Source organism: Schistosoma haematobium, chromosome 2 (genome assembly GCF_000699445.3).
Source record: "Schistosoma haematobium chromosome 2, whole genome shotgun sequence".
Taxonomy (NCBI): Eukaryota; Metazoa; Platyhelminthes; class Trematoda; order Strigeidida; family Schistosomatidae; genus Schistosoma; species Schistosoma haematobium.
Genome location: NC_067197.1, coordinates 285,963 through 358,051, shown reverse-complemented (window position 1 = coordinate 358,051; position 72,089 = coordinate 285,963). Strand labels below are relative to the sequence as shown.

Below are 72,089 nucleotides of genomic sequence, written 5' to 3'. Positions count from 1 at the left end.
TTCAATGATAGTAATATATAAAAAAACAATGAGTTGATAGAACGATATAAAGCAATTCTAATCTCACAGTTTAAGGGATGACAGAGAGTGTATACACCTACTCCATTGTGATCGATTCTGAGCCATATCACCAAGAGTCTCTCACCATTGGTTACGACAGTCACACGGACCCCAACCGAGTAGTCTGCATCTACCAACATGGCTCAAACCAGAAGTTAGTGATTCTGTGGACTGATATAACGTTTCGGTTTGGTCGAGCCCAACTGTCTTCCATCCGTCTTCAACACTAGTCAGCATTGCACGTTGTGGTAATCAGTGTTCAAGCACACGTAACACGTGACCCAACCATCTCAGTCGATGAAGATTTACAACTTGATCAACTGATTTACCATCATTCCCTAATACCCTTTGTCTAACCTCACTATTACTTACCCGGTGATCCCAGGAGATGCGAGAATTATTTTCAAGACATCTGTGATCAAATACTAATAAATCATGAGTATCCTCTACTCTTAATGGTCACGTTCCGCAGCCGTAAAGTAGAACAGAACGTACTGCTGCGCAGTAAACTCGTCCTTTACTTGATAGACGGATATCTCGCCTTCACCATAGGTGAAGTAAGTTGGCGAAAGCCGAACGAGCTTTTTGAATCCGTGCTGAGATTTGATCAGATACCAACCGATAACGGCTGACTAGACTTCAAAGATAAGTGAAGTTGTTGACGCGTTCAACTCCTTCACTTCCTTAGTTCAGGTGTTGACCATTTCATTAAACTTGTGATTACTGTTGATTGGGTTTTGTAAAACATTGTCAGTTAAATAATACAGATATTGAAAATACATTAAAATTTCACCATGGATAATGGCTGAAATCTCATTTAACAAATAAACTATATCTTTCATCTAAGTAGAACAACCCAGGTAAACATCTGCTAGCATGCATATGAGCCGCTATGAATTACACTTACTTCTTTATGAAAACTAATAATTCCGTCTTACTGCTAACATAATTCCTACTTATGATTTAAGCACAGACCACTCCACGTCCAGCATTTGTTCGTGGGAATTCTCTAATTAGATTTTTACTAACCAGATTAGTTCTATCGCAGAAATACAAACTTTTCAAAACTTACTATTAAGAAATAATAAAATGATCAGTAGGAAGTTATTCATTTCCCTCCTTTGGAACGAAGAAATAAGACGAATAAAAGAACTTACTTGTCCTAGATTCCATTTCTGGAAAGTTCGTAGTTGTGCAACTTGGGAAAGTCTCAAATTTAAGACGAAATAGAGGTCCAGCACTTAGCTAAGACTTTGATCCGTAGTGGAAATTGCTTTTATATCCAACAATCTTCTACATTTTTACGTACAAGTATTCATTTTCAGGCTGTCATCAAAGACTTACTTGACAATGTGTAGTAGAAATATATAACCGCACTGTTCTAGGGATGCTATAGGAATGATAGATCCTTGATAAATAGCAAACTTTCTGATAAACCAAAACCAAATTCATTGATATAATTATGGTTTTCGTCCACATCAAACTAAAATATTCTACTTCTCTAAAATATCATAATTCTAAACTAGTGAAAAGTACATTCATGTCTTTTATTTACATCGATGGTGGAATTCAAAACGTGTGTTTAATATAAAAAAAAAGATATTATTATCAAATCATAAACCAGATAACGATTCGTATACCTGGCTTCGAGCCAAAACCCAAGTGTGTGAAAGCTAGTGATACTACCCGGTTGTCAAAACTGATGAAAACAGAGTGAAGTTCAAACATGTAACTTAGTGACTGATAGTTAAATCTCTTAACAACTGGGCAAGATAAGTGGCTACTTTTTAAGGCACATAGGTAAATGTTGCAAACACATGCTTTTTGGAACAATTTCATATTTATAAGCAATGATGGATAGCGGCTAGCAGTGGAATCCAGGACGCGCGTTTCGTCCTATTCGAGACTCGTCAGCTGGATGTGCCTGCATTTCAGAGTTGACGTTCACTCTGGGACTCGAACCCAGCAGTACCATTCGCTTCAAACGCCATCGCGTTATCCGCTTAGCTACTGAGTCCTGATAGTCGCTTGCTTGTGCAGCGAGGTTGTCTTAATTCACAAGCTTTTTGTAAGCAATGGAGGCAATATCAAGACATACGCACAGTATGCACATATGCCAATAACAGACTGATCAATTGAAGTCTTAAACCTCAATGGGAAGATACAGGCCAAATAATACCAAATGAATTTCATATATATTTTAATCAGAAATCTATCGGAATGCATCTGTTATCAGTAAAGCTATGTATAACCAGCACTCTCATCTTCCATTCTGACTTACTCATCAACTTAATTTAATGACGTAAGATGTTTATTAAAAGGCATACAAATCAATGGTCATAGTAATTAAACATTAAGTGGAATGTTGGTATTTGTTTCTAGAATAATCCATGAACATCACTTACCTGTGATTACCGAACTCCTAATTAATTAAAACACTTTAAGGAATAAAAACTTTATTACCCATTTAATCTATTCTCATTATTCAAGTATTTTAATTTTAAAGAGAATATTCCTTTAAAGTCATGTTATTTGGTATAAAATAGGATAAAACAGTAAAGTGAATTGGTTGTTTCACACTAATTGTGTAAGTATAAATATGTTACTAACAGGTTTAATTCAGTCAATTATTAATTATTGTATTTTGTTTATGAGAATTGATTAGTAACAACACTATACCAGCATTGATATGGATAGTAAACAATTCTAATGTTAAAAGGAATTCTAACTCTATTGTTTGATAGTAGCTGGCTAGTTGTGAGTTCTTCATGTGTGTTTCAGTTTTTCTATTGAAAAATAGACCCATAGTTTGCAATGGTGTGCGCAGGTGCATCCACTCTTTGTGTTCTCTCAAATTCTAACTTTCTGCATTGTTCATGTCCCTTTCTTTTTTCTCTTTCGAAATTTATCTCACTGGATTATACTCCATAACATCCTAATCTTTCCGATTACTGCTTATACTCTCACTACCTCTACCACTATGGGATTTGAATCGACAATCGCGTCGTTTTGCTAATGTGGCATGGCAACTTGTACTGATGTACTTAAGCACGAAGTTCTGCATTGTTGCTGACTGATTACCAAACAGATTGTAACAAATTATTTCTATTTTCTTCAGTTCCCTTATCTTTAAAAAATATTCTTCACTGTTTTAAAATGAAAACTCTATGGGAATTAATCATTTTCCGGTATGATATGATGTAATCATATTCTTATTGTATTACTTCAAAACCTTGCACAATTCACATGAATAAAATGTGAGGTAAAATAGAGAGATAAAAATTAGCAATGAAAATAGGGAGAACTAATTGAAATACATTATCAAAATGGATTTTGAAATGATGAATTACATATATACCACAGGTAAATGATTTTAGTGTCATCGTGTTTTCTAGATCATAGGTTCTGATAACATTATCTAGAATGACAATGAAATTTTCATCATTAAACCATCCAGCTCAGAGAATGCAATAACAGTGAAAAAATTAGTAACGATTCTCTATATTTATAGAGACAGAGATTATGTATCTTCCTTATTTTCATAGATTTTGACTATTGTCATTCTAAGTTGAGAGTCATTAGTTCCATCTGTCTCGTTGAACCCAATAAAAATATACGCAGTTTCTAACAACTAAAATCTTTAATGATTGATGTTATGATCTAATAACCCTTTTTTCATTCTGCTATCACTCCAGCTGAGATAGCATTTTGAAATTGATGGTGTTTGGGTGAATTTGTAAAGTACTAATTGATTATGTTGATGAGGATTTATGGTCCTATCAACTGTCTTATCTGTTTAGCCGAGTGATCATTGAATATCGTTAACCTAATAACCATAGCAAATATTGAAAATGCTTTGAATATACCATTTGATGGAAATCTCACCCATATTAGCAATAGGTTACAGTTGTATATCAACAAAGTGTGCTCTGTCATATAATCTATCAGTCCTTGAGATATACTTGGATAACCTGTTCGAAACAAGCGATGAAAACTGAGGAAAATTAATTGAATTCTGAAAGACAGCAATCACTCTTTCTCAATATTCATGTTCTATTCCTTGGAATCAATTAATACTTATTCTGTATATGAAATAAACATTGGTAATCAGTCAATACTCATTAATCATATCAAATGTTTATTGATTAAAACCATATATATATATATATCGAGATCATATGAGGATCACTAAAGTAACAGACAATTCAGTCATTTAGTTTATTGTACACAATTAGTTTACTCTAACGTATTTTTGTTTGCAAAACGTAAATTACGAATAAACATTATGTTGTAAAATAGAATTGATTCTTAGGACGTATTTCAATATCTCGTTATAGTATATGCCAGAAGATGTCAGCTGAATGTTTTTTTGTGCTTTTAAGAGAACGTTGGGAAGTTTATGGGTAAATAGAATGATCATCATAATCAAAGATTACATTTACTGAGCCGGCATCCAACGGTGTTAATGTCTAACTTCAACTAATCCACGAAATTGAGCAACACATCCACCATTGTCATCAGTGAATTACTACCTCACAAGTGACCCGGTTGAACTCAACTGGCCACTGCTTCTCACTAGAACTCCAGGATATATATCTTGAAGCCAGTCACTAGTGAGCAATTGTTGATTAGTATCAGAAGGGGTTTTGTGGAGATTGTAGTAATTTTAAACAGTTGAGATCATGAATCAATTGAAGCTAGACCACCATGGAAAACCTATAAGCACTGGATAACCGTTTCGTCCCAGTTTGGGACTCCTCAGTAGTGCGCACCCATGAACCCGCCCTGAGGAATTTGAACCCCGGACCTATAGGTTTCGTGCGCGAACGCCTAACCTCTAGACCACTATTGCTATTTTGTACTCTCATGGCACAATTTATTGATTATCACTTACAAATACACTATTGCACACATATACTTCTCGTTCTTACTTATCAGCTGTTATAATAATAGGACTGTAAAATATCTTCTTTCTATATTTAAAGATTATACTGATATCCCCATTATATGATTAATCTGGATACACACCCGAACACGCCTTCTTCTGACAATTTAAGTAATGTCTCATATTTTTATTTGTGTATAATTTATATTTCGATATATATTATCAATCATCTCTAACCGATTTTTGTAATAACCTTATCATTCTATTGGAATTGATCTATTTGACTCGTCACAATAGTTACAATAACGAAATCATGAATATTATAATGTCAAAGCATATAGTGTTTATGATTACAACATAAATTTGTAATCAATTCTTATAAGGTAATTGTAAATCAAGACTTAACAGTGTACTATAATATGAACACAGTTTGCTAACTAAACTAATTATTTCCTTGTTTTATTAATTTAGGGTGAAGGTATTCAAATGACTAAGTGAAATTGTACCAGAAGCAACTAAAAGTAGAAGCGCAAAGAGCGACTAAAATTAATTTGGAAAGCGATTAAAATAGTAACAATGATAATAATAATGAATCTGTAGCTAAAGTGAATGTTTTCCGTTGTATTCTCCGATAAGTGTGATTTAATTGAGAAGCTTTCACTGTCGTCCTGGACAGTATCAACAGAGCTTAATTCACATAAAAGTAAGCTGCATAATTAATCTACAATCTACTCGTAAATGATCACTTCTAGAGATTATCGCAACTTTATGGTAAGTATGAGACAAATATAAATAAAGGATTTTTTAGGCTTTCCCTCATAATCTTTTTAAGTAACATACATAAAACTGATAACAACAAACTCTACAAGTCCAGACCAGGAGATTCACTTATTGACTTAGAATATGGAGATGATATAGTTCTGTTTGTGGAAGACGCTGATAAAATACAGGGTCTTCTGACCATCGTAAGCAGTAGTTCAAACATGTTTGGGATGCAGTTCTCTCCCTCTAAACGTAAAATGTTACTTCAAGAGCGGCTTGCGTCATCACCTGAATAAGTAGTAAAGTAGTTGGACGCATTGACCGTTTCATTTATATTAGGAGTCTCACCAGTACTGATGGTCTAGTGTCTGACGAAATCTCGGCACGGACTCAGAAGACTCGATTGGCCTTTGCCAACTTGCGTCACTTGTAGCGTAAGCGAGATATCCGTCTTCCAACCAAAGGGTGAGTTTACTGAGAAGCAGTTTGCTCTGTTCTACTTTATGGATATGAAACATGACCATTAAGAGTAGAGAATATTCGTAAGTTACTAGTATTCGATAGTAAGTGTCCATAAAACATTGTCCGTGAATTTCACGACCACGCAATTGGCAATGTCCGGGTTAAGAACAGAGTACCAGATAAGGATGGAAAACCGAATGATGAGGTAGTAAATCTTCATCAACTGAGGTGGTTGGGATGTGAGTTGCGTATTCCCAACCACCACCTACCTCGACGGGTGATGCTTTTCGGTGCAGCAAGCTAGAAGCTAGGGGCGACCAAACAAGAACATGACATCAGTACATGAAGTCACTGATAATTGGACTTAACCATGTTAATAGGTATAGATTACCTGGTTGTAGTCCGTGTTATTATCGTAACCAATGGTCAGACTTCGAATGATATGACTCAAAATCGTTTGGAATGGCGCAGGTGCATCCATTCTTTGTCTTCCTCCAAATCCTGACTCTAAATTCTTCATAACCTTTTTCGTTTTATTCACTAGCTTATAAATTCTTTCCGAGTCGTATCTTCGATACCTAATCTTTCCTATCAAGTTTTCAGAGCTCACATGTTAGGCTGGACATATACAATGACTAATAACATTTTGAACCACATCGAGAATGTAAGCGGTATAAATCAGTCATAGTCAGCGTCGAGCCACGGACAAGTATGCATTAGCTTAAGTTCTTTTACAATGTCGGTACAACGATGTGAGATTAATAAGATGAAGTTAAAATAATCCCACTAGCAATGACGAACATTGAGTATTGGGCGAAAACGAATGAGTATATACAGATCAAACGACACCGAAACCCAAGACTCAGGTAAGATGAAAGACGATTATGTCGTTCACAAAAACGATGAAAGCCCCATCAGTAAACCATCCACCTCAGACAAAACCCCAGTAAATTATCCACCTGAGCTACAAATCTCCACCAATTATTGCCATTTATGATTCGAGATTATTGACTACAATCATAATTTGATAATTCCAAACAAAGCAAGCATTGGGTAGATGGTCATATATGTAATATCCCAGAGTAGAACTTGAGACTGCAAATTACATCGAGAATAGCAGTGCTTGGCATCTCCAATAACCACAAAGCCAGTATTATGAAAATATTGAGATAATGGGGGAAGGCCTCTCCAAATCCAAAGGAAAGGGAGTAACTGAAGTTCCCCAAATATCGCTAGGTCCCACCATCTTGAGTGATCGTACTGATTACCTTCTCATTGCTTCTGTGTACTTCTCAACTTGTCTACTCACACTCTGAACAAATGGCCTGAGTCACTGACGTCAAGACCCAATTCCCCTACTCTTTAGGACACTATAAATACGTTACCTCCATTTGGTCGAAGAATCAGTTCGTTACCATACCGAGACTTAGGACACGTGACAGCAGCAAATGCATGCTAGCGACCAGGAAATACTGTTACCAGGGCTCGACATACTATTTGGTAACCCGAAAGAAATATAACGCAGGCTTAACCTCAGGCGTGAAATGGACCAAGACAACACGTATATGCGGTAAGTCGGCGTCGCGGTGGAGCACATACAGTACTGTCACCACGGAAAGTGGCAAACCGACCCCTTCCAGTGGGCTGTTGTCCAACTCACCTTAATTCTTTGCAGTTAACACATTGGGCGTAACACGCCCCGTCTAGTGAGGAAGATATTTTTACGACCAGAAAGCCATGTCGAGTGGCCGGACAACGCAACAAGTCCCACGCACAGAAAAAGCATTACAAAGTACGCTATAATTAGCACTACACACCTCTCGACACAAGGAACATAAGTCCGCAACCCACCTAGTGAACGGTAATACATTACTCAATGGACCACACTGAATGCTCGAGCAATCTAACAGGCTCCTCACAGTAACAACACACAAACCGAAGAACTCGTCTTTTAAACTACCAGGCAGGAATATATTTGTTAGAAAAAGACAACAAAGAAATTAGGAATCAGAGACGGGCTAAAGCTTGGTAGCTCAGTAATTCAACACGGTTTGGTGTGACGTTTTATATAGCATCTATGTCCACATCGTCATCTTCATCATCCGTCACATTAGTGGCAGGAACCTTGGCACTGTTTGACCCATTAATAGGTTGAGTAATCTAAGAGCGGGTCAGTTAATAAAATAACTTACTGTGTGGTTATTAGCTTCAGACTCCTCTTCAGAACTTTCCGACTCTTCCTCTTCAGCTTGTCGCAACCATGTCACCATAGGAGAGCAGCGAGCCAGTATTTTTGCACTTAACTCGCGAGATACAAATTTTTTCGAAGGCTATGAATTAATGTAGCTTAAATAATGTACTTACTCCTTTGTCGTACCAATCCAAAATAATGTCTTCCTCGATAACGTCGCAATCGTATAATGTCTTAAGAAGATGACACGCCTTATCTATTAGATTTTGGTCCGAATGTCTTTCGATAAGCTTCGCCATGGCACCCCATGTGTACATTTGGGCTCGTTTCTGATCTTCACCCGACCGAGTGAACAAAAGTAATAACGGGGCGTATTTCTTTATATCATTCAGAATAGTAGATGGGTTATTAAATAACACCTCGGCGATAACCAACACAGCACGTGGACCAAGACTAAGACGGTCGGCTTCCAGTCTCACCTCTTTACGGTTTGCCAGGACTTTGTCATTCTGATGCATCTGTGACAAGTGTTTGTAGAAAATATCTGCTCTTTCCGTTTCAGAGCGCTCCACATCGTCACACAAAGCAAGGGACTTTGCCATGGCTGATAAAGTGTTGATCCTCTGACGTCGCGCTTCCTCAGTAGTGTCCTCTAGCCAGTCGTCATCTTCATTATCTTCATCAGCATTAACAGGACTGCTGCGACTATTCTCATCTCCATTAGTGTTTGCTTCATTATCGTCATCTGACAGTAACGGCTCATTAGTTATCTTACCTTCATTTTCACCTTTCGTCTTCTTTCCTTTCTTTTGCTTAGATTTAGCTGGAGTAGCTTCTGGTTCTGGAGGGTTTTTGACTATGTACTGGGTCAGCCTGTGAGTAACGTCCAACTGTCCCTGACTGCCACATGCTTTACATGTTGTAGCAACTGTACCTCCTCGTTTGTTGACGTGCTATCGAAGAGAATAATTTTTAACAGAACTAACCATGGTAGTCTCCGGATTCCCGCAGCTCTGGCACAACACAAACTTTTTAATAAAACCATCTAGTAGTTCCTGCAATTTCTCTGCTTGATGAGCACCATTAACGATATAGCGTTCATTTTTCTCGTCCACATGGATTTGAGCCCCTAGCTCACACCCGAAGAACTTAGTGAGATCTAAAGGAGTTCACGGAGTGAAAAAAAGACATACAAATGGGTTTTCGGTACAATGCTTTGGCGATATCTGACACATTTACGATGACTGTTTTAATACCATTCCCTTTGCCCTCTACCTACAAAAAACTCAATACAAAGTTAAAACCATACCTTGGCAGTAAGTTTCGGCATTTTATACCTGTAAAAGGTATCTTCAACCTCTCGATTGATGTTGATAGCCATTTTCGATGACACCAACTACCATCTGCCTGTGGATGATTACAGCCTTCAACCATGAAACAGGATGGGCACCCAGTCTATCCACACTAATTAGTACGCAAGTCGACTTTAAACAGACTTACAATCTAACTTGGAATTAGAATCCAAAGAAAGACAACGCCGAGAGTGTAAGTCTGACGCAACGGATGACTGCACATTAAAACAACGGAAGTGGGACGACAGTATTCAATAACTTTTAAACAAGAGTATAGATATAGAATCCCAGTTGTTCAGAAAACGAATGCCTTTAATTTATGTAATTAGCACTTTTGCTTGAAAAAAACCACACTTCTATCCCAACTCAAACACGAAATAATAACTGAAGGTGTTCAGTCACACACCCTCACCAGATCACGAGTGGTTACGACGTACTAATCATTCCTTATAACTGCCAGCCAGCTTAAACCAACTGCTTCTCGATATATCGACAATCGACAGATCTCATAGCAACTGCTTACATCAGACTCAGCAACTCGGATCATAAGTGGGAATGTGTTACGTGCAGCACGGATGCTGAAGTCTTGCTGAGTAATATCATTGTCCTACTGACAGGTCTGCAGAGTAAGTTGTCTGCAAACTTGGGAAAAGACAGTCAAAAAATGGGTAGACAAACAAGAAAGCGCATTGAAAACGAGAACAGGAATGTTGACAGGTCTACCAACGACGGAGCATGCAACAGCATTAATGATGACACGCTGAAACTTAGCACCATGATTACGACGACAGTACTCAACTCCATCAGCAAACTTGGGTCTCACAGCTCAAGGTCCTTGAACGCGACAATGGTTCCCAAAAACTCTGTAGGTGATTGGACCCATGTCAAAAGAGCTAAAAAAGGCCAGGCGTCACAGTCTAAGTTGAACATCCCAGCTGTTGAACGAAAGTCAACTGGTGATCTGGTCGCACAGTCTACCCCAAAGATTTTCCGTCCGGTCATCAAAGAGCCAAGGATTCATAAACGTGCTTCGACCCCGAAACAACAAGGTGCTAAACCTGAACGCACCGGAAAACCTGGGACGACAATAACGGTTCGTGATGACTCTCTCATAGTCATGAACTTCAAAGACAACCCTGACCCTCCTCTCAGTTTGCAGAACAAAAATGATAGGATGCTCCGGGGAGAATTGAACAAGAAAATTGGACTTCCAAGAATAGAGCCTTTGACAGTCACACGGCTCACTCGGGGAAAGGAATCTAAGCATCAAAATCACCCGACGCTACTTCGTGTAACACTTAAGAATGCTACCGACGTAGAGGATGTGTTACTAGCGAGTCATTTACTGAAATCAGATGGGAATGTAAGAATACTGCCTGACATACCGTGTTCTGAGCGCAATGTCATACGGAACATCCCCAAAGAAACTCACGATCAGTTTTTCCGTGGGAGGAATATAATCGTGCAAGGTATACCGGAAAATAGGGACCCTACTCAATCAAAGACTGACATCAGGGAATGGAAATTCATCAAACAGTCCTTGAGGCTCAAACACATACTGACTCAGCATGTGACGAGACTAGCCAAGAAGGATGGTGATTCTAAACCCCGTCTAATGAAGATAACCTTCCCATCTTCCCATATGACGGCTGCAACTCTGGAAGCATTTCGTGCCAACAGACGTCGACTGCCACCTGGAATCCACATGCACCCGGATAGGCCATACGAAGCTAGGACCAAACACAAAGGCAAGTTGGAGCTGATCATTCCACTTGTGAACTGTCTAGACGATAAAAAAACGTGTAAAGGACAGGGCCTTCCACCTCGGCAAACCTCATATAGGTGGGCTACCTGTCCATTCACGTAAGGCTCATACAGACAAACAGGACGAAGCTCACGCGTTCCAAATTGAAAGCATAAACTGCTTATATATGAACGCCGCAAGTCTACCGAACAAACTGGATGAATTACGTGAACTTAGTAACGCTAATAAGGCCCGTCTGATAGGAATATCTGAAACCTGGATATCTTCTCAGTTCTCGGACCAAGAGTTAGCGCTACCTGGGATGACTTTGTTCCGCAACGGCAGAATAACAGGAATTGGGGGCGGAGTAGCCATATAAATAAATTCTTGCTTTGAGGTGCACCAAGTTCACAACCTCGAGTTTAACAATCTTGAGGAATCCATATGGCGCTCTGTAAGATTGTCTAGTACTTCGAGGTGTCTAGTTGGAGTCATTTACAGGAAGCCAACTGCCGACATCGAGTACGATAGTCGTATGCTGGAAGGACTATCCCGCTCTAATCGTCTCGTTTTCACACACATCCCGATTCTAGGGGACTTTAATCTCCCTAGAGTCAACTTCGCGGAACACACGTACACTGGAGGCGACAACTCAATTGAAGCTCGGTTCTTCAACCTCATCGATGACTTGGGCTTAAACGAAAATGTGAGGTCGGCAACTCGTTGGAGAAACAGTCAGACACCGTCGCGCCTAGACTGTGTATTCACAAACGAAGAATTCCTAGTTGACAACCTCTTAATCCTGGCTCCTCTGGGAAAAAGCGATCATGCAGTTATAGCCTTCAGTTTTGTCAGCAAAACTAAGCTAAGGTATCCAACCAATAATTCGCGTTGGAATTTTAAACGGTTAAATGTGCCAGCTCTACACGACTATCTACGACAGGTGGTTTGGGATGTTCACCCCCAACTCGACGTGGACGGTCATTGGAACTTCTTACTGCACACGCTCCTATGTGCTACAAACCATTCAGTTCCTCAAACGGTTCCCAAAAGCTGCAAGCCACCTACAGTAATCAAGAACCGTACCCTTCGCCTGCTAAGCCGCAAAAGGCACTGTTGGGCGGAATGCAAACGAACTGACAACAACGGAGCGTACAGGCAATATAAACATATAAGGAACACATGCACGAAGGCTATAAGAGAAGACACGATTCAGTACTGGATAAAGCTTATGGACAAATTTGCCTCCAATCCTAAGAGCTTATTCCATTATGCAGCCTCTCTTCGTCAAGCCAAAACTGGAGTTTCCCAACTGGTAGGTCTTAACGGCCCGACCAACAACGATGGCGACGCCGCTAACCTTCTGGCTGAACATTACTCACAGACATTTCAACCGACCGACATTAACTTTACTGATGACAGTTTCGTTTGCAGTTCCACAGAACTTTCCGAAGTGAACCTAAGAGCTGACTTGGTGTTCCGGAAACTGCAGCACTTAAGACTAGATACTTCTCCTGGCCCGGATATGGTTCATTCTGCCATACTGAAGGAAGCAGCCTCAATCCTGGCAACGCTGCTTAGCGTGATGTTCTCACACTCGCTAAGCCGAGGTAAATTACCGGAAAATTGGAATTTGGCTCACATCACACCAATTTTCAAAGGTGGTCGACGCAGCGAACCTTCAAGTTGCCGACCGGTGGCTCTTCTGTCATTACCTTCAAAACTCATGGAGTCCCTGATATGCGACGGTTTAAACGACTATCTACTGTCCTTAAATTTCTTCTCACCCCAACAGCATGGTTTCAGGAAGGGTTACTCTTGTATAACCAACCTGCTGACTGCGGTGGACAGATGGACAAGCATCCTCGATTGCAAGGGGAAGGTTGATATCATCTACCTAGGTTTCTCAAAAGCTTTTGATAAAGTTAACCACTTGTGTCTTATCAATAAGCTCGAACGACTAGGTATCAAACCACCTCTAATCGATTGGCTTACTTCATACCTGAAAATCGACATTTTAAGGTTAGGGTTAATTTCACATTATCTCGGGCTATGGAATGTCCTAGTGGGGTCCCCCAGGGCTCAGTACTAGGGCCTCTTCTCTTCTTGGTCTACATAAATGGTCTTCCTCAACAGGTAACGTCAGACATATTACTTTTTGCCGACGACGTGAAACTTTGGAGAGAGATACGCAACCAAGACGATATACAGGCACTTCAGGAGGATCTGACTCGACTTCAAAGTTGGGCAGACGATAACGGACTTACCTTTAACACTTCAAAGTGTAAAGTGGTCCATCTGCGACATGTGGCAGACTACAGTTATGACTTAGGTAACTCCTCTCTAGTAGTATCCCAAGTCGAAAAAGATTTAGGAGTCCTGGTGCCCCATGACTTAAAGTCTTACGCTAACTGTGACAAAAATGCCTTCCGAGCAAACCTTGCACTGGTAACGTTGAAGCGCATTTTTGGACAGTTTGACGGAAGAACTTTTCATATAATCTTCAACAGTTTTATCCGTCTCCATTTAGAGTACGGAAACATAGTATTTCCCCCCTCATTCCAAAAGGATAAGGACACCCTGGAGCGTATCCAACGGCGAGCCACGAAATCAGTTCGAGGACTCAAATCTAAACCTTACGAAGAACGCCTCCATTCACTAGACCTTTACCCATTAGAGTATAGACGTCTTAGAGGTGACCTTCTGATGGCTTATAGTATCCTTAACACTTCTGGACATCCTCTCAAACACCTACTTAAGCTTAGTTCGAATAATAACCTAAGGGGTAACACCCAGAAACTGGAAACACAACATAGCAAGACGGAATGTAGACACAACTTCTACTCCTTAAGAGTTGTCAAATGCCGGAATTCGCTGCCGGCCGAGCTAGTCCAAGCAACTTCCCAGGAGTCCTTTAAGAGGCAACTTGATCTATTCCTAAGGACTAAGGATAGTGTAGATCACACTATGATTTACTAATTTGTTTTCCTGTTTTATTGTTAACATACCTAGGTTCCTGCCTGGAGGATTTCGTGATCCCCTGCTACTAGACACGGAAGCCTATTAAGCGAAAGCTTCTTCTATTCCGTCCTTAACCATTTGAACCATTTGAACTTCTGACCTTTTATTTGACTGGATTAGTATGCTTTGGTTACAAAGGTGTCCACTGTAATGACGTCAAATTCCAACTACTCGTGGCATCTTTAGTAGTGTGACCAACGTGATCTGGTACATCACACGACAAGTTCTGAGTTTGTTCTTTGTGCTTAACACAACACCCAACCAATTAATTATTGTTGTGCCTACATTTCCGGATATTTTTTCGCCTATTTGTATATCTTATCTCCCTTATGACAGAACGAGTTCCTAAGCTGTTTGATTTTAAGACTCTATCGCCCCCCACCTCTCGACGCATGCCATTCTGGCCCGATAATCTCGAAGCCCGGTTCTGTGACACAGAAGCTAACTTCCACGTGCGCAACTTCTCGCAGTAGTGAAGGCACTGTCGTGGGAATTTAACAAGCACGTCACACCAAGTCTGTCTACTAGTGATGTTTCTTAACCTTACGATACTTCAAGGAAAATTATTCTTAAAAGTGGAAACCTTTTTATATTTCTCAACACAAGATCCTTTTCATGGTTAACCATCTCTCAGTGTCAATTGTTGAATATAAGTGTTTTTGGTAATTAAATGCTCTCTTTCAATGGTCATGTAGCTAGTGTCTAATGCCACTACAACCTAAACCACTGACAAAGATTAGACCAGACTTTCTACAACATCGAGTTGCAACAAGACTTAGCATCAGTCAACACAAAATGTTGTTTCAGACCTCTGTCATACTCGCATACGTTGTCTTAATGTTCATCATAATATCAGACGCTCTCGAAATACTTGAGAAAACTCATCCCGAAAAAACATCTGTCTCTAGATCACGAGAGGCAGGTAGTCCTGAGTAGTGCTGGTACCACAATACCGCTGCAGGAAACCCTACAGTTTCCCAAAATTACGAGTCGTTCGACACGAAAAACTTTTCAGGAAGCTTTCTCACCGACCCACGTTAACAACAACCGTAACCGATGGATATAGCCATCTGTTGTACATTTCTAGTGTGGTGAATAAGGTTTTGTCATATCAACCAACTGCCATATACCGTAAGAAATACGTTTATCCTAACGTGAAGATACGCAAGCCCGCTCACTGAATTTTCGTTGTTGCAGATGTTTCATTGGTATAGACCTGTCACAACGTGATAATCTACTCATGAAACCGAGCAAATGGAGGTGAGTAGAGGGAGATATCAAACTATATGTTTGTGTAACTTCTTTCTCCGGCTGTAGATTATCCTCGAACACAGAGAGATCCGTACTATCAACAAATACTCGATAAGTGCACTGAGATACATCAAACGCGACCTGAACTGTCATGTGTCACTAGCAACATTACAATTCATATCATAACTACAGGACCACCTGTATTCTCGAAAGCGTGCCGGCTAGCTCCCGAAAAGCTGAGGTTGGCTAAGAACGAATTCAACCATATGATAGACTTGGGAACTGTTCGGTCATTAAACAGCCCATGAGCATCTCCCTTGCGCATGATCCCTAAAAAGGACAACAATGGCTGGCGTCCAACTGGTGACTATCGGTGACCAAATGTGAAACCATTTCTAACCGTTACCCGTCGCCTCACATTCACGATTTGATGGCTACTTTAAAAAGTACAACTGTGTTCTCGAAAATCAATCTAGTTAAATCACGTAATCAAAATCTTATGTATGCAGACAACAAGCCTAAAACCGTTATCACCACTACCTTCGGACTCCGCGAATTTCGCATATGATTTTCGGTTTAAGAAATGCTGCACAAACTTTCCAAAGGTTCATAGATGACGTTTTTTGAGGTCTCAACTTCATACATGTGAATGTTGATGACTGATCGATCTCACGTCCGGACAGAGAATCTCATCTCAAGCACCTGGACCTTGCTTTCGAACGACTCCAAACACATGGCATTTCTGTTAAGATTCGGAAATGTCAAATCGGAATCGACTCTCTAGATTTTCTCGGACATACTACTAAGACTTACGGCATCCGTCCACTGAAAAGCAAAGTGGTGGCCATTCTCGATCACCCTGAACCGACCACAGTCAGGTAAGTACGCACGTTCAACGGTCTATTAAGTTCCTATTGACTGTTTACAACGAATTCGCGTCTCTCAGGAGACTCTTAACAGACCAACTTCGTGAAGATGTGAAACTCATCAACTTGAACGACAAAGCGAATAAAGCATTCTCCACAGTTAAAGAACTTATCGCCAAAACAACAATGCTCATATATCAGGACATGGAAGCACAAATTAGTGTCTCAGTAGACGTATCCGACATGGAAATCGAAGGAGACCTATAACAATGGGTATATCACACCTGACAACCATTAGCATTTTTCTCGAGATGGTTGCATGAAACTGAACCAAGTTGTACTTTATAACAACGAGAAAATGCACAATGTACGTTTCTATTCATCGTATTTTCCGTCGGTTTTCATCTTTTACAGCCGTCCTAGAAAAGAAAGTTACTGCAAATGCATGTCTAAATACACTGGTACGGAGAAAGGGCACAAAATATACGAAAAAAGAAAAATACTGTTATACGTGCGTATTGAAGATGTACAGTAACGCAAAAAAATTTGCATAATGATTTTTGAGATTTTTAAAGGGAAACGTTAAGCACACAAATGAGCATATTAGAAAAATGTTTTCCGATACAACAACATAAACAAACGTGATAAAACATAATGTTATACAGTATCCTAAGCGCAGTAGTCGTTCAAGCGTTCTGGAGACATTATAACAGCTGGGGATGATTGTTCAAGAGTTGACCTCGAGCATCTAAATAAATGTCGGAACATTACAGCCTAACTAATCGTTCAATTCCCTATTTTGTATAGAGAATATACTTCTTAACAATTATAGCAATAATGATACATTTTCAGACAACAATGTGTTACATGGGACATGCCAGTTTACAGTCAAGATCAAATTGCTACAAATACTACAGGCTTTACTGTAGTAGATTCATCAATTATATTGATGTGTTATGTAACACATGAGCAATATAAACGGGATATAAATTTTCATACACTAGAATAATAATGTCAATATGACTATAGAGTTCAATATGAGAGTTGAAGTGCTTTGTGGGCTGCGTTATGACAAGCGGTTGGAGGTCGAGAATGAATAGAATTGACGTTCACAGCAGTCGGTCGAAGACTTCAACTTGAACACATTAGTTTGTACTTCTCGAAAGTAATCCCAGATAAATTCCCGTGGTGACCTAGCTCTTCCTTCTCAGACACACGAACAAATGCAGGTCAACCAGTGTAGCACTGGTCCCTGAATCAGTAGGCCTTAACATAGTACACGGAGAACACTTACCTAACCACACCTGATGGAGAAACTCCGGAAGAGGTGATAACGTTCATGTTCCTGGATAGTATCTTCGATAAACATGGAGGATCTGACTCAGATGTGAATGTAAGGGTTGGCTAGACAAGGAAAGCAATGTCACAACTGAAGAACATATGGAACTCAAAAAGCCGTCAATCAATACCGTAGTCAGAACTTTCAATACGAACACCAAAATTGCCCTATTGAACAGATCTGAAACCTGTGTATCTATGAAAACAATCATCACTAATGTACGTGTAGTTATGCACAAGTTTCCTCCTAAGATACTCTAGATTCGTTGGACGGATATCACTAGCAACAGCCTACTGCGGAAGGTAACAAACTAAATTCCAGCTGTGGGTGAAATTAGTGGAAGACTCTGGAGGTGGATAGGATTCATATTGCGGAAATCACCAGAATTCATTACGAGTCAGACTCTAACTCGGAATCCTGAAGGTAAAAGGAAGACAGAAAAACGATATAACATATTACATTGAAGATTAGAGGCAAGTATTAAATTGTTGAATTTTTCCTATCAACAGTCGGAAAGGTCAGTTCAGGAGAGAGTTGTTTGGAATATCCTGGTCGGCGTCCTGTGCTCCTTCACGATGTGTCACAAGCGTTGGTCAGTAAGCAATGTATTCATTAGGCTTTGTAAAGCAAATAATTTCATCTTTACGATAAAGCGTGTGTGTAACTATACCAAATATGGTGTCCTTGGCATGTCAAACCTGAAATTGCGCTCTATTGTGAGCGATCACAATATTGAGTCTGTGACTGATAATAATAATAATTTATTCTCAAATAACAGTTTGTTACATGAGGGATTCCAGTTTACAGGCAAGATCAAGATGTAATCGGTGTAGTTTTTAACGGTTATTGGATGCAGGATACAATTATTCAGCCAGATAAAGATGTAGTAGATCAGTTGTTGTCAATAAAAATAGACATATTTGGAAGAGGTCAAGGACAAAAATTTTAATGGAATAGTACGAGATCATTTCATTAGGTTTGATTCCGGTCAGTTGCTTACAACCTAGATGTTTAAAAATCACTATCGCAACTCACGTGCAATAGAGTTTGTTCTCAATTAACTCACTTAAGCTCTTCTGTTAACTCATTTAGCGGACAAAGTCATCCGTAGTATGACAACTTATTGTACCTTTATCATTGCTGTGCTTGTATGAAATATGTATGCTTGAACATTGCTTTCCGCCTACGCATGTATTCATTCTGCTAGGTTTATTATTAGCGGCTTAATTGATTCGATGATCCATTCATTTCCATATATATATACACATGTACACTTAACACTCTACACTCGCGGTTCGCTGACCCACTCATTCACCTCACTGCTTTGTGATCTGTGTTATCCGTTAATAAAACTGTAGTCGCTGCCTTTTGATTTCAAACACCGTTGAGGATTATATGGTACCGGTTACTAGGGTGATTGGTCAACGAAGCACAGCCACTACATCACTACTACGAAATGGGTTCAAATTACTCACATAAAGGCTTTTTGTTGGAAGTTATTTTGAACACATCAATGTGATATGGCAAGGCTATGAGTAAATTTAATAGACTAAATAAAATATTGCAAATATATGCCTCATGTAAAAGAACGTTCTGCGGTATTGATTGTCACAAAAATTTAAAAGGCTAGAAACAGGTGATAATGCAATATGTAAACACCTATTAGTATAAAATGGGTAGATATCAGTTAATAAAATAAGATTACCAATTAAGAAAATAGTCGAAATAAAAGGACATTATGATGCAATTACATAAAAGAAAGAGTTGTAAAGATTTTAAAGACTCAATGTGGGAATACTTACTTCGAAGGCAAGGAATGATTAATAGCCACCTACTTTTGAACACATGAACTAAGTTTTCGACGCCTGATAGCTTCCAACTAGAATTATTCATGTAAGTAATTTAAACCCATTTTGTAATTATGATTTTTAAATATCATAGGTGGTAAGCAACAGAAGATAACCAAACGATATAAATGAACTCATGATACCTGCTAAAATCTTTGTCTTTGTTTTCTTTACGATGATGAAGGGACCTATGTGCATGAAATCTCTCATCAGACATATCTACTCAACAACCAAAAAACTATCACTACTGAACAATGCACGTCTGTATATGTTAATACGAAAGGTTCAGTTCACTTCTAGCCATGTGCTTCCCCACCTTTCAGCAAATTAATCGAAGCTAACCACAGTGGAAAAGTTTTCTTAAAGACAAGTTATGTCTACTATGTGAGTGGATTCTAATTAGACTTAAAGCTTGAGGTCGTTGGTAGTATCAATAAGAGATAATACCTCAAGCACCTATTGTTTCAAAGCTATTTTAATTTGCTCTGATTCTATAGTAACTCAATGTGGCTTTTATTCAAGATGACGTTAAACTGGACTAACTTTGTCTAACATTTATTCAATGTGAAAATAACCAAAACAGGTTGATTTGGTGATTGAATGTGTAAATTATGCTCAACTTTGGTGAGCATCGATCAGCAGAGAAAGTGATCGTAAGTTCAAACAGAATGGATTTTCCTTCAACATACAAAATGGTCGGAATGAATTAACTGTACGCCCGAAAAAGTTATTTCGTAAGATGTTAATTGAACTCACCTATCCATCAACACTAGAAGTTACCGATATTTGGGCTTTATTAAGTTACCTTAGTGGAGATCGGGTGGTTTAAGTCAGTGGTTTATAAAGTAGTTCTTGAAGTCCTTCTCAGATACAAACTTGAATAAAGCACATAAACACGAAAGATAGTATACATACTTGTTTTGTCCCCCCGGAATGTATACATGTATAAGTATCCGTAAAGTAAAGCTTCCTTGAGCCTGTTAATATGTCCTTTTGTCAAAAAAGTCAATGCTTTTGACGAAAAGCGACGAGAACTTTACAGTGGTCGATCCGTAGATCACCAACGTAGATGATCTGTTTAGAATGATTTGGTGTCTACTTTAGTTATATGTGAATGGCGTGACCAACCAGCTAACGTCGAAGTCACAACTCACGGTTAGTATCTAAGTGGATTACTACGGCTACTTCGACTGCCGTAAAACAAACGAAGTTATTACACAAATGTTATCAGGAGAAAGTACAAGAATCAGAGTGCGACTGTAGTGAGCTCATTCAACTCTCGTATTATTTGTCCGCTCACTGTAGCTCAGACATTTATCCACTATGTAAAATTATGCGTGAGTCTGACTGAGCGCGTGAACATCAACCATTATCTATTCTCTCATTGGTTGTAAGACATAGAAAATCAGTAATTTGTCCACAGTCGATTAGCACATAAAAATATATTAATTTTTAACACACACTCTCAATAGACTCCTTATGTACCTGCCATCTACCAGCTTGCGGATTTTTACCAGTCATTACCAATAGACTATATCTACAACTGATGTTCGGGCTTTTGAATAATCTCGAGCAACTTAATGATACTACTAGGAGATTTAGCCTGCTTAAATACTCAGCTAGTGGGATACTATTTATTGGGGTCATATATAGAGGAATTAACATCCACACAATCAAGACCGCATGGGCCCATTCACGGAGTGCGATTGATTGATCGTCATTCAGCTTGACAAAGATCAATAAGCTGTTCGAAATTTTGTGACCCATCTATCAAATGATTTGGCTAGGGCCCAGTCACATTTCACTGGCTCTACTGCCCCATGATTTCCAGTGACTAGTACGAATTTATATAGCTTAATGATTGAGACATACAAGTAATTTTTCATGTTAGATGACTGATACTGAATTGTAGCCAAATCATGATTACTCACAAATAAATTACAGGTACCTAGCAAACGGAACAAAATATATCCAAACTCCCAGGGTTGCCTATAGAATCAATATTGGACAAACATTGAGAAAAGCTACCTGAAACGAAAAGGATACTACTTTTTTCGTCCTCCAAAAACAGTGAACCTACGAAATTACGGAAATCATTGACGGTTCAAATTATGTTTATCCGAACTTTTCATTAGGAACTGAAGTTCCCTCCACAAAACATGGTGCTGTAACAAGAACTGACCAAAAAAAGCTTGTTCTGTAATTCGTCAAAGAGTTAGGCTTTTAACTCATGAATTGGGCGATCCATAACAACTAAATGAAGTCTCATATTCCATCAACAACTACATCAAAATATTCGCTCCAAAAATATATGCATTTATCGTATGAATGATCTGTAAGCCTCTCTTAAGGAGCTTCTGTTCCTAGAAACAGTAGATCAACGATGCTTCAGTATGTGTACCTAGGTATATGAAAAACGGAGAAGTGAAGTATTTGTAAGTTAGCATATTTGACAGTCCAGCTCGGCTCTGAATTTGAATAAGATGACTACATGGTCGCTTCTATCTAGAGGTGGTAGGAAAGTAATTTGACCGACGCCATCACCATCTGTGAAAAGTAGGTTTAAGAGAGACGAGTAGCTTCTTAAGTCATATGTGATGTAATATCAAATGTGTTGGAATAAAGCTAGTGAATTCAGGTTTCTAACAGTTTGCAATCGAATGACGTTATAGATGACTCTGCTTCAACAGCTTCACGAATCAGCAGAGACTTTGTAGAGTAAACTGCTTCGCACAACCAACGTAATGAGGACTCGTAGCACTTTTATATGTAGTCGGTGTGAGTCCGGTGCACATTGAAGATGCCACGGGTATTTGTAGTTTGGCAACACTTTAAACAGTAACACCTAATATGAATCGTACCCTCCAAGTGAAATCAAAAGACAGAAACGAGGAGGTTCGAAGATATATTTGATAGTCTATCAATATATCGTGGATCGACTGATCTAATCTGGGTAGCGATTGCGAGGATGCTGAGCACGGCGTTCCCACACGTGATTTGATACGGACGCATGACCGAGCGCCTTCAGCTAAGTGAGTGCATCGAAACCAATGTGTTCCTCATCCAATGTCGAAATCTTGCAGAGCTATTTATTTTGGGGATTTATTTACCAATACATATCACTCCCCCTAATGGGGTAGTGATGACTCTAAGACGTGGTCAGCCAGAAGTTTAAACCCAATGAGTTTGTCGTTGGTAAATACCCTTCTGATAGCTTGCTATGCTTAGCAGCGTCTGGTCGTCTTTCCCTACTATAAAGGACGATGAAGTACAGTATAGCAAAAAAAGTACAATGAAATTCTCGGTTCCTTGTAAATTTCATCGTTTTTTTGGTTGTCTTCTTCAGCCGTTCTGGAAGAGGAAAAACATGTACGTGCATGTCGTAATACACTCGTACGCGCGTAAAAACACAAAGCGGGCGAAAAAAGAAAAATAAACTCAAACACACGTAATGGCGTAGAAAAGGATTTTTATAATATGGGTTTTTGTTTTTTTGGGAATGAAAATATAAATATACAGGCATATTAAAATTTTTTTCTTTATATTACACGCAGTACAGAGAAAAATCGAGATGATATAAAATGTCAGCAAGTATCTTACGTGCAATAATCGTTCAAATGCTCTGGAAATCCTGCTCTTCTTCCAGAACGCGTTGTTTTAAGTTTATTTTCTGATACTGCCGAACTATCATCGTGCGCGTTAGAAGTCGAATGAGGTATTATAAGTGTAGGAGCCATGTCGTTCGATTGTACGGAAGGAAAATCGACGTGAATAGGATTTCCTTCTAAATAAGCTGCTTTGAGGCGATCGATGGTGATGCTATCGTTGGTTCCGTTCTTATCGACTATATGGTACATGGATTCGTGTTGAAGAACTTTGAAAGATCCTTCATATGCTGATTTGAGAGGTCGTCGATGTGAGTCTCGACGGACGAAAACGTGTGTACTCTATAGTAAGTCATGTTGAACGAAAACATCAGTTGATTGCGGTCGAAAGAAAATAGGTTTAATTGAACGCATTGCGTTTGTAAGCCTATCGTGAAGGGGGTCAGATCCATGTTCATTGAAGAAGATGAGAGATCCACTAATTCTGGAAGTCGAAGTGTCGTTCCATAAACGAGTTGAGCTGCAGTTTATCCAATTTCAGCTTTCACTGCATTGTGAATACCTAGCAGGACGAGTGTTGGTCTACCAGGAGTCAGTTCCAATTCGCCATTTCTGAATGTTTACAGTAATGCCACGTTTTTGTAGTTGTTCGATGCTGGATGCATTCGCAAAAATTCGTAGAGTCCAAATGGAGTTATGATAGCGGTTTTCGGCATATCGTCAGTAGCCATAGAGATTTGGTTATACGCTTTAACCAAGTCGATTTTCGAAAAGATAGTTGTACCTTTCAAGGTAGCTGTCAAATCGTGAATGTGAGGCAACGGGTAACGATCGGGAATGGTTTTTGCATTTAGTCGCCGATAGTCACCAGTTGGACGCCAATCGTTGCTGTCTTTTTTAGGGACCATGAGCAATGAAGATGGCCATGGACTATTTGATTCCTAAGTCTATCATGTGGTTGAATTCGTTTCTGGCCAACCTTAGCTTTACGGGGGCCAGTTGGCGCGCTTTCGAGAATACAGGTGGTCCTGTAGTCGTGATGTGACGTGTAACGGTGCTGGTCACGCACGGTAGTTTCGGTTGAGGATGGTATATTCGAGAATACTCATCTAGTAGAGGTTGATAGAATGGGTCTATCGTGTGCCTGACTGTGACAGGAGATAATCTGCAACCAGAAAAAGTAGTCACGCAAAAAGATAGTTTAGTGTTTCCGTCTACTAGCCTCCGTTTGCGAGTATCGATGAGTAGATTGTGGTGTAGTTGGAGGTCTATGCCAATCATTGGCATAGAAACATATGCAACAACAAAGAACATATACCAGTGCCCTAAGTTTTTCGCATGTGTACTCGTGAAGCACAGATGGTAAACTTATCTGGAAAAAAGAGGTACATTTGTGGAATGCTTTAACTGAAATGAATTCAATTATAGCAAAACAGCAGTCTTGATGTGTAATTTAACAATCAACACTATAAAATATACTGAGAGGAAAAATACCACTATCTTTTTTGAATAGCGCACGAATACAACTGGTCGGTTTATTCCGATATGATTTAAGCCAGTCGGTCTAAGGTAACTTGATACCCATTAGCTTGGACTTTTTGACCGGAAATATGTGATCTTCTATGACAAAATTGTTTTGAAGTGTCAGTGCAACGTCCTCCAATGAAAATGTCTGTGGTGTTTATCAGTTTCCTACTGTTTTTCTGATTTGCACTATTTTCTTACTTTATGAGTTCAAGAAAGAATAACAGAGAGATTTTAATTGTAATTCCTTGAGTTCGACTGCTAAATTTCCACAACAAATGATTATTGAAACGTCTTTTCATGATCCCGCGGGTGGTACGCTTTCCAAGATGGCTGGTGTAGGTCCTATTGTTAGGTGGAGGAAAGTTTCGGCGGCCACTGGGAATGTCCCCAGATCAAGACACGGACACAAAGCTGTGGCTATCAAGGACTTGATCGTGGTTTTCGGTGGTGGGAATGAGGGAATAGTGGACGAACTTCACGTTTTCAATACGAGTAAGTGTTATTTTCGCCCATTTGCTTTAGCAACCTGCCAATGGTTTCTTCCCGCTGTACATGGAGATATTCCTCCAGGATGTGCAGCTTTCGGAATGCTGGCAGAAAACACTCGTGTGCTCATGTTTGGTGGCATGCTTGAGTATGGCAAATATTCAGGCGACTTATACGAACTACAAGCCTCTCGTTGGGAATGGAAACGTCTAAAGCCTAAGCCTGCTAGAAATGGCCCCTGTCCATGTCCAAGGATCGGTATGACCTCTTTTATTCTGATTTTTTTGGTAGGGCATAGTTTTACTCTTGTTGGTCAGCGAGCATTTTTATTTGGTGGGATAACAAATGACAGCGATGACCCTAAAAACAATATACCAAGGTAATCACTCCTGTTTTTCTGCTTAATTGGTCATGCGTTGTTTGGTGGTTGTGGTTGTGTAAATTAGTGTCCAGTAACATGTTTAGACTGGTCATCTAATCTTAAAGGAAAATTACTGTTACATTATGTACTAGGTCACCGGCATATTTCTAAATTAAACTCAAGTTTAGGGGATATCCCTTGTATCTTGTAACTGATCAAGATCAAGGTGCTCAGCTTCGCTACTTCTCTCTAGTTATCGACACCTGTAAACAACTGTCAGCGACATAAGGAGTTTCGATAATTCATTGACTTATAGAAAAAAATCGACACAAGGTGGCGCTTTGGAGTACATGTCTTTTGATCAGCTTCCGTTCAGATCGTTTTTCATCTACTCTCACATGTATTCAACCACAGAGATATTTTCTTATCTACTCTTGCACAGTACCTGTTATTCCAAAGCTTTTTTTAAGATCTATGAACACCACATCAATGGAAAAATCGTTATCTTAGGTTGCTGTATGATTCTCTCTAGCAAATAGTTATGCACGAATGCTTAAGAGATCTGTGTTGCTCAAGAGTAATCGAATTATATGATTCTCTGTGACTTCGTAACTTGACCCTCATTGTTTTTCTCATGTAACATAACTATGCTGGTTAGACTGATAGGTCAGCGGTTAAACATGATCTCTCCATACTTTAATATTGGGCTAACCAAATCATCCTTCCAGTCCCTAAGTGGTTGAGTGCGAGGAAGGGACATATTTTTCTCGTAACTTTCGAGTTCTAGTTTCTAGTTTCCTCTTGGTTATGTCTCGCCTCCAATCCATTTATCGAGCCTCATTACTTTATTAATATGTACTACCTTCCGACAGTACATTTCTGATGGCAGGTCCAACTAACTCCAGAATGTGTGTATGCCTTTTAGCAGGGTCGTTTTACAAGCCCCCTCCAAATTTCGTCAACAACATCCGCCGCGAATAAGGACTGTAGGACTCCCCTCGCAGTGGATGTGTACGTGTGACCAGATCATTTCGAGAGGTAGAACTGAATCTTGCCTTTCTCGGTTGTACCAGGGCATTTGGTATTTTCTTTGTCCCGACAATGCGGGACTTATTTCGGTTACGCGTAACGATGGTTTGGACGGGGGTTATCTTTTTGGGTGTATCGACAATTGGAGTCAGCCTGTCGACGAAGATTACTAGTTGAGTTAACGACACTATCAACTGCACTTGTTTCTTTCTCATCTGATGTCAAACTTAGCATATATTGTCCCTCGCCAGTGTGAGGTCTAAGGCTTCATCTAACAATTGTCTTAGTAACGGAACATTCCTTAAATAATCACGGTGAGGTCGGTCTACAGCAATTTTCATGCACGGCGGGTAATAATTTGTGAAATCATCTCTTACATCCGTCATATTGCATACCATTTTCAACAAGGAATATGCATAATGGTCAACCGCATCGATAACTTTGAATGGCCATTATGATCGGCACGATGCGGATAAAACAAGAAAAGTTCAGACAGCTAGAAAATCCAACTCAGGAAAAAAGAAACACGGTGTATGTCAATCACAGATACACATCAACAAAAAATACGCATGAAAATTATTTCACAAACCTTAGTAGCATTAAAAGCGATATATATGATCTTAAACTTCTGGTATGATGAATTCGACAGAAATCTAATATCTTAACACGCGGAAAAATTCGTTTCCTTTTATCAAATTTCATGGTAAATCTTGCTAATAAGGTTCGTTATTCAGTCTACAGTAGTTTCCTAAAATAATAGTTATTAGTCCATAAAACATTTTCCGGCGAAACTATAATTTATAGGCAACTATCATGTCGGATTCCGTCAGTAATTCTCTCTCATGGGGATTTATCGTCTGATCGCATTGAATCACCATGCATCTATTAGTCGGCTTTATATTCATTCTAGCTATTAAAGTATATTCTTGTTTAATCTCAAGTTGTCTGTACTCTTTACTTTGTAAAATATTTTTATAATTAGATACTTAAACGATCTGTACACTCTGGAATTAAAACCTAATTCAAGTACTATGTGTTGGGATATTCCAAACACATATGGTCAGCCACCTACACCTAGAGAATCTCACAGTGCAGTAGCTTATCAGGTCCTTGATGGAATGATAAAGAAATGGCGTCTTTTGGTATATGGTGGCATGTCCGGTAACCGACTTGGGGATCTTTGGCAATTAGAAATTGATACCATGACATGGATCAAACCTATCGTTAGTGGAGATCTACCGGCTCCACGCAGCCTTCACAGTGCAACTGTAATCGGGAACCGGTAAGTGTTACGAAAAATCCTTTTATTGTTGCGGTAGGTTTTATCCTACGTCCTGTTATCTATCGTAAACGATTTAATGTGCCTTAGGGCACTTTTTAGCTTATGTTATCATTTGTTTATTGTGTATTCAGGTTAGGAAACGTAATCAGCACTTATTTTAGGGTGATCATTAGCCTTGCTTTAAGACTCACGATTTTCCCATAAATTGAGAGTTTTTATCTAATTAACAAACAAAATATATGCGAGTATTGGTCAATATTTGGACGGATAGTTCGGCAGGAATAGGGCGGGGAGTATAGAGACGTTATTTGTAAAATTATATATATACCTCAAAAGATGAATCCATTTTCTGATCAGTGACATGTACTTTTGCTTTAGGTGATTGCTGATTGACACGTAGTAGCCTTATCATCTGGCTATTTCTGATTGACTCATTTTTTCAGGTCTAGTGGTTAAAGGACTATACTTTCAACGTGATAAATACAGGTAAAATTAAATGATTTTGACAGCTTCGTAGGAAGACCAATCCAGTGTCCGGTCTCCAAAATGAGTTTGTCACATGAGGTTTGAAAAATTAATTTGTGTCTTTATCGTCTTTTGACAGATAGGCTATGACAGTGATCCATTTGGTATTCAGTCAGTCAGTCAGTCAGTCAGTCAGTCAGTCAGTCAGTCAGTCAGTCAGTCAGTCAGTCAGTCAGTAACAACGCAGGACTTCGTACGTACGTACATCAGTTCGAGTTGCCACACTACATTAGCACAGAGATGTAGTTGTCGATTTAAATCCCGTAGTGTTAGAGGTAGTAAGAGTATAAACAGTAATCGGAAAGATTAGGGTTTGAAGATGCTTTCCAAGGAGTATAATCCAGCGAAATAAATTTGGAAAGACGAAAAAAGGAACATGAATTCAGAAGATTAGAATTTGGGAGAACACAAAGAGTGGATGCACCTGCCCAATCGCAATCGATTTGGGGCCACGTCATTCAAGGTCTCTATCCATCGGTTGCTATCATCTCGCGGATCCCAATCAGGTAGTCTACACCTACCAACATGGCTCAGTTCACTTGTCAGTGACTTCATGGATTTGTGCCATGTTTTGGTCTGACTGCCCCTAGCTTTCTTCCAACCTACTCCTACACCACAAAACATCGCTCGTCGGGGCAGTCGGTGGTTGGACATACGTAACACGTGTCCCAGTCATCTCAACTGTTGAAGTTTCACTACTTCATCAATTGATTTGTTATCCTTACCTAGTATCCGTTTCCTAACAACTGCATTAATTACTCGATGGTCCCAGGATATACGAGCAATGCTTCGAAGACACCTGATCGAATACTAGAAACCTACGAATATCCTCTACTGTTACCGGCCACGTTTCACTGCCATAAAGTAGGACAGAACGAACTGCTGCGCAGTAAACCTGTCCTTTGGTTGATAGACGGATATCTCGCCTACGCCATAAAGGACGAAAGTTGGCAAAAGCTAGTCGAGCCTTCTGTATCTTTGCTGAGATTTCGTCACACACCAGACCACAAGAGCTGATGAGACCTCCTAGATAAGTAAAGCGGTCGACACGCTCAACTACTTCACTCCCTATAATTATTTCGGGTGTCGATACAACCCAAACATGAAGCAACATTTTACATTTCAAGGGAGAGTATCGCATCCTGAGCATGCTTGCATTGTTGCTTAGAGTGGTCAGAAGACTGCATTTTGTCAGCGCTTTCACCAAACAGAAATATATCATCGGCATATTCTAAGTCAAAAAGTGAATCTCTCGGTAGAAGTTCAACCCACGGAAATTTAGATGAGGAAAGTGTCATCTCTAAAAGTACGTCAATGACAAAGTTAAACAAGAATGGAGAGAGTAGGTAGCCCTGACGAACACCACTTGAGATAATCAATTCTGATGAAAGTTCGCCATAAGCTCTCACTCGACTAGTTGTGTCCGAGTAGAAAGCCTTTACAAAGTTAATGTACTTCTTTGGTACTCCTTTCAATGACAAACACTGCCACAGAACCTCACGATCAACAGAGTCGAATGTTGCTTTAAGGTCAAGAAATACTACTATTTTGGGGCATCTGAATGTGTGTCTATGTTCTAGGACCTGACGTAGTGTGAATATCTGGTCTATACAACCACGTCCAGGTTGAAAACCAGCCTGGTTTTCTCTAGTCTGCTCTTCACGAGCTTTGGTTAGGCGTCGAAGTATTATTGAAGCTAATATTTTAGACACTATATTAGTCAAACTGATTCCTCTGTGATTGTCACAAGAGGACTTTTGTCCTTTCTTAAAAACTGGCACAATCAGTGATTGAGATCAGTCAGATGGGATTACGTCCAATTCCCAAATTCTACCTAAGACCTCGGTTAATCTCACTGCTAATACTGGACCACCATCCTTAAAAATCTCGGGAGTAAACCTGTCAGGGCCTGCTGCTCTCCCTCGCTTCAGATTTCCTATAGCTTTTTCAACTTCGTAAAGAGTCGGAGGACCTAAATTAACTTGCCATTCAGGTTGACTGGAGATCGTGGGAAACCGAAGTGTGGTTGGAGGCCAGTTGAACTGATCCCTAAAGTGTTCTGCCCATCGATCCAATCTCCTGGATTGAGAATGTATAATATGTCCATCTTTCTCTGAGATTGTTTCGCTAACAGTCGGATACCTAATACCGGTTTCCTTAACAAGTCTGAACAATTGTCTGCTATTACCTATTGCCGCTGCCTTTTCCATCTCTCTTGCTTTCGCTACCCACTACTGTTCACAATCATTGCGTAGGCTTCTTGTCAGCTTGCGCTTAAGCTGACTCCGTTCTTCGTTATGTTCAGAGCCAGATGGAATGAGTTTTCGAGCATCTATCAGTGCGGTAGGTGTTGCTGAGATCCAGTGTTTCTCCCTAACCTTACGGTTTACCGTACTAGCAGATATCACTGCTGTTTCCACAGCTTTTCGGATATCATTTCATGCTGCATCGGGGTGGGCATCACCTACATGGCTGCCTAACTGTTTTCCAAGTTGTTCCTGAAATATACTCTTAGCTTGACAATCATTAAGTAGGGCCCTATTGATTGATTGATTCAGTAAGTGTCTTCCTTCAGTGACAACTGCTTAGTTTGGTGAAATTCTGAAATTTTCAATCATTGAATATTATTAAACAGGACCCTAAGAGGTTTCCTTGCAGCGTCTTTCTTACGTCCAGTAAGAGGCAGGCAAATACGCGCTCGTACTAGAGCATGATCTGAATCTAAGCATGTGCTCCAGAATGAGCGACAGCCTTCTATCGAGCCCCTCCATCGGTGGCTGATAGCGATGTGATCTATTTGGGTCCAACGTTGGGACGAAGTAGGGGGTCGCCATGTGAAGAGATGCTTTTCCTTATGCTTAAAGTTATTATTTGCAAGGAACAGGCGGTTATCTGAGCATAGCTGCAACAGACGGTCGCCATTATCTGTTCTTTGAGCCGCGACACCATAAGATCCACCTAGGTGTCTTTCCCTATCTCTTAGTTTACCTACTTGAGCATTAAAATCACCAGCCACTATTACTACATCCGAGCGCCTAACTTTTAGGAGAACGTCGGAAAGCTTTCTGTAAAACTCATCTCTTACATCATCTGAGTTGCAGTCAGTGGAAGAATAGGCAAAGACGACGAAGGGGCAACGACGAGTGTCCCTATCTTTCAGAGTCCTTATTGTTCCCTTTAGTCGGACAACGCGCAAACGACTGTTTATTGGTATCCAGTCTAAGAGAGTTATTTCTGCCCCAGGACTCAATGCTATACCTACGCCGGCCAGTCCACGTGAAGCAGCATCTGGGCTTCCAGATACACGAAGTGTGAATCGAGTCGGTTCTTTCTTTTGGCATGGTGAGGTCAAATGAATGACGCTACTCGGGTCCTGTATGCGCGTTTCGGAGACGCAGCACACATCGATGGCTCGAGATTTTAAAGTCTTAGCTAAGGAAGCCTGTTGTCCTGTTTGGCATAATGTTCGGACGTTAAAAGCTCCTACATGTAGTTTAGAGCGTGGTTTCAGGAAACCAGGAATAACGTTCCGCGTACTCGAATCGTTTACCCTAGCGGTGCGAGGTGAAAAAAGGCCATGAGAAGGGTTATTCGGGGAGTTAAGAGTGGTATTTAGAGGTGTAGGAAGGATTTGAATGTGACCAACTTGGCATCGTGTGCTGTTACGGGCATGAGGGCTGGTGTCACTTCCTGGCTGCCCACACCGTGGAAGGGTATTTCTTGAGGAACCTGAAAATGAAATTGGATTAGTGTTGGTCTTAAGGACTTGGGAGCGTGACCGCAAAGCCCAAGTGACAACTGCTTGAGGCCGGTCGCGCACGGCTTTTTTGTGGGAGGTTTTTGACGTGTTAGCTCCGTTCTTCAAAGGGCCTTACCGCCGGAGACAGAAATCCGTGAGGTAAGGTGAGGTGTGACATTTTTAGGGTCGACCTTTTCTAACCCCTTCCCTCCTTGTAAGAAGGCAGCATCGCTGTAGATGCTGGTTGTCCAAGAGAAACACCTTGCTGCTGTCACACCCCTCTACAGTCAGCAGTACGACTTCGCCCTCAGACCTTGAGTTGCTGCTTTTAGTCTTACCGTTCTCCACTCGACCTGCCTGTCATGGTAGAACCTACAGGAACATATGTTCCAGCCAATATAGCTCGGTTGGGTCATAACGATAGGCAAGCCTGACCACCGCGTCAAGGTAGCAGCTACGGTCGGGTCCATTTGATATTAGCCTTTTTAGTTCGTGTGAATCAAATATATTCGCAACCCGAAGGGAAAATTCTTGGTTATTATTTTGAACGTACTTAATTTCATTTCATAGTTCTAAATCACTTGCCCTTACTGACCAAAACTATTGGATCTGTTTAAGCACCCACGACATCAGTTATTTACATTTTATGTTTTAAGTGTGAAGTGTTTTATGTTCGGCGTTTCTCAGCAGTAACCTAGAGAGCGACATTACTCATTTTTTACAGCTACTTACTGTTCCTTAACAAAATTTTCGTTGTAGTGTTTCGCATATAATTTCATTAGAACCTGACCAGATTTTTAAATATTAATGTTGATCGATAGCCTTTTATTTTCTTCCGTGTTCTCATTTCTTTAATTTGTTTTGATACTTGACATTTAACCATTACTAGCATGTTTGTCTTCGGTGGATGGGTTCCTTTGGTCATGGAAGAAATTAAAATGACAGCTCAAGAAAAAGAATGGAAGTGTACGAATACTTTGGCTAGTCTCAATCTTGACACAATGGTTTGGGAACCATTGACAATGGAAGTTGCTGACGAATGTCTTCTACCTCGAGCCCGTGCTGGACATTGTGCTGTAGCTGTTCACAGTCGTTTGTACATTTGGTCTGGTCGTGATGGATATAGAAAAGCATGGAATAATCAGGTTAGTTCCTGAATATTGTACAACCGTGTGATAATATGTACTCTAAAATATAATACTAACTGGTTGAATTTTTATCATTCTAGGTTTGCTTCAAAGATTTATGGTTTTTGGAAACTGACCGTCCTGCTGCTCCAACAAGAGTTCAGTTAGTTCGTGCTGGCACACAAAGCCTCGAAGTAACATGGGGTTCTGTACCTACTGCAGATGCTTATATTTTACAAATTCAAAAGTATGACGTTTCTCCTTCCACAACTTCCACACATTCCCTGACATCTTCACCAGTAGATACAAGTGGAATTGTTAAAGCTCCATTAACTGCATCTGCGGGTTCTCTGAACTTTTCAAGAGCTGGTGCTATTTCACAGGTTAGTGCCTCTGGAAAGGCTTTTGAATTTATTCACTTGCTGCTAGCAACAACTTAAGCAAAATTATTAGCTGTTTGATTAACTGACTGACTAGCTTTTCGATTTCGTTCATTACATAGGCCCTCATTACCACACCAGCTCCTGCTAATTCTGTTCCGATACCAACCCCTATCAGATTACCTACTACTACTGCCGCTGTTGGTTCAATAATACCAAACTCATGCGTCACTATGGCTGGACAGAGAGGACCTACTGTAGTTACACCGACAGGTTTAAAGATCACACCTGTGCCAGGCAGTGCTGTTACAGGACGGACGGCAACTATCGCAACTGTAGCACAACATTCCAGTGCAGTTAATCCATGTGGTCCGACGATCATTCGAAGTCCATGTCCTCCGATCGCTCCGAAGCAACACGTGAGTTGCCTTTCTAGTATTCTGTGTTAAACGAGTAAAACTATCCAACACCGAGCAGATGAATTTTTGTAATATTTTATCTTGAGAGTTATTCTAAATAATTCGAGGATTCTGGTAAATTCTTACACAATTCCCTTTATTATCTTAAAGAGAGCAAAACCAAAGAATGGAGTAGAATAATAGGAATTCATTTGATTTCGTTAGGCTATCATCAGCTGCTTACAAATCAAAATTGTGGATATTGACATACTTATAAATACGAAGGTGATTATAGATGAATATGTGTATCATGATGTAGCGAAGATTATAATATAGTTTATAAGGTCATAAAAATTTTTCTCAGACAAATAAAGAGAGGGAAAGTTCCAGAACACCAAACTAGTGACTAGAAATCATAGAGTTAAAAACATGATTGTGCGATGAAGCAAGTGTAACAGCAGCCTCAGCAGCAGTAGGTCTCAACATACGCGAAGGGAAAAGCGACATTCTCCGATACAATACAGCATGCAACAATCGAATCACACTTGACGAAGAAGATTTGGATGATGTAAAAACCTTTACATATCTGGGCAGCATCATTTATGAACACGGTGGATCTGATGCAGATGTGAAGGCACGGACCGGCAAAGCAAGAGCAGCATAATCACAAATGAAGAACATCTGGAACTCAAAACAATTGTCAACCAACCCCGAGGTCAGAATTTTTAATACAAATGTCAAGACAGTTCTCCTGTATGGGGCGAAAACCTGGAGAACTACGAAAGCCATCATCCAGAAGATACAGGTGTTTATTAACAGTTGTCTACGCAAAATACTTCGGATCCGTTGGCCGGACACTATTAGCAACAACCAACTGTGTGAAAGAACAAACCAGATTCCAGCGGAGGAAGAAATCAGGAAGAAGCGCTGGGAGTGGATAGGACACACATTGAGGAAAGCACCCAATTGCGTCACAAGACGAGCCCTCACATAGAATCCTCAAGGCCAATGAAGGAGAAGAGGAAGACCAAAGAACACATTACGCCGGGAAATGGAGATAGACATGAGAAAAATGAACAAGAATTGGATGGAATTAGAAAAGAAGGCCCAGGACAGAGTGTGTTGGAGAATGCTGGTCAGCGGCCTATGCTCCATTGGGAGTAACAGGAGTAAGTAAGTAAGCAATGAAGCAAGTGAAAACAGATTAGTGGTAATAATGACTTGAATTGAAATCAATTATGAATTAAAGAGAACTGACAATGATGTGATCAAAACTTGAGAGATTTGAAATAATGAATGATGCAATAAAAAGGGTGTAATGTTACCAGGGCAAAGTAAGATTTACTGGTTTGTTTTTGAACATATATATCTGGTTTTATTTTATTTATTTATTTATTTGAACACAATTATTGGTACAAGTGGACACCAGATATATATGCGCCACACAAAGCAATGAGAATGAGAACAAAAGAAAGAATGTAAGGTGCGTATAAGAAAGAAAAAGAGAACAACAACGACCACAGATTAGTGTATAATAATGATAATAGTAATGGGGGAAACGGAAAGCTACAACCAGAAAGGATTCTTTCAGTTAAGGAAGTTCCAACCCCCTTTTATGAAGAAAGCAAAAGAAGGTTATATCAGGATCGCCACCGGCTTCTATTTTGAGCCATATCTGATAACGTCTCTAGGCACTGTGTTGCACCATCTCTAGGACCCCAACCAGGGAGTCATGAAGAACCAACAGAGGCCAGTCCTGTGCAGCTTTCTTTCATACCACGACATCAGGTCATACACTGACCACCTCTCCGCCTTTTCCGACCAGTCCCAGCGTCGGCAAATCGTGCACAACAAGAAATTCTCTGGGGCAACATTTGAAGAACATGTCCAAGCCACCGAAGCCACCAATTGAATCATCGTCTCTGTGCCCGAACACACGATGCTGAACCTCTTCATTACTAACATGATGTTGCCACTGGGTGTCAGCAATCCTTCTGAGACAACGATGATCGAACACAGAGAGTCGTCTAGCATTCCCAACTCGGAGAGGCCACGTTACACAAGCATAGAGCAAGAATGCTCTCACCGACACGTTGTAGATCCGACCTTTTACAGCCAGACTGACCTCACGAAGGTGGAAAAGATGGCTCAGATTGGCATAAGCCGCTCTGGCTTTCACTATACGTGAATCGATCTCATCGCTCACGCCACCAGCCCTTATGCAGCTACCTAGATACACTAACTTCTCGACTACTTCTATCTGCTCACCACCCAGGATGAGTACAGAATTAGGTTCCTGCCAGTCTTGTAGAAGTGCTTTGCACTTGGAAGGTGCAAAGCACATAGCGTACCTACGGGCATTGATTGTCAACTGATTAAGTGCGGATTGCATGCTTTGAGCATTATCGCACAGTAAGGCAATATCATCCATATACTCAAGGTTGATAAGTCTTTCTCCAGACAACAGATCTACACCGCCACTGCTTACATCCACCAGAGCTTTTTCCAGAATGTCGTCGATGGCAAAGTTGAAGAGGAATGGTGAGATTGGGCAACCCTGTCTAACCCCACTGCTCGAGTAGAACAATGGAGAGAGGTGGTTGTATGCCCTCTCTCTGCCTGAGGTGTTTGTATATAGGGCCTTTAGGATGTTAATAAACTTCTCAGGCACACTCTTCTTCAATAGACAATCCCAGAGAACAGTCCTGTCCAACGAATCGAAGGCAGCCCTGATGTCAAGAAATACTACGATTGTTGGCCTGTGATAAGTATGGCGGTGTCCTAACATTTGGCGGAGGGTGAAGATATGATCAATATATCCTCGACCGGAACGGAAACCAACCTGCTCCTCGCGAGTAAATCTTTCTCGGGTTTAGAACAACCTACGAAGTATGACAGAAGCCAACAGTTTTGAAGGAACTGGAAGTAGACTATCCCCCAATAAAATTTAAAGAGACGATGTGAACCCTTTTTAAAAATAAGGACAATTATCGACTCATTTCATGACGTTGGAACATTCTCTAGTTCCCAGACCTTTGTAAACAACATTGTCAGTTCATTAACCAGAAAGTCACCACCATATTGAAAAACAGCCGGGTGCAGGTCGTCTGGGTCCGGTGATTTGTAGCGTTTCAGGAGTTGGATTTCCTTGTGAACTGTCATTCGAGGAACTCTGCTCATCCTCCAAGACGTCGATGGATGTTTGTTATTGGCATCCCGTCATACTCACAGATTACTTCGCTCACACCAGACTTCTTGCTGCCAGTGGCTTGGGTGAGTTGAGTGAGCTTCCGGTAGTTACCAGATGTAGCTGCTGCTTCTAGCTCACTAGCACGCTCCGACCACCAAGCTTCTCGATCCCTACGCAAGCTTTGCTCGATTTCATTACTGTGACGACGGACCGCCGGTGAACTCGAGGAAGCTGTAAGAGGCTCAGAAGGAGCCGAAGACGTTCCATCCAATCACCTGTCGGAAGAATGTTCTAGAATTCCAACGTGTAGCTTCCCCATTGGATAATGCTAATAACCCCCTGTACGCGGATTGGAAGACTGTAATGATGATTTCGTTCTCACTAAAAACTATAAATACCTGATAATTTTGTACTATGTTTGACACTGTTGGAATAATATTCCTTTCGTTAGTCTTCTGTCTTCTTATTGCGACTTGGAAGGGTTTGGTGTTCTAGTGCTCAGTTATACGCGGTTGTATCAAGAAAAATCAGCTTTTTCAAGTTATAACATCTGGCGACGGGTTATTGTATCAATATGTCATTTACCTTGGAACAATTTGAAGCCTTATTGGAACGCCAAGAACAGTTCCAGATGCGCATGATAGAGATACTAACTCAGAAAATGAACCTGGATCAAAAAGAAGTTACAGATGATCCCTTCAAATCTCATGTTGACCAGATTGTTAATTCTATCCATGAATTTAATTTTGATGGTTCAGCTGGCATTACTTTTGAAACTTGGTTCAAGAAATATGAAGATTTGTTCAAGGTCGACCTCAAAAAACTTGATGACGCCGCTAAGGTCAGAATACTCTTGCGAAAACTTGGAACTGTTGAACATGAACGTTACAGTAACTTTATCCTTCCAAAGAATCCAAGAGATTTTTCTTTTGATGCAACGATTGAAATTTTGTCGCAAATCTTTGCTGAACAGTCATCCTTGTTTAATATTCGTTATCAATGTCTCAAGATGACAAAAGCAGTTGATGATGACTGGGTGAAACATGCGGGTTTAGTAAACCGTGAATGTGAGCGTTTCAAACTATCAGCAATGACAGAAGACCAGTTTAAGTGTCTCGTATTTGTGTGCAGCCTCCAATCTCCCGAAGATGCCGATATTAGAACTAGAATTTTGAGTAAAATTGAACAATGTCCGAATATGACACTACAAGAAGTAACCGCAGAGTGCCAGAGATTGGTGAACCTAAAGCATGACACTTCGATTGTCGAAAATAATGGCCAGTTGCCATACGTTCGTGCTGTAAGCGGAAAGAACGATTCTTGCTCAAGAAAGGCATCGCACACAGATAATCAGCCTTCATCTCCATGTTGGTCTTGTGGTGGTTGGCATTATAAAAGGTTCTGCCCATATAAAGAACATTGTTGTAGCAAGTGTCATCGCAAGGGACATAAAGAAAACTGCTGCAGAAAAAGAACCCATAAACGACATTCTTTGAAACCCTACTCGAAGAAATACAGATTTAGTGCTCGAACTAACAAAATATTGGTATCACATAATCGAGCACGAATTTGCCGCCAAAGAAAGTATGTAAACTTGGATATAAATAAAAAGCGTGCCCGCCTGCAACTCGACACCGCTTCTGACATCACACTTATTAGTCGGAGAACTTGGAATCTTATCGGTAAACCACAGGTGCTCCCAACAACCCAGTTAGCTCACAGCGCATCTGGAGGAAAACTAAATATTGTTGGAGAGGTTTGTTGTACAGTCTCGAAAGGAAATGCGAAAACGAATGCAACTTTATATCTTACACAGAATCCAGGACTAGATTTGCTAGGTCTAGACTTGATAGAAGCACTTCAATTAGCAAATCACCCCATTAACCACATATGCAGCGCAGTGAGAACCAGTAAACCGGTGGAAAAGGATCTGAAGAGTGTTGTATTGGAAAGACACAGTCAAGTGTTTACGGAAGAGTTGGGGGAATGCAAAAAGGTTAAAGCACTATTGATTCTTAAACCGGGAGTCACCCCCGTCTTCAGACCAAAACGTCCGGTACCTTATGCAGCGCTACCTATTGTTGAACAAGAATTAGAGCGTCTGCAAAGAAGTGGAATAATCGAACCAGTAAACTTTTCTGATTGGGCAGCTCCAATAGTGATTGTTAAAAAGCCTAATGGAAGTATCTGGTTATGTGCAGATTATTCGACTGGATTAAATGAAGCGCTTGAAGCCCATCAATACCCATTGCCGGTACCAGAGGATTTATTTGCGAAACTGAATGGGGGTAAGTATTTTGCTAAATTAGACCTATCAGACGCTTATCTACAGATCCCGGTAGCGGATGAGTGTAAGCATTACTTGACAATAAACACTCACAAGGGATTGTTCCGATATAACCGACTTCCTTTTGGAGTAAAGACTGCCCCTTCAATCTTCCAACAAGTTATGGACACTATGTTACAAGACATTCCTGGTACCGCGGCTTATCTCGATGATATATTGATCATGGGTACAGACTATGCTGATTTAGAGAATAAGGTGGATACGGTTCTCAGACGCATAGCAGATTATGGATTAAGAGTGCGTGCCGAAAAATGTGATTTTTACATGGAGCAAGTCCGGTATTTGGGATTCATAATTGATAAAAACGGGAGAAAACCTGATCCTGAAAATGTCGAAGCCATTAAGTCCATGCCTCCACCGACGGATGTGTCAACTTTACGTTCTTTCTTGGGAATGGTTAGTCATTATGGAGTTTTTCTGCCAGATCTGCATCGCCATCGTGCTCCTCTTAATTGCTTATTGAAAAAGGATACTAAATGGTTCTGGTCAACTGAATGCCAAGAAGCATTCCTAAAACTGAAGCAGCTTCTATCATCGAACCTTCTCCTTACACACTATGATCCCGATCTTCCAATTATAGTCGCAGCAGATGCGTCGAACTACGGAATTGGAGCAGTAATTTCACATGCCTACCCTGACGGTTCTGAGAAAGCAATCGCTCACGCTGCGAGATCTCTGACTATGACTGAAAGAAACTACAGTCAAATAGAAAAAGAAGCCCTCGCGATTATATTTGCTGTAAAAAAGTTCCACAAGATGTTGTTTGGTAGGCAGTTCACCTTACTTACAGACCATAAACCTTTACTGACAGTTTTTGGATCTAAAAAAGGCATCCCGGTATATACAGCAAACCGGCTACAGAGATGGGCTACCACACTGCTGGGTTATGATTTCAAGATAAATTATCAACCAACAACGGATTTCGGACAGGCAGATGCACTCTCAAGATTGATTGGTCTGCATGAAAAACAAGAAGAAGAGGTGCTTGTAGCTGCTATAGATGTCGAGGCCGAGGTTCACAAAATATTGTCAGACGCAGTTTCCGGACTCCCGGTCACTTTTGAAGCCATTAAAGAGGCCAGCAAGAAGGATAATGTATTAAAGATTGTTCGCCATTGCATACTCAATAAATGGCCTTCATCTAGATTACACGGAGAACTCCTACAATACTTTCGTCGACGAGAGTCATTAACAGTTGTCGATTCATGTATAATGTTTGGCCATCGTATCGTTATCCCCAGAAATCTTCGACACCAAGTCATTAAACAGTTCCACAGCGGGCATCCGGGGATAAGTAAAATGAAGTCACTAGCTCGTAGCTATACATACTGGCCGTCAATGGACCATGAGATAGAGCAAAAATGTCGCAGCTGTTGGTCCTGTCTAGAGGCTGCAAAGAATCCAACGAAAGTTGAACCACAACCATGGCCGAAACCGGACGGGCCTTGGCAAAGAATACATGCTGATTTCGCCGGGCCAATACAAGGCAGGAATTACTTAGTTGTTGTAGATGCTTTCACAAAATGGCCAGAAGTATACGTCATGCCGAATACGACTTCAGAGAGTACCATAAGAAGATTGTCAGGATTGTTTGCCTGTTTTGGGGTTCCAGAGATCTTAGTGACCGACAATGGTACTCAGTTTATGTCATCCGCCTTCAAACGCTTCTGCAACGAGAATGGCATATTGCATCTACAATCTCCTCCATACCATCCTCAGTCGAATGGCCAGGCAGAAAGATTCGTGGATACAATTAAAAGAGCTCTGGTCAAAGGGGGAGGTGAGGGTGTCCCGGAACAAGTGATTAATAAGTTCTTGATGTCTTACAGAGTTACCCCTAATCCGGCAGTACCAGAAGGAAAGTCTCCGGCCGAGTGTATGTTCGGAAGGAAAATCCGGACAGTTTTTAACAGCATGTTGCCGCCCAGAAAGACAAATAAACCCACGAATGAAAATCGTAAGGTCAATCGTAGCTTCCAGGTGGGTGAAGAGGTACTTGTCAGATCGTATCAAGGTAATAGGAAGTGGGAACCAGGTGTCATAGAACGTCGAATCGGAAATGTGTTGTACCTAGTCCGGAAAGATGTCGGGAAATGCATAAGACATATAAATCAATTGCAAAGAAATGATAGTACAGTGATCACAGAAAACCGGCTTCCATTTCAATTGCTCGTAGATTCATCTCAGAAGAACCATCATGAGCGCGAATATCGAAAAGACAAACGACGCAGAGAGAAAGCTGTACAACCCTCGAGAGTAATGGACCGCAAGAGGAATGCGACACCCAAGCTTCAGGTGGATCCAAGAAAAAAATCTTACACAACGGATTTTAAAGGGGGGAGGTGTGACGACGGACCACCGGTGAACTCGAGGAAGCTGTAAGAGGCTCAGAAGGAGCCGAAGACGTTCCATCCAATCACCTGTCGGAAGAATGTTCTAGAATTCCAACGTGTAGCTTCCCCATTGGATAATGCTAATAACCCCCTGTACGCGGATTGGAAGACTGTAATGATGATTTCGTTCTCACTAAAAACTATAAATACCTGATAATTTTGTACTATGTTTGACACTGTTGGAATAATATTCCTTTCGTTAGTCTTCTGTCTTCTTATTGCGACTTGGAAGGGTTTGGTGTTCTAGTGCTCAGTTATACGCGGTTGTATCAAGAAAAATCAGCTTTTTCAAGTTATAACAATTACATAACATCCTTCGTTTGTGGTCAAACTCACGGTCATCCGGAGTATACCGACGGGTCTCGATGAGCCTGAGGGGACCCAGTGCTTATAAGCGGGACGTTTCGCGAAGCCGCCAACGGCTATACTCTTCATTTCCATGGCGTCATGCAGCTGCCACCAATACTCATCTATACTTTTCGGTGGGATGGTAACTAACCTAGAACCTAGCTCGGTTTGATACTTAGTTGCAACAGAAGCTGCAATCAATTTACTGACATCAATCCTTTGGTGACGGTCACTTCGTTGGCCACTGAAAAGTAAGATTGGCACACACCAGGGCCTGATCAGAGTCCAGATAGGTACTCTGAAAAGTGACAGTTTTGTACACAACCACGACAGCAGTGGGTGATCGCGATGTGATCAATCTGAGTCCAGGCTTGAGATGCAGAGGGAGGACGCCAAGTGGCACATCGGCGATGACTATGCTGAAAGTTAGTGCTAGCCGGAAACAGGTTGTGATCTGCGCACAGTTGCAGTAGACGGTCCCCGTTATCTGTCCTGCGACCAACAAGTCTCCATCGGCCACCTAAACGATTCTCTTCTGTGCCTAGACGCCCGGCCTGATCATTCGAGTCTCCGGCTTGTACTGCAATATCTGTGGGATGCACTTTCTGGATAAGAACAGTTAACTGGTAGTAAAATTCATCTTTGATCGCATCGGGGATGCAATCTGTCGGGGCATAGGCGGAGATGACGAAAAGACATCGTTTCTCACGCCGATTTCTTCTCACTTTGATGGAACTTTCTAATCTAACAGCGCATAACCGACTGTTAATGGGGATCCAATCGATTAGTGCTGCCTCACCTCTAGCGCTTAGTGCGACACCAACGCCACAGGGTCCCCGGATAAGCGCATGTAAAATAAGCCTTTTGAAGCGACTGATGGAGAGCGAATTTGTAGTACTGTACTAGTCTGGAATATAGCGGACCTCGATATTAAGACCTTCTAAAGACATAACCAGTCCTATCTGTTGTCCGATCTGCATTTGTGTGCGAACGTTGAAGGCAGCCAGTTTGAATGGTGTACGTGGTTTCAGAAAGACTGTTTCAGTATTTGTATCCGGTGGAAGCATTCAACAGTGACTTGAGATCGTTTATATGGAACAGAATTCCCACCATGTGTGAGCTGCTGTATAAGTTGAAGAATGGGGATACATAAAGTTGGAATAGAGGTAGATAAGTGACGTAGTATATAAAACAGTAATAATAGAAACAGTGAGTGTTATCAAGTGAATGTGAATTATCTGAATTCTAAAATGAAGCGAGCATAGTATTTCGTGAAGTAATCGTCATCTCCTTTGATTTGTGTGAGGGCTGTGATACTGCCCAGGTGCCCAGATCGAAGCAGGTGGTTTTCTTAGGGGGCCACACCGAGAGCCTTCGACCTGAAGGTCTGGTCCACAAGGCAGTGAGGAAACTCAAGGAGTTGCAGTCCCATGGTAGCAGGTGTCCAACGATTGGTTCATACGCCATTTGTTCCTTCAGGATGCTGGAGCCCGTGTGCATCATTAGTTTGGAATCAGGGTTTTCCAACTCCAGTAGGTGGACTCTCCATGTCCACCAACCCGGTTAAAGCGCCGGACGTTCGCTTTTCGTCCTCTCAGTTTCCTAAACAACACCCCCGCCACGAGAACGCAGTGAGTAGAACTTCCCTGACAGAGGGTATACACGCGTGGTTATATGAGAGCATTTCGAGAGGGAGAGCGGACACTCCCTACTCTCGGCCGTACCAGGGCATTTGGGGAGCAGATCTTGTTTCAGGCGTTTGGTATCTATAGCGCTGAAAATTTTTAGAGGACTGGAGTTTGATTGTTTGTTAATCATTTTGAAAGACTTCAGTGTTTCCTCTTGATGTTCTGTATCAAGATGTCTAGAGATGACACTTCTGAATGCTTTTGATCCACTTGACCTTTTTGGGATATGTTCTTTGCATCGGATATGCGCTCTCCTTCCTGTTCTACCAATGTTACTGACTTGGCTGATACATGTGAATATGTATATACAGTTGGTGGTAACATAAAAGTGATAGCTATCGATCTTTGATTGTTCTAAAAAACATTGTTTTGAACAAGACAATCGGTTTAGCTGCAGGACAAGTTCTTGTCAATGCAACTTTTAGTCTTACGTTGATTGATCCTGTCACAAAAGATTAATATTCGAAGTTATTTCGGTATGCCCACAAAAATAAGACGCTTACCAAGTGATTTTAGGGAATCTAGCATCCCAACAGTTGGAACGCATTTGTACTATGTTTTTTTCCCAAGTTTGGCTGAGTTATTTCAGCTTAAAACATGTATCCACGAGAACCTACATACCATTTGTTAGGGAAATTAATAGTGTTTTGAAATACCTTGTATATAGCATTTTAACGCGATTTCACCCATTTCAGTTTGTATGGTGAATTAGGTATGGATTAGTGTCATTTTTCACGTTGTGTTTATCTTGATTTTTCTGTCGGTCGTAGGATGTAGGATAATTTATTGTATGTTATGTTCTACATGATACCCGAGTAGAATATTCTGTCTGAGATCGACTTGTTTTTTGACTAACTTATTAACATGAACGTATTTTTCTCTACATAGCTTATTACTGTTAGTGGCAAGCAGGTGGTTTCTGCAGTTTCTGTCGCGAATAACTCCGGTGTAGCTAATTCGAATCCAAATCAAGTAGTACACATTGTAAACAAGTCAACAGGTTTAATCAAACCTATTAAACTAGTTTCGACCACAACTTCATCTTCAACTGCTTCCAAAACTATCACTGTACAACAAGCATCAGTTGGAACTGGCGTTTCAGGTGATCAGTAATTTTTCAAAACTTGGTTTACTTATATTTATATGTTTTAGCTTTGATTTTTCTAAACTCCTGTCCAACTTCCGACCTATCGTGTGAACTTACATAATTCGTAAGACAGTAGTTTTTCGTTTAGTTTATTTTGAAAGTTTAAAGAAGCTGTCCGCCCCTAAATGCTCTGGTATGGCTGAGAGTGTGGTGGGCCCTCCCTCCCTCTCGAAATGCTTTCACACGGCCATGCGTATACAGCCTCTGCCAGGGAAGTCCTACTCACTGCCTTCTCGTGGCGGGGATGTTGTTTACGAAAATGAGAGGACGAATAGCTAATGTCCAATTGAAGTGTATCTGTTGCACATTATGAGTATGTTTAATGAAAACGAATTTAGTTCACTTGTTTCTACAGTAGCCTAAATACTCTTTATTTCCATAAAATTATTAAATCTTATTCTAATTTTACCACCTTTGAGACACATTTTCGTTTTTGTTTATTTGTTTCCTTTTTGATGATAAAGTTTCAAGTTGTACTTTGTTTACTTTTCGTTATTATAGTTCCGAAAGTAATCAAAGCTATTCCAGCAACGATGCTTCAGATGTCTGCGTCTGGTAAGCCTATTTTAATTGCTGGTGGTGGTGTATGCCGTCCGGGCCAGACAACCGTTCAAGTTTCAGGTTCTGTACACAGACCAGCTGGACAGCAAATAGTTATCATGAGTCCAACAAGTAAGACTGTTGTGAATTTTCGAGGTTTTCGTAGTTCTTTATTTCTTTTTTTATAATACAAAGGAATATAACCAATCTGTTTTAGGTTCATACATTCACAAAGGAGGACATTTTACTTCTTGTCTCCCTAGAATGCAGTATTTTGTCACACTATGATGTTAGTTTAATCATAGGCATTATGAGTACCCATTATCCTTTACTGCGCACATTCGGAATAATTGTGTATAAAATTATCTAGTCTCAGTAATTCATCCTTATTTACACGATTGGTTATGTACTCATCATAGTAAATTTCAGGTCTCAATTCTGGTTATAAAGTTCAGGTCGAAAGCTTTAGAAATTACTATGTTCACAAATTGACGATTTTCAGCTCGTTATCGTAGTTTGAATGGAGTGTTTGCCATCAAGTGGATTTGCTGACTAGGGTGAAACACTCACTTTCTACTTTGATATGTACCAGTTATTCCAGCTAATTTTGTTTTGTGATGCAAAGCATTGTTAACGTGGAACTTAAAAACTTGGACTTTATTTTCAGTATCCTCATCAACTGCCGTGCCTGCATCATCAAATTTGTACTTATCTTCTGGAGGTGCTACCAGCCAAATAATACGACAGGGAAATCAAACACAGGTAACCTTAGTCCGACGGGATCAATATGATTCAACACATGGTAATGCGAATGATCCAAGTAATACTACGTCGTCGATTCTCCAAACTATTCCACAATTGGATGGTGCTATTGATGATGACGATGATGATGTTGATGAGGACGGTGGTAGTGCTAAAACCGATGCTTCATCAGTTATCCTTTTGGAGTCTAATTTAGGCAAAGAAAAGTTACATATGAAAGGAAATGTGGATATTCTACAAACTGGCAGTCAACATTCGCCAGCATATACAACAGTAAGTGTGCTTTTTACCTAAGAGTACCACTACAGTTGTTGATACATATAAGTCAAAATGGTATTTCTTGATTATAGTTATGTCTCGTTTGATCACTGGCATAAATGAATTTTTAACTATCGTTGACAGTTAACTGTTCATATTAAAGGTTTAAAACCTTATAACTGCATTATGTTAGCAGAGGACTGTTATAATCTCTTTCTTACGATTATGACCCAGCTATTCCTATTGCTTAGTATTCTCGGACACCGATTCACTCGACAAGACCCCAAATCAGAACACGGTTGAACAGGAAAGAGATTATATTCCAAATAACAAGGTTAGATGGAAGCAAGACGCAAGCACAATAGGGAAAAACGTCAGTATATTTATAGTTTTTACATGAGAAGATTCTAGAGTATCCTCCAACTATCGACTAGTGCTGATTGGATAAGAATTAGCCAATCAGCGTGCACCAAAGCAATCGTGAATTGAGCATGCTTTCATCCGGTCTATGTCCCGCTAACAAGGACAAGCTTAAATTCATAGCAAAATAAACGGATACATCGTTTCCATTGTTTATTTGGTCATCTGTTACTTACTAGATAATTTCAAGTCAGTCCAACTGAACGACTTAATATAGTAATATAGAACTGGGATTTGATGTTTTCTGACTGATCTATTCCAAACCACCTAGGTGGTCAGATATTTGGCATCAGGCCTGAAACTAACCAGATCTTACATGGTTCATGCATCGGAGCACCATCTGTAACCACCAAACTAGTTCATACACTTGTGTGTGTTAGTTGAATTGTAAATACCTTTTCTTGATTGTTTCGTTTTAATTACCAAGGATTAGCGCTTCTACCCAAAAAGTTTAGTCCATGTATATTATTAAAACCGGTCTGTATACGTGTTTCGAGTTTGGTCACATACGAAGGATTTATAAATGAACTGGAAAGTTTTTCTTGAATAATTAGTTTGTGCATCCACAGATTTAAGAAAATTAGGATTTATTTTAGAGAACTGTGCTTTTGAATTCATGTCGCTTAGTTTGTTTAGATGTTTGTATTAACGAACTGGTGCTGCATCTTGTTGTAGCAACCTTAAGTTTTATTTAATCTCACCTTTTCAAGCATCAGCATCTTATTTCGTTGCCATCTCACATTCATATCAAATAACTCATCCACTACAACTTTACATTAACAACTAGCTTATTTGTTTAAGACTTGATATATAACTTAAACATAACTTATTCAGTGGTTTCACCACATGCTGTAAAAGTATCTATGGTTGAACACAGATAACCTACCGATATTTTTCACCTTTAATTACTGTATTTCTATCTTAGAATTGCAGGAGATTGTCACAATGGGGTTTATTTTCCCTTACTCAGACTTAACCAACTGGATAGTGTGGATGCTGAGTTGCATTAAACTAAGTTAATCAAGGTCTCGTTTTGTGATAAACAGTTTGTTAAGTTTTCTCTTATTACGACCCAGCTACTCTTGTTGCTTAGTATTCTTAAACAGTATCTCACTCGACACGTTCCCAAATCAGAACACGGATGAACAGGAGCGTAATCATACTCCAAATAACAAGGTTGGATGAAAGTAGGAATCACAATAAGAAAAATGTTGATATATTTGTAATTTTTACATAAGAAGATTCTGGAATTGTCTCCAGGTCTTCGTAGCGCTAACTGGTTGGGAGATAGCCAATAAACGTGCCACAATACAATCCTGCACGGAACATGATTTAATCCAATCTATATCCTGCTAACACAGTCGGATATTTCACTATCGATATATATTGATCAAAGTTAAACTAAACTTTTGTTTATGCACCGAGATTTCATCAGCTACATTAACGCAAAAAACACTGATATGTCATCTATCTTTGGAAATGTTGTAAAGGCGTTATAAACTAATGTCTTGAGCAGCAAGTTTGCAGTTAGACTTCACAGAAAAGTGAATATTTTCTACACTCCGTATTCGCCTGTATTGCTTCATTTCAGTGTATTTGAAAGGCGACCTAGAAATTATCTGAATTATCACTTGAGGTGAAATTATTAGTCTTATATAATACAATCTGTTAATTTACTTGAATTTTTCTCATGTTTCGCCATTATTTATAGCTTCACATAATGTTAAGTGAATACTCTTTTTTCTTACTATTCTTTAATAAGGATGCAAATTCCGATTTACATACGTCATTAGCCGTGGAAGCTGCTGCTGAACTACTTGCAGACATTGGTGATGACAATACATCAGCGTATTCAGACCAAAATTCAGCGAGCGTTTCGAAAGAAACTGATCAGGCAGTCAGAAATTTGATTGATATCAAGCCTAATGTATTATCCGAAAATGTCTCTTCTAATACTGATCATGGAAAAGATTTCAGAGGAAATTCAGGATCTTATGAAGATCCAGTACATGCTAAAGGTTAGTTTAGTGGTCTCTTTTTTGAATACTTGTGTTTGGTCTGTTTCATCTACCAATTTTATGTTAATGATAAACTATTGTATTGTATTGATAACCAAATCAACGATGTGATAGATTTCGTTCAAGGATTGATTTATTATTGAACTGCAAACACAAGAAAACCAGGCTGGCTTCAGACTTGGTCGTGGCTGCATCGATCACATATTCACTATTCGTCAGGTTCCAGAACACAGTCATGCTTATCGGCGTCCGACAATGGTGGTCATTCTTGACTTGAAAGCAGTATTTGACTCTGTAGACCGAGAGGTTCTGTGGCAGTGTCTGTCATTGAAAGGCGTACCTCAGAAGTACATAAACCTTGTGAAGGCTCTTTACTCGAACACTACTAGTCGAGTGAGAGCTTATGGTGAACTGCCATTTGTTTTTGCAACCTCAAGTGGTGTCCGTCAAGACTGTCCATTATCACCATTTTTGTTCAACTTAATCATAGACATGGTGATGGAAATAATGCTCTCATCGACTGAATTCTCGAGCATTGATCTCATACCAGGAGGTCTACTTTTGGACTTAGCATACGCAGATGATAAATTCCTGTTTGGTGAAGACGCTGATAAAATGCAGAGTCTATTGATAGCACTGAGCAACAATGTCAAAATGTTTGGGATGTCTTTCTCCCCTTCTAAATACAAGTTGTTGATTCAGGAATAACCTGTATGAACACCTGAACTAAGGATAGGGAGTGAAGTAGTCGAACGCGTCCCAGTATACACAGCAAACAGACTGCAACGATGGGAAGCTACACTCGGGTTGTGACTTCAAGATCAATTACCAGCCCACTATTGATTTTAGACAAGTTGACGCTTTATCTAGACTGATTGGTTCACAAGCGAAACAAGAAGAGTATACTTTGGTGGCAGCAATTGAGACGGAAACAACAGTACACGGAGTATTGGAGGAATTCAAAAGATTAGAATTTGGGAAAACACAAAGAGTGGATGCACTCGCCCAATCGCAAACGACTTTGGGGCCACGTCATTCAAGGTCTCTATCCATCGGTTGCTATCATCTCGCGGATCCCAATCAGGTAGTCTACACCTACCAACATGGCTCAGTTCACTTGTCAGTGACTTCATGGATTTGTGCCATGTTTTGGTCTGACTGCCCCTAGCTTTCTTCCAACCTACTCCTACACCACAAAACATCGCTCGTCGGGGCAGTCGGTGGTTGGACATACGTAACACGTGTCCCAGTCATCTCAACTGTTGAAGTTTCACTACTTCATCAATTGATTTGTTATCCTTACCTAGTATCCGTTTCCTAACAACTGCATTAATTACTCGATGGTCCCAGGATATACGAGCAATGCTTCGAAGACACCTGATCGAATACTAGAAACCTACGAATATCCTCTACTGTTACCGGCCACGTTTCACTGCCATAAAGTAGGACAGAACGAACTGCTGCTCGGTAAACCCGTCATCGTCGCTGAATACCAAGAAAGTCGGAATACCACAGGAAACTAGTTATCAAGTTGCAAGTAGACCTGAAGAAATCTTATTTCTTGAAAGGGGGAAGGTGTTTAGGAGACCCGGAAAGTTCCTGGAAAAAAACCCAAAAAGGGGCTTCAAAATGCTGAGAAACATCTTATCCAGTCATCATCCAATAGTAGTTTTGCCAGAAACATCTGGAATGTTACATTTCCGATTGGATGATTACCTATCCTGCTGCTATGTTTAGCAGTGTTCCAGAAGCCCAAGGCCGTCTAAGTGCTATATGTACCCTAGATTTTCTGTACATAAACTAACCTTACGGTTAAGTGTTCTTCCTATATTTTGCACCTTTACTCTCGTGTCTAAGTTGCCATGTAGATTTAGCCTGGGGGATAATAGAAGAGCTTAGGAAACCGAATAATGCGTTCAGTGTGAAAATTTATCAATACTTTTATCCCAATTTTATATGTAGATGGGAAGGAAGGAAATGGTAGTTCTCTTACTGATCCTTTGGAAACATTAGCGTTAGTTGCTGCTCGCCGAAGTGGAAGTGGTGATGATCACGGTAAGTCCATAATTTTCAATGTATTACTTAAAATCCTAAGATTTTTTTTGGCTAAATACATATTGTTACGTTTTACAATTTTATTTGCTACTCTATTTCACTTCATTCCGATTCATGTTATTTAAGTTTTAACACTCTTGACAAATCAGTTTACGGACAAAATGGTTTCCATTGCCACGAGGATAATCCAACTTCCCTCCATCAACCCTAATATTCCTTATAAATTATAAAACGTGTTTTGCAAAGGTTGATTTATAAGCAATAAGAAATTGTCAATCCAAGAAACAAGTTGAATTTCAAATCTTAGTCTTAAGGTGTTAGTGAACTTTCTCAGTTCTCTACTCACAAACTCACTGAGACAGAGTATGAACTTACAGGACGTCGATGCATAAAGTAAAAACTCGTGGTATCACATTGACAATGATTTGGATCCCATTCTTCTCAGATAGAGTTGACCATAAACTCTGAATAAACACAACACATACTTACGCCTGTTACTCCCAATGATGCATAGGTCGCCGACCAGCATTCTCCAATCCATTCTGTCCTGGGCCTTCTTTTCTAATTCCATCCAATTTTTGTTCATTCTTCTCATGTCTATCTCCATTTCCCGGCGTAATGTGTTCTTTGGTCTTCCTCTTCTCCTCCATTGGCCTTGAGGATTCCATGTGAGGGCTTGTCACAACACATACTTGTTCGTTTTTATTCTACTGTTGGGACTAAAACATCTTTTGGTAGGATCGATATAAAGGTACTTCTCCTGAAAACTAAGTGGGATTTCCTCTATACTCTAGTGTCAGAACATGTATGCCCGGTGAACTCTTATCTCTACGCGTTAACAACAGAATTGTTTAAGGATACTGGGAAGCGTATTAGTTAATTTGATTGATAGTTAACACCTAAGATTCTATCATTATCTGGTTACCCAAAATTGCTGACCGTCCCACTTCATACAGAAGCAATTGTATATCGGTTATTCAATGATTGAAAATTTCAGAATTTCACCAAACTAAGCAGTTGTCACTGAAGGAAGACACTTACTGAATTAATCAATCAATAGGGCCCTACTTAATGATTGTCAAGCTAAGAGTATATTTCAGGAACAACTTGGAAAACAGTTAGGCAGCCATGTAGGTGATGCCCACCCCGATGCAGCATGAAATGATATCCGAAAAGCTGTGGAAACAGCAGTGATATCTGCTAGTACGGTAAACCGTAAGGTTAGGGAGAAACACTGGATCTCAGCAACACCTACCGCACTGATAGATGCTCGAAAACTCATTCCATCTGGCTCTGAACATAACGAAGAACGGAGTCAGCTTAAGCGCAAGCTGACAAGAAGCCTACGCAATGATTGTGAACAGTAGTGGGTAGCGAAAGCAAGAGAGATGGAAAAGGCAGCGGCAATAGGTAATAGCAGACAATTGTTCAGACTTGTTAAGGAAACCGGTATTAGGTATCCGACTGTTAGCGAAACAATCTCAGAGAAAGATGGACATATTATACATTCTCAATCCAGGAGATTGGATCGATGGGCAGAACACTTTAGGGATCAGTTCAACTGGCCTTCAGCCACACTTCGGTTTCCCACGATCTCCAGTCAACCTGAATGGCAAGTTAATTTAGGTCCTCCGACTCTTTACGAAGTTGAAAAAGCTATAGGAAATCTGAAGCGAGGGAGAGCAGCAGGCCCTGACAGGTTTACTCCCGAGATTTTTAAGGATGGTGGTCCAGTATTAGCAGTGAGATTAACCGAGGTCTTAGGTAGAATTTGGGAATTGGACGTAATCCCATCTGACTGATCTCAATCACTGATTGTGCCAGTTTTTAAGAAAGGACAAAAGTCCTCTTGTGACAATCACAGAGGAATCAGTTTGACTAATATAGTGTCTAAAATATTAGCTTCAATAATACTTCGACGCCTAACCAAAGCTCGTGAAGAGCAGACTAGAGAAAACCAGGCTGGTTTTCAACCTGGACGTGGTTGTATAGACCAGATATTCACACTACGTCAGGTCCTAGAACATAGACACACATTCAGATGCCCCAAAATAGTAGTATTTCTTGACCTTAAAGCAACATTCGACTCTGTTGATCGTGAGGTTCTGTGGCAGTGTTTGTCATTGAAAGGAGTACCAAAGAAGTACATTAACTTTGTAAAGGCTTTCTACTCGGACACAACTAGTCGAGTGAGAGCTTATGGCGAACTTTCATCAGAATTGATTATCTCAAGTGGTGTTCGTCAGGGCTACCTACTCTCTCCATTCTTGTTTAACTTTGTCATTGACGTACTTTTAGAGATGACACTTTCCTCATCTAAATTTCCGTGGGTTGAACTTCTACCGAGAGATTCACTTTTTGACTTAGAATACGGGGTCACTGAGACCCACCCCTAGTCGGATCCTCTTTTTCAGGTACCTCCAGAAGAACCCTTCCACGGTGTGGGCAGCAGTCACACGGAGCCCAACCGAGTAGCCTGCATCTACCAACATGGCTCAGACCAGAAGTTAGTGATTCTGTGGACTGATATAACGTTTCGGTTTGGTCGAGCCCAACTGTCTTCCATCCGTCTTCAACACTAGTCAGCATTGCGCGTTGTGGTAATCAGTGTTCAAGCACACGTAACACGTGACCCAACCATCTCAGTCGATGAAGATTTACAACTTGATCAACTGATTTACCATCATTCCCTAATACCCTTTGTCTAACCTCACTATTACTTACCCGGTGATCCCAGGAGATGCGAGAATTATTTTCAAGACATCTGTGATCAAATACTAATAAATCATGAGTATCCTCTACTCTTAATGGCCTTCATCATAGGTGACGTAAGTTGGCAAAGGCCAAACGAGGTTTTCAAATCCGTGCTGAGATTTCATCAGATATCAACCGATTACGACTGATCAGACTTCCAAGTTAGGTGAAATTGTCAACGCGTTTGACTACTTCACCCTCTGTCCTTAGTTCAGGAGTTGATACAGGTCAGTCGTGAAGGAACAACTGCCATCTAGAAGGAGAGAAGCGCATTCCAAACGACTGTATTCTATCAGCGTCTTCACCCAGTACTTACATAGGTGACTTACAGTTCCCGAATACTAAGCCTAACAACAAGGTCCTAATTGATGGGAGCATGAATAACCTATGAGCTAATTTCCTCCAGTCGCGTATGCCATTTTATGTTCATTTTGCGTTCATATTCTCTACACATTATGTCATTGCGTTTTTCTGTTGATTTGCATTGTATTCATCGATTTTAACAATCGAGTATTTTCGTCTAATTAAATCACAGAAGACCTTCATCCATAACAATTGGTCTTTTAAGTTTGTAATATCAATGTTTTCCAAGAAATTCATTTTTGTCGTATTTATCTATTTTTCTGACAGAAAATGATTCAGTCATCTCACATTCTACAGTTTATTCCAATTCTGATTCACATGTTATTTGTAATTCAAATTCTGGTCGATTAGTTGCTGTTTCTCTCCCTTATTCTCGCCTGTCACCATTATCTTCCACTTTAGGAGGGGGACAAGTTTCTCGTTCTGTGACAGGTTTGGTCGCGAATTCCCATTCAATCGTAACAACATCTACCAATTGTTCTTTAATAAGTTCTTCGACTACTGTAACACCTGGTACATTGATTAGTCGAGGCGACAATTCTTGGCATGACGTTGGCGTTATTAAGTCGACAAATTATACTGTAACAATGTATTCAGCCTGTACAAATGATGCTGGTGTACATATGGAAGTACGTTTATAGTCATGACTTATACTTTGGAAAAATATCATCTTGCAACTTTGACAATAATTATTTTTTGAAAAGTGATAAAATATAAGTAAATAAAGGATCTAGGTGATTGAATGACAGTAAAGGATAAGGAAAAGTTTACCTCTTCACGTCACTTGTGTATTTAGACCTAAGCTTATGAGAACATTGTGGAGTATAGACCCATTATTCTTTTTTCCCCATGAATCACAGTCTGTTTATTATGTTGATAAACTACGGATCAGTGATGTCCACTAGACAGTGTTTTAGTGATAATAACTCTATGAGAAGCGATGTCTCACTAGTTTTTAAACCACGTTGTATTCAGCTAGTAGTTTCCAGTTTCGAATCCTGTCCCACCTGCCTTGGTTTAGACAGCCAGGTTTTATTCACAAGCCATCACGCTAAATAGTGTGACTGAAAGCTGACCAAGTAAATCTGTACTTGGTAAACGAGTCACATTATCATGTTCTTATTAATAATACTTTCGATATTAGTTGAATAAATATTCTGTACTTGGAACCGTATATTAGCTTTTGATGATTGCTGTTCGTGATAGTAATAAAAAATTGTTGTTTGTTACTTACCCTTAAAGATATGTTTTAGTCTGCCAGATTGATAAAACAGTTCTCTCTTGCATTTTACATAATCAGTATTGATTCATATTAGAGATGTTAACTAATCACTGTCCATTGAACATAGTACTATCATTACAACTTTAACCTGCTTTTTGATTGTTGAGCAAATTCACATAAAATAAGAAACGAGCGTTCAGTCATAGAAACTGGTCCGTTCCTTTAACAAATGGTATTTGACTGCATTTGTCTGTCTCAGAAACCATTTTAATAACACATCTCATGATTTCTTTTAGATCAATCCATATTTTATTGTAATACTTTTTATTGTTTAAATAAAAAAAAAACAGGCTATCACTGCATTACAGGGTCCCAATGGGATTGGACCGAATGGACTAACTACACAGGGTCCTAAATTCCAACTCGCTCCTGGAACAGCCTACAAATTCCGTGTTGCAGGCCTCAATGCTTGTGGTCGAGGTCCTTGGTCGGAGATAAGCGCATTCAAAACCTGTTTACCAGGTTACCCAGGGGCTCCCAGTGCTATAAAAATAACTAAATCGGACAGTGGTGCACATTTAACGTGGGAAGCGCCTCAGAACACGGCGGGAAAGATTACAGAGTATTCTGTCTATTTAGCTGTCAAGTCTCAGACTGCAGGACAAGATTCTACAGAGAACAAGGTCAGTTGTTATTTTGTTGGCGAAGAACGTACTAAATATTTTGTGCAAATTTACCTGTAAATCGCTGTTTTTTTCTACATCAGTAACACTGAATCCATTAATTTTCATATTATAATGCTCGCACGATCGATAGCCTACGTAAATACTAAAGGTCATTGTCAGAATACCAACAAACTAAGTATGTTACACTACATATACTAAACCTCAGTGTACACATAAGTAGAAGATTCTTAGACAAAAATTCAGTAACAGATTTATAGTTGATTGATATTTATTTATGGAAATTCTCTATTTTAATTTGCGTCCAAGCTATTGGCTTCCGTCATACTTCGTAGGTTGTTCGAAACCCGAGAAAGATTGACTCGCGTGTAGCAGGCTAGGTTTCGTTTTGGTCGAGGATGCATTGATCATATCTTTACCCTCACACATCAAATGAGATCTGTGTGGCCCATATGTATTCGGTGCCTCCTTGTACCAATATCTATGTGTTAAAATAAATAAATAAAATCTGAGCCATCTTTGCCACCTTCGTGAGGTCAGTCTGGCTGTAAAAGGTCGGATCTACAACGTGTCGGTGAGAGCATTCTTGCTCTATGCTTGTGTAACGTGGCCTCTCCGAGTTGGGAATGCTAGACGACTCTCTGTATTCGATCATCGTTGTCTCAGAAGGATTGCTGACACCCAGTGGCAACATCATGTTAGTAATGAAGAGGTTCAGCATCGTGTGTTCGGGCACAGAGACGATGATTCAATTGGTGGCTTCGGTGGCTTGGACATGTTCTTCAAATGTTGCCCCAGAGAATTTCTTGTTGTGCACGATTTGCCGACGCTGGGACTGGTCGGAAAAGGCGGAGAGGTGGTCAGTGTATGACCTGATGTCGTGGTTTGAAAGAAAGCTGCACAGGACTGGCCTCTGTTGGTTCTTCATGACTCCCTGGTTGGGGTCCTAGAGATGGTGCAACACAGTGCCTAGAGACGTTATCAGATATGGTTCAGAATAGAAGCCAGTGGCGATGCTGCTGTAACCTTTTACTTTCTTCGTAAAAAGTGGTTGTATCTTCCTTAACTGAAATATTTCTTATGATTGTACCTTTCCGTTCCGTGTGGCGCATATATATTGGCGCTCTCTTGTATCAATATTTATGTGTTCAAATAAATAAATAATTTTACTTACAGTTAGGACTAACGTAGAATATCTACTTAATAAAAATACTCATGAAATCTATTCTCATTAAAGAATAACTCCTCATATTTTGCTTATTTATTTCCTTTAAAATGATCAAGTGATTTGATTTTTTTAAATTGAAATCAGAATGATCAATGTGAGTCTGTTAATGCGTTCCCTAAACTTTATAATATAATAAGAATTTGATATAGAACAATAGTTCATGTAGTTTTGTAACTATTTTCACAGATGGGAAGTATTCTAAAATTCGAAGAAGTCTGTGTATTATGATTTCTCTTATTACGATCCAGTTACTCTTGTTGCTTAGTATTCTTAAACAGTATCTTACTCGACATGTTCCCAAATCAGAACACAGATGAACATGAGCGTAATCATACTCTAAATAACAAGGTTGCCCCAATACAATCCTGCACGGAACATGATTTAATCCAATTTATATCCCGCTAACACTGAATATATAATTCGGAGCATTTTATGAACCTCAATTAGATAGACAAATAATTCTAACTAGATGTTGGTATGCTGGTCACATTATTAAGTCGTTCCACCTAAAGTTTCACTCATCCGTTCGTGCTGGTTTTACAGTCTTCGTTCTATGACATTTGTAGAGGTTAATTCCTCTCTATTTGAATCTAATAGGTGATATCCCGTTAACTAAGTATTTAAGTAAACCTGTTTTCTTAGTTATTATAATGAATTTACTCGAGAATACTTAAAAGCCAGAAGAGCAGTTGTAGGGATGGTATTTTGTTTGTCCGCAAACACGCAGGTAAATGAGACTAGGTGTGTGTGTGTGTCCCCGTTCAATATGCTTAGCGTACATCCAGCAAGTAGAATATTCATGATAGTTGTTAAAATAACAAATTAAGTTAGATCACTATCATGTTCATCATATGAACATTGTTTGATTGGCGAATTTTAAATTTCAGATTGATACAAATCTCTATACTGTGAAGTGTATACACACTAATCATATGTAACAAAATTAGGAAAATTTAAAAACTATATGAGCTAAGATAAAGTGAACTGGAGGATTAACTTAAAGTTTTGTTTAAATTACCGTCGCTATTTTTTGATGCTATTATGGAAATTGACTCAAGTTGTATTCGTAATTGAATGCTTAAGAAATTTCATACCAACAAACTTATTGTAATGAGGTAAATTCATTTCATGTGCTTTAAAGCTTCAAAATATTTACTGACTTGTGTAGACACATAAAACGTTTTACAGCTGTAACTATTTACATAACATATGTAGGAGTATTAGTTCTCTAGCGTGATCTGTAGCGTTAGCTTGGTTTCCCTATGGTATCCACAGTGTGATTGACTGTGCTTCTTTTACCTCCCTACTAACTCTTTCACTGTTTATCTATAGGTCGGTTCTACACCATCTGGTATGGCATTCGTTCGTGTATATTGTGGTCAATCACCCTCAGCAACTGTTACTTCTGCAACATTGGCTACTGCTCATTTAGATCTTAGTTCAAAACCTGCTGTGATCTTTCGGATTGCTGCTCGCAATGAAAAAGGATATGGACCGGCGACACAAGTTCGTTGGCTTCAAGATGTATCTAATACACCTTCCTCTGTTGCTGGAATAAGTCCTCAACCCATTAATTTCCAAGCAACAAATGCCTCACAGCCGGTTACCAAGCGTGCTCTGAGTTTAGGAACATCACAAGAAGGGTAAGGCCATTGAGGTTGAACATAATAGCTTATAACTATTGGTTAGTTGCTAGTTGAACTCGCGTGGTAATACGTATATGATCCACTAGTGGTGAGATGAATTCGGGTAGATTTTGTATTACGAGTTTACTTACCAAGTATCACTGCAAATATATTTGTCGAATAGAAGGAAACATTTGACGCAATCGGCAAGGCTCTTGATAGGCTAAGTAAATGGGAAGAGTGTCCAACAGGTTCATATTATCAATGAAACATATAGCTAAGCTTTAACAGTCATGGAAAACATTATAAATTAGCGACAATTGGAATTACTTTTAAATGATCTGCAGTTAATTTTTTAGGATTTGGAGTGGTGTGCGTAAGGGCATTGATATCTGCATTTTATTCGGCTGAAATTTAGTTACTAACAAGCTACATACTTATGTAAACAGAAAAGCGACTAATCTCCTTATAGTTTGATGCAAAAGTAGCAATAACAATTAATTCATAGGCACATCATCGATTGAACAATGTTTGGAACTAGCTATCAATAAAGGATCACAAATCAGTCGATGAGGTCGAGAATCTTCATCAACTACAGATGCCTAACCAGTATTTACTTTGAAGCTTAGTGTTGTCTGACTGAACGCTAGGGGTGTCCAAAGCAAAACGTGGGGTTAGCGTAGTCATTGACTGTTGATCTGAATCATGTCGGTAGTTGCTGACTTGGGGTCAACGTGATTATCATAACCAATAGTTGGATACGTTGGATGACATTGCTCAAAATGGCTTAATGGCGCAGATGCATACACACTTTCTCTTACTCTCAGATAATGGGTCCTAATTTTCTTTCATACTCTTCCATCTTTTCGAACTATATTCCTAATGTTCAGTCTTCAGCATCGCTACCACATCAATTTCAGTTTCTTTGCCACTCATCACATTATGTTAATGAGATATACAAGGACTTAGTCCAGTCCCACTGCGATGCTATCCGATAATGACGACCAACTGATATCGGCTTAACAATGAACTCTTATTCTAAAATTAGGTATTGTTTTACACATGGTTGTATTCATCATTTAAATCATCGAGTCTCGTTCATGAACAGTTTTGTACAATCTACGTTTTTTTCTATATATAATTATTTCCAGAGCTTTTACTACACCAGTCAAGCGATTAAAATCAGATGATCAATTATAGACGTTTGTTGCTCATATACATGTTTTCTCCTTCAAAATCAACTGCACATTCTTTTCTTCATCCTTTGGAATTAGTGTGCAAGTATGGTTTTTAATTACTATTATCATTATTTGGGAAATTTATACAAAATCCATCGCATTGCCCCCCCCCCCTATTTGCATTTCTAAGATTGTCTACTTTCTATCGTTTCGTATTTGTTGTTGTTATTCTGAAGCACTAAAAACTCCACAGTATCTGAAATATTTTAGTGTTTCTGAAATTTTGTTTTTCAACTGTTAATGATAAATTATTATTATTTTTTCATCATTTGTTCAAGCATAAAATCTGCTGAAAAATGTACATATATATATACAAATTCATATGTTGTCCTATTTAATTTACTTGAAACACTGATTTGCTTATTTTTGTGAATTCATGTTGTTTTTTTTTGTTTTCTTCCTGACATTTTGTACAATTGTTTATTATTATTTCCTCTTGTAATTTCTTTGTACTTATTATTATATGTGTATATTTATTCACTGGCATGTTTTTATTCAACTCGTTTTGGTTACCGTTTATACATTTTCTTGATTACAGTCATTTTCATTACTGTCCCCATATGGGCATAACAACAATGGTAATTATTCTCTTACTTTTGAAAAATAAGTAGTGAGAAGCTTAATAACTTAAATATATAAGAACAAACCTTATTACTCATTACCTTTGGTTTCGACAGTTTGTGTACGTTCAAGTTTAGTTTATTATATTGTGTACAGTTTTGATAGTGTTTGCTTGGTTATGTCTTTTGTTAAGTTAACGATAAAAAAAAAAGTTTATCTTACTTGTACAGATTGACTATTCGATTAATGTCATTGTCCTCAGTACACAAAGACTTCTGATGTGTATTTTTGAAAGCATCAAATTTCAGCTAGATTCTTGCGTTTTCCACCGTTATGGTGGCTAACCATTCTGGTGTTTTGTATTAAGAAGAGTATGAATAGTTTTTATTTACTGTCTCCGACAAAATTTTATGGGTACAATTAGGAATTTAATCGGTCTGTTTCAAACTGATAATACGTTAAAACAAGGCAATAGACGGGTGTGGATATTTATTGCGAGAGGTTACATATGCATATACATAACCCTTAATCATAAATGTCTTCGAAGTATTGCTCGTATATCCTGGGACCATCGAGTAATTAATGCAGTTGTTAGGAAACGGATACTAGGTAAGGATAACAAATCAATTGATGAAGTAGTGAAACTTCAACAGTTGAGATGACTGGGACACGTGTTACGTATGCCCAACCACCGACTGCCCCGACGAGCGATGTTTTGTGGTGTAGGAGTAGGTTGGAAGAAAGCTAGGGGCAGTCAGACCAAAAACATGGCACAAATCCATGAAGTCACTGACAAGTGAACTGAGCCATGTTGGTAGGTGTAGACTACCTGATTGGGATCCGCGAGATGATAGCAACCGATGGATAGAGACCTTGAATGACGTGGCCCCAAAGTCGTTTGCGATTGGGCGAGTGCATCCACTCTTTGTGTTCTCCCAAATTCTAATCTGAATTCATGTTCCTTTTTTCGTCTTTTCAAATTTATTTCACTGGATTATATTCCTTGGAAAGCATCTTCAAACCCTAATCTTTCCGATAACTGCTTATACTTTTACCACCTCTACCACTAAGGGATTTGAATCGACAATTGTATCTGTGTACTAATGTGGTATGGCAACTTGAACTGATGTACGTACGTATGAAGTTCCGCGTTGCTGCTAACTCACTGCATTTATTCATCCGTTTGCATCTTCTAATGTTCTGCCAACATCGTGACTTCGAAGGACTGAAACTTACTGTTCGACGGTTGTTGCAGCTTTGACGCCGTATTCTGATACACATTACTTACAAACGTCCTTGTGGGCGGCATCAACCAAAATATCAATATTGACCGTAACTCCACTAATTTCCCTAGACCTAGTAACAGTGCCGTGTAACACTCTGTTGACTGGTGATCATAATACATTTCGAGTCTTTTTATGGTGAAGTAGTACATAGTGTAATTCCCGGACGAGTTTATTGGTATGTTCTTCAGTGATTATTATATAGGTGAAGATTATAAATGGTCAAGCATTCATGGTTACTGAGATTAGTAGCAGTGTTGGTCTTGTCAACCTACTGTCAAATTTGCTATTTCATCCCAACTGGTGACACCAAATATTATATAATATTCTGGGTATTTTAAACTACGAATCGCTATATTTTCCCCAAACAACAATGCTGAAACACCGTTTATAACAGTAAGTTAACGCGTCAGTTTGTATACACGCAAATTCAGATAGACATACTTTCGCCGTAGGTCCGATTAACTACTTTTATTTTGAACACGACCCATTGCTATCATTCATTCAGTGTTGCAAAAACGATCTTAACATATATCACTAATGATGAAGTCGTAAACCTTTATCATTACATCATTGATGTAAGCTAGGCAGCTACCATCGCCGGTTATGACTGCCACCAACGTCTGTCCGGAGATTACATTTCGATACTCCAGTATCAGGTGGACTGAAGTTAAGCGACCTCTGCTTTAGGTGTTGTTTCTTATCTGCTCGTATTGTTGGAAAAGTTACGTAATATTCCTAGGCACAGTAGTTGCAAAGCTATATGATGTGTCGTGGTAGAATTTGCGCGACAGGAAAACCTATGGTGATCATTAGAGTATGACATGCGACAACAGCCGGTTCCTCGGTGGAGAAGACTGGAACTGTTTGCGTTTTCCGCAAAACTTCTGTAGTCTAATGCTCCTTATTCTTCAAAATGTGTTGCTAAGCCGCTGTCGAATTGCGCGGTCGTCATACAGCTGTTAACACTTGAGCATTATCTTATCACAAGCTTATTAAAGTTGGGCTCTAAAAAAATTGGCGAAAAGTCTACAAAAGGTAATGTCCAAGAAAATGAATATGTATGGTATACAACTCCGGAAGAAATTGTTTTTTTCTGTTAACTACTGAGAATACTTGATGTTATGGCGTATGGAAATAGTGATACCAAGCTCTTGGATTTCTGCGTTTGATGTGCATGAACACAATAGACCATCGCTTACGAAGTTAAACGGGAGGGGGATAGATGGTCTTGGAATGAAAGGATATCGGGAGTGCCTCAAGTGATGTCAATAGTCTACTATGTTCGTTAAAAGTAATGATATGAGTGTTGAATACCCGTTGGGATCTTCTGTAGGATTATCTACTGCTCACAGTAGTATCAGAATCGTTATAATTCCTGTATACCAAAAACTTATGTCATTTTTATGACACCTAAATATTTGGTTTGCACATCCGTTAATTCTATAAGCACTTTGGGGATCTGGTGGAAATCTCAAGGTTAAAGTAGTTGATTCTAGACCAAATTTTCAATTGATAACTTTTAATCCTCTGGCAGTTCTACTGAAAGAAGTATAACTGGTTTACAGCTTGTATTGCTTAGATTAAACAAACACATTCCAAAAACGAATTATATGAAAAATCCAGTAATGCGATGATCTAGTAGTATTTACAAAATCTGTACAAAGAATGGTAAACTACTCTGGTTCACTGTTTGTCTCTTCTGAATCCACTTCTTTACTTTGACGTGATCGTTTAGTTTTTGGCAATCTGTTATTGTTTGATGAGTCTTTTCTTTTTTTCTTTATTTGTTTCTGCTTTTCCTTGATACGTAGGTTCTAAAACAAATTTAATAAAAATTGGAACCAATTTTGATGGTATACAGCATGAAAAATGTGAAACGTAAGGTGAGACGGGGTTCAAATTCTTGACTTAGTGGCCGAAAGTTCAACTCTTTGGTCATAAAGTCACTGTTTTAATCTCCATAATGTAATTTAATTACTGGTTTTTTAGCATTACATATAGAAAGTATGTGTTAGAGAAAATTTATCCGAAAAAAATGGAGTCTTCTCAAACCAAGCAACTGGCATGACGTACAGAATAGTTCAACTGGCCACCACCTGTATTTCGTTTGTTCATTAGTCACGGTCAATCTGAATGAGAGGTTAATATCGGCTCTTGAACTCATCAAAGCTGACAAGGCCGCAACTAAACTCAAGGCAAGAAAGATCTGTTGGTATTAATGGGTTATGTTCTGAGGTCGTTAAGAACACATAAATACTGGTACAAAGGGGTACCGCATACATATGCCCCACACAAGTCGCTTGACTTGTGTGTGGGCTGTGATACTGCCTAGACTGAAGCAAGTGGTTTAGCAGCTAGTTTAGACGTTATTCAATCAAACTGGTTACGATCTTACATTTTGGAACAGAAGTCTTCATATGGTGTCCGGAAATTAGTCTAACCAATACATGTTTGTTCTAGGCCCTGTTAATGATTACTAAAAAAATTATGGAAGACCCAAAACTGCACAATTATATATATATATATATATATATACTGGGAACCATTAACTTACTGCACGAGCTTCTTTGTCAGCTTGTACTACTTGTTGTCTTAACTGTGAATTCAAGCAATCTGTTCCAGGCCAAGGTAACTGAGGAATTCTTTCGTTTAAAGCTGACTCTATAGCTTTCAAACGTGTAACTGAATAAGGAGTAACAAATGTAATAGCACGTCCGTGTCGTCCAGCACGAGCAGTTCTTCCTACTCGATGTATGTACGCTTTTGCAGAATCATACCACGATGGCCGACGTGGAACATCGTAGTTGATAACAAGATCAACATCTGGAAAGTCTAACCCCCTTAATGAAGGTGTTTTTTAAGAAGGCGGGAAGTAAGACAGATATTTAGTGTATTTTGCTTTTTATTATTTAAATACAAAATTCAAAAAATAATGAAAACTAAAGAGCATGGGAAAGTAGCTTACTAGGAAGAACATACGACAAAACTTTGAGGAAAACGTTTAGAAATCTTGCCCTGGGGCTAATTCTGTTCAATCTCTAGTCAGATCGTGGGGGTTTACGTAACTGAGCGCGTCCGATTATCATTGTCTGGGTGGTGGCTGACTATGGTTCAGTATGTATACTGAACCTTCATTTGTTGTTTGTATTTATTTATTTGAACATATACATATACATATATATGCGCCACACAAGTCACTTGGTTTTCGTGTGGGCTGTGATATTACTTGGGTACCCAGACCGAAGCAGGTGGTTTTCTTAGGGGGTCACACCCGGAGCCTTCGACTTAAAGGTCTGATCTACAAGGCAGTGGAGCAACGTAAGGAAATGCAGTTCCGTGGTAGCCGGTGAGCAATAATTGATTTATACTCAATTTGTTCCCTCAGGATCCTGGAGTCCATGTGCACTATTGGTTTGGAATCAGGGTTTTCCAACTCCAGAAGGTGGACTCTCCATATCCACCAATCCGGTTAAAGTGCTGGACATTCGCTTTTCGTCCTCTCAATTTCCTAAACAACACCCTCGCCACGAGAACGCAGTGAGTAGGACTTCCCTAGCAGAGGGTATATACGCGTGGCCATGTGAGAGCGTTTCTAGAGGGATAGCAAACTTTCCCCACTCTCGGCCGTACCAGTCAGCTTTAATGTAAGGCATTCGTATCACAGATCATATTTCAGTATGACTATCACAGAACTCGCGTACAGCGAAATAGTTCGGTTAGTGATACTTTATAACTGAAACACTTTCTTTGAATGCAAAAGACATGTATTTGATGAAACGTTTCTTCGAACGATCGATCGTATATGCTAAAATCATAGAAGGAGCAACCTTGAACGTCGGATTAAAGTGCAACGTACCAGTGGAAAATCATTGATGAGGTTATAAACAACTCTCAATTAATGTTACAAAGAAGCTTACCTATATTATACGATTGTGTCTCATCCTGGTTAACATTAGTGTCAACCTAAGGCTTATGTAAGAATGAAGATTTCTATATTAACTTCTGTGAGTTGACTCTATCAATTAGTGAATACCATAGGTGTTTGACAATGGTTAGGGTAATATTTACTCAATACAGAAAGAAAATGATATTGGTTGTCACCATTCAATGATTGATTCGTACAGAAATAAATCTCATAGGAATCATAGTCTTGAGAAATAATCTTCGGCTTAGGTCTCTTATGATAAGGACAATAAATGTTTAACAATTAATATATAAAGTGTCACTTGATGAACAAATACATTAATTTGATGAGTCAACATTTCTAACAACAAAAAGGTAAAATAAAACAACTGTCCAAAAAACTCAAATCTTATTTTTAAAAAAAGTACAGTAACATAACTAATAAATGTTCAGGTTGTAGTGCTAGGCCATACCAGGGCATTTAGGTGCTAGGTAAAAGAATACATGTCTCGTCTTGAAATGTATTTTTAGACATTTATTCTATGATTGGGCACAAAAGTTGTGAACAATCAAACTCCAACTTTATTTAAAGTTTGCGTTAGTCTTAAGAGATATTCCTCAAGACTGTGAGGTACAAATAAGTATGAAGATTTATCTATGTATATTTAATCCACTTTGCAGTAGAAGGTAACATGTGTAGACTTTTTTGTAAACTATTTGTAATCCTAGTAACCTTAAAAAGACAATCAAATAATAAAGAGTTACGGAATGATCTGTTTCGAGTTTTTGGACTATACTGCTGAAGTTAGGAAAATTAGTCGTACATATAGATAATTCAAATTATACATTTTTATCATTAAGACCATTTCATTGTACCGCCCATTTGATCAGGGAAAATAAAATCACTTCTGAGATTGATCAGAAAGTAGTGAATCAAAGAAAAACAATATCAACGGGAAAATTTAAAATGAAACTTATGGTGAACTTGCCTGGAGGCCAGGTCGGTAGCTACAAGTATTGAAACACGACCTGTACGAAAATCGAATAAAGATGATTGGCGTTTATCTTGCTGCATAACACCATTAAGTGGGGCAGAACTAGCACCAATTACATCGGCCAAACTTTTAAGCATTGCCACTAAACGAAATGATTCTCTCCATGTGCTTGTGAATATAATCGATCGACTATTGTCTGCGCTCTAGAATATGTGTACACACATACAGAAATGGTGACGCAATATGATAATTTGTTACTACTTAAGCTTCCTTAAAACTTTTTTCATCATTATTTGGTGTAGAAGGTTTACTAACTCACTAGAAAGTAAAAAGTTATTCTGTTACAGTGACCAGCTAGTAAATTATGGAAAAATTTTTGCAACTCACTTCTTATTGAGGTGTGAGCTCATGGTGTTGTTGAGAGACAAAGAAAGCTTCCCCACTAAACTATCAAGATAACAGGAAAAACGAATATCTAATCCTCATTATGAGCTACAAATATTCACCACCATCTCAAAATGATGTATTAGTCATCAGTACCTGAAATTCGGACGAAAAGTTCCTATATGAATCATCAACTACGCTGGCTGTTAAGACAGTGCTAGGGAGTAGTTAGTAGCAAAACCAACAGAACGACTCAGACACAAGGAGCAGAGTCAATGATGAACAAGATGGATCTGAAATGAACAGATCATTGACACATTTTAGATATACTAATTGTGAATTAATATCACTTCGTGAGGAACCTAAATAGCTTAGTTGATCCGTGAGCGTGACTGCAGAACCTACTTGAAGCCATTTACATTTGGGGTTTTAGTGAGTAGTGGTTTTTGTAGCATTCGAATTGTACCTTTAAAACTGGTAACCTTAGGTAAATGTGTGAGATTTTTGGAGGCAATCTTCTCTTACTTTTCCTTTATTCTACGGGAAAGACTGTTAGTAACACATGAGGGAGACCTTACTGCTACTACATTACTGTACAGTCACCAGTATGACTTTGTTTTGTGGGTCTCAAGTCTGTCGCGTTTAGTTAAATTCCTTTTAAATCAGAGTATCTCGGGAGAGAGGAGGGTAAGAAAAACAAGTGTTTTGGTCAACTGATCGATTGAACTGTCCCGATAAGCAAACCTGAATACTGTGTCAACTTATCAGAAATGCAGATAGAAAAACTCTTTACTGATAAAACACGATATCGAAAAGGAAAACACATTTTGCTGACGCTAACAATCCAAAATAGTTACAAATCTGTTGATGTTGCAAGATTTTTGAGCAAAAAAACTAAAAGCAGAATGCTTTAGATTCAGAGACTAATAAGAAGTAAATGAATTTAGGACAGTATAAGAGCCACGTCAGTTATTTTGCCATCACCAAGGATGCAAATTTTAAGGAGTCAAGCTACAAAGTTTGTAGACTATTCCAAATTAGTTCAAATTACATTTGATATTATGATTTGGTAGTTTTATATTGTGGCTATATACTACATTTTCTTACTATATACTTTTTTAAAATCCACATTGGCACAAAATAAAGAGTACATGAAAACGTTGAAGGTTAACACAGGCCACCTGGGTTGATAGACACTTACTATTTGGCTAACTGACTCACATACAATCATTTTTAAGTCTCTATATGAAGCCATTATTCGGTCACAAGAAAGGATTTTATCTTAAAGAACTTTTGAACAATAAACAATAACCGAATTCCAAAGAATAGAAATAATAGCAATAATGTTAAAAAAGAGCTAACCTTAGATGACAATAATAGTAAATATATAAGGTAAAAATCCCTTTCTTTATCCGGAATAAAAACAAATGCATGATCTAACTTGTCAACTTTGCTATATTTTGAACTGACTTCAAGTATAACTGGTGACTGGGTGCATACCTTTCGTATTTTATCAACCTGGAAATCAATAGTGGATTACAAGACGACAACTTACATTCTGTGTCATGGTAGCTGAATATAAGAAGGTCTGTTTATTGGGATGCAACTTCGTTATTATGAAAGCTAACTGTTCTTCAAAAGTATCCTCCAACATTTGGTCAGCCTCGTCAAGTACAAAGTACCTAACGTGATTTAAGCGCAATTCTTTCGTATTTTCAAGATGATAAACTATTCGGCCAGGTGTCCCAACAATTACGTGGAATTTAAGTCTTTTTAAATCACGAACTTGATCTTCAACATGTTGGCCACCTACCAAACACACCACCTTCAGACCAAATTTATCACCTAGTTCCATAAAAAGACACTTGACTTGAAGAGCTAATTCTCTTGTTGGAGTCAGTACCAATGCAAAGTTATGTCTAGGCTTTGAGAGTAAATCTTGTAATATTGGTATGGCAAAGGCGGCAGTTTTCCCAGACCCGGTTTCTGCAAGTCCCACTATGTCCTTTTTACGAAGAGCAGCCGGAATAGCTTTTAGCTGTATTTCAGACGGTTTTACCCAACCAAGAGTTGAAATAACACCACATATTTCATTACAAACACCCTAGAAATTTATGATTATATATAGCTTTTTAAACTTACTAGTTCCTTGAAACTTTTAGAAGACATATTTTGAGCTTCTGAATGGCAAATTGAAAGGAGTGTAAAACCTTTAGGATAAAAAGAATTTGACAAACTGAAGTTCATTATTGAATAACGTAAACAATCTGGCTTGTTGGGACACTAGTAAATCTTTACAAATGAACTAAGGAAATTTGTTAATATAACAACTTATAGGATCTTACACTAGACTTATTTAATTTTTTCATGTAGTAGCAATTCTCTTATCAATACCTTTAGAGGCTAGAAAATCTCTGGTTTATAACGGCCTACGTGAATAATTACTACCTAAAAATTTTTTCGCCCCAACAGTACGATTTCGAGGATTACTTCTGCAACCCAATCTGATGACTGCAGTAGATAAACCAACTACTACACTACCTCCTTTCTCCGGAACCCCTGATGGGGTCGATAACATTCCTTGTCAAGCTGATAGGCATTAGGTCACCATTGATAGACTGGCCTAAATCATATCGGAATAAATCGACCATCCTCTCAAGTCACAGAGAGTCTTAGTGGGATTCTACAGTGTCGTGCTAGGACCGCCTTTCGAAATGATTGACACAAATGACTCTTCTTAGCAAGCATCTTCCACGATATTACTTCTTCCGGACGATGTTGAGCTCCGAAAAGTTTGCAACCAGGGTGTTGAGTTGGCACTTCAGGAATGTCTGACCCGACATTAAAATTGGGCTGATAACAATGGGATTACTTATAACACTTCGATGTATAAGGACGTCCATCTGGGAAATGTTGCAAACTATACATGCAATATGGTCAATTCTCTCCTAGAGTTAGAAAGGGCAGGAATACTCTGAGATGTGTTTAAACGCCAGCCACGAAATCAGTTCGAGGACTCACATCCGAGCCTCCTAAGAAAAACCTCAAGCCACGGGATCCTTACTCATTAAAGTATAGGGGACTTCCGAACGACATATAGCATTTTGAACAATTCTAGGGACTCCATAAGACTCATATGCCTAGCCCCAACATGAAACTTAGTGGCAATACCCAGAAACTCAGAGAACAACATAGTGAATTGGACTCCTTCCGAGTAGTAAGGTCTCGGAGTTCGCTATTCGCTGAGATGGCACAAGCAACTTTCCAGGAGTCCTGCAAAATGAAAGTTGATATATTCTAAGGAACTCACGACAGTACTTTATGCTAACTTACAAATACTTCACTTTTGTGGTCCATATACCTGGGTACATATCTGGAAGTATCATTGATCAACGGTTACTAGACACGGAATCCCGTTACATAAAAGCCTTTTTTGCCCCTCTGACAACCTTGTGAACCAATTTGATTGTGGTTACCAAGATTTTGGAAAATATCACTCAAGACAAACAACTTAACCACACACAAACACTGTTCGCCAACACTAGGGTGACACGGATTTTGGACAACTACATATATCCGAATCACACTGTTCTTCCCAGCCCTGTGACCATACAGAAAGCCAGTCAGGTACTTATCACTAACAAGTTATTTGTCCAAAATATGTGTTGATGCTTACTTGCCATCAAGTAGGATTTGAACTTACTTTCGAAGCTTGGTAAATACAGATATAAAAAACATGTAAATACAACGTGCGGCGCGGCAGATGAGCTCACGTTTAAAATTCTTCCTTGTTTTAATACGTGTGCGAAGATGCTAACACATACCTTACTATCGCACCATGACATAAGGGCCTTCACATACGAAATTTCGCTAAAACGTCAAGGTCACGCTAATGTACAATCTTGATCTCAGATTCACGTTTCAGATTCAGATCTCAGATTTGTGTAGTAAGGACAGAAGGCCTACGGCCTTCTGTGAGTACCCAGTCTACTCTTGAAAGAGTGAATTTTGTACTTGTGGTGATTATACTTGCTTTTGGTACTTATTGCACTAAAAAGCATTCTTGGTCGGCTTTAACTAAGAGTTTTTTGGTTAAAGTTTGAAATTTTTTGCTACATTTTGTCCTGAGTACCTGTTTTTAGTCCTTGACTAACACTTGTGTTCACATTGTTATCATTTTTTGTTTTTAAACCTTTTAAATCGAATTACAATGGTTGGTAAGACTCACAAATGTGGGCAACCAAACATTTTGTTCCCTGTGGAAGAGGGGATGCAGTGTGACGAATGCCATAAGTGGTTCCACAAAATGTGCACCTGCTTAAGCCCCACCGCATACAAAAGATGCTCGAAGCCTAACTCACATTGGCTTTGCATGTTTTGCTGTGCCAACAAGGCATTACTAATACAGGAGGCTATGAGCCTGTTGGCTTTGGCCTGTAAAA

The 72,089-nt window shown here is 39.4% G+C and overlaps 3 protein-coding genes across 7 annotated transcripts; 1 reads left to right on the top strand and 2 right to left on the bottom strand.

Moving 5' to 3' along the window:
• Positions 1-6,221: 6,221 nt before the first annotated feature.
• Positions 6,222-9,949, bottom strand: EIF5_1 (Eukaryotic translation initiation factor 5A-1; the record flags this gene model as incomplete). Of its 3 annotated transcripts, XM_051214072.1 has the most annotated exons (8): positions 6,222-8,329; positions 8,362-8,499; positions 8,534-9,105; positions 9,136-9,313; positions 9,347-9,519; positions 9,554-9,635; positions 9,670-9,815; positions 9,861-9,949. In XM_051214072.1, 7 exons carry the CDS (start codon positions 9,739-9,741, stop codon positions 8,234-8,236), a joined length of 1,311 nt encoding a protein of 436 aa, XP_051067192.1. In that variant the 3' UTR covers positions 6,222-8,233. The 3 variants fall into 3 exon arrangements, with proteins under 3 accessions (XP_051067192.1, XP_051067193.1, XP_035586651.1); XM_051214073.1 differs by having other exon boundaries at positions 8,534-9,519; positions 9,861-9,931; XM_035729550.2 differs by lacking the exon at positions 9,861-9,949 and having other exon boundaries at positions 8,534-9,313; positions 9,670-9,741.
• A 15,248-nt stretch (positions 9,950-25,197) lies between these two features.
• HCFC2_2 (Host cell factor 2) lies at positions 25,198-63,738 on the top strand. Of its 3 annotated transcripts, XM_051214069.1 has the most exons (16): positions 25,198-25,404; positions 25,435-25,656; positions 25,690-25,777; positions 27,771-28,070; positions 33,224-33,479; positions 33,563-33,844; positions 33,964-34,260; positions 45,094-45,307; positions 45,854-46,024; positions 46,560-46,927; positions 49,095-49,350; positions 51,313-51,405; positions 54,790-55,151; positions 56,095-56,427; positions 58,988-59,298; positions 60,432-63,738. In XM_051214069.1, exons 1-16 carry the CDS (start codon positions 25,239-25,241, stop codon positions 60,478-60,480), a joined length of 3,768 nt encoding a protein of 1,255 aa, XP_051067190.1. In that variant the 5' UTR covers positions 25,198-25,238; the 3' UTR covers positions 60,481-63,738. The 3 variants fall into 3 exon arrangements, with proteins under 3 accessions (XP_051067190.1, XP_051067191.1, XP_051067189.1); XM_051214071.1 differs by having other exon boundaries at positions 25,198-25,656; positions 54,925-55,151; positions 60,432-61,337; XM_051214070.1 differs by lacking the exons at positions 25,198-25,404; positions 25,435-25,656; positions 25,690-25,777; ... (2 more) ...; positions 33,563-33,844; positions 33,964-34,260 and having other exon boundaries at positions 37,464-45,307; positions 45,854-49,350; positions 54,925-55,151; positions 56,095-63,738.
• Positions 63,739-63,919: 181 nt separating this feature from the next.
• DDX49_3 (putative ATP-dependent RNA helicase ddx49) lies at positions 63,920-71,517 on the bottom strand. The gene is made up of 5 exons (XM_051214068.1): positions 69,790-71,517; positions 69,203-69,751; positions 69,010-69,165; positions 64,920-67,466; positions 63,920-64,179 (listed from the first exon to the last, which is right to left on the bottom strand). Exons 1-4 carry the CDS (start codon positions 69,892-69,894, stop codon positions 67,218-67,220), a joined length of 1,059 nt encoding a protein of 352 aa, XP_051067188.1. The 5' UTR covers positions 69,895-71,517; the 3' UTR covers positions 63,920-64,179; positions 64,920-67,217.
• Positions 71,518-72,089: the final 572 nt, after the last annotated feature.

Coding starts and splice junctions, on each gene's coding strand:
- HCFC2_2 (XM_051214070.1), top strand. CDS start 38,004: ATGTCATTTACCTTGGAACAATTTGAAGCCTTATTGGAACGCCAAGAA.
- DDX49_3 (XM_051214068.1), bottom strand. CDS start 69,894: ATGAACTTCAGTTTGTCAAATTCTTTTTATCCTAAAGGTTTTACACTC. Junction 69,166..69,202: donor CAGCTACCATGACACAGAAT/GTAAGTTGTCGT, acceptor ATTGATTTCCAG/GTTGATAAAATACGAAAGGT. Junction 67,467..69,009: donor TACTATTATTGTCATCTAAG/GTTAGCTCTTTT, acceptor CACATATTCTAG/AGCGCAGACAATAGTCGATC.